Here is a 70,803-nt window from a genome sequence, read left to right on the forward strand (position 1 = left end):
CTTCAAAAAACACACTTCATTGCCATCTTACAGTATATCTCCAATAATCCCAATATAGTTTCATGCTGTTGTTTTGTTATTTAATACAAACTTAGCTTTTACACCACAAAAGATGTGTTATAGTTGTGCTAATAGTCGATGTTTCATTCCTGGTGTTGTTTGGATCAAATAATGCAGGAGGCTGGCTTACATCTTAGTCACAACTTCCTCTAAATGATCAGGAAACGAAACTAGTGATTCATATTTCTGTCTCGTATTTTGACATACGTCTGTGTGCTATAGATTGTCGGGAAATTGTACAATTGTAACAAACAACAACTTTAGGAAAAGGACTTTGTTTTGTCAGCTGGTGTTGACGGGAATTCAAGATGTGGGCGTTATCCTCAAATATATTCCAGAATTTTTCCGAAAATTGTCAGAATTTTCACATTATTGTAAGACACCAGTAGATCAGGTGAAGCAGTTCTTGATTTTCTTTATCTTTTTACGGAAGATCAACAATAATGTGGTTCATCCGCTTCCTCTTCTTCATCATTCTTCTGGGCTTCCTCTGCCTCACAATGGCACAAGGTAAACACCACATGTGATGATGCTGCAGCTTTTGTAGTTGTATTGCTGTATTCTATTATGTTATTGTTGTATTGTTGTATTCTACATCATAGGCTGCTTTATGCATAAAATTATTCTATCAATTACAATGTTGAAATAAAAAAAATAAAAAAAACTGGAGCTGCGTTTCCCAAAAGCATCATAACTCTAGTTGATCGTAGCTGGCAGTTAAAGTTAGTTAATGCATTAGTTGACATGAACTAACAAGGAACAATGCATCTGTTCAGCATGAATTAATTTTAATGAATAATTAATTACTCATTTATTTCACATAAACAACTTAATTAGTTAATGCTGGTTTTTGCAACAAAAAAAAAAAAAAAAAAAAGATTAAGTAATGCAAATACAAACTTATAAACAATAAACTTACAGAAAAGTTCAAAAATAGGCTTATCTTGTTTTAAAACTGTAGCAAGGCTACAGTTCTCATTTTAGATAAGTTTAACTTTATGTACTAATTAACCAAAACTGAAACTGAATTAAATGTAATAAAATCTATTTAGAGACATTTTACAAAAGAAACATAGTAATAATAAAAAGACAAAATTCTAATTTTATAATATTTATATAAAACAGAGACTGTAAAAATACAATTAATTCAAAATATGAATACCGTCTTAGTGATACTAAATAAAACTTGAATTGAGGTCATTGCATGTTAATATCTTTAATGTCTGTTTATTAGCTGAGCACTGGTGCGTGCCCACCCAATTTAAAACTATATTTAAAAAATGGTGTGCATGTTAGTTTATAACATTACTATAACATTATAACGTTACTGTGTCATTATTGTTATGATAGCATTATTTTAATGTTTATGCAAACAAAATAAATTATAGTGCTGCTAATTTTATTTGTTATTTATTGTTTTTTTTTTTTAAATACAATTTGGTGAAGTGATTTTTGGTGAACTTTTCCAGTGCATTTTAATAATACTGTGATAATATGGGATAATTTTGCTCACTGCAATGCACACATTAAAGAATACAGATGCAGCCAGATCATTTCCATAATGATCAGAACAATCTATTAAGAGCAGCACTTATTACCTCCTGCTTTAAGACATGGTTTTTTGGGCATTTTAATAAAGGCACAAACCAGTAATCTGTCGATTGCAAATGTTAGCATTCAGGTTGCATTATTATAATTTTTTTTATACTCTACTCCCATAAATGTAACATCTGAAAGGGAAACTCCTACGAATGCATAATAAATAAGGTCAGGTGCAAAAGTGACTATGTTCAGCCTTTTCAGCGCTAAATCTTTCTTTAATCCCGATATTAATTAATTTTAATGCCAAAAGACGGTTTGTGCTGCTGTCAATGAATCTGGCCATTAGTATCTTTTCTGTGTTTGTAATATGTCTCTTAGATGAAACCTGCTGTCTGCGGTGTGTCAAAAGAGTTAGACTGTCCATTAAAAACAGAGTGACCAGTTACAGAAAACAGGGCTTGGACGGAGGTTGCAACCTCCCAGCTGTCATGTAAGTAACATCTGTCTGTCTGTAGATTTAGAAAGTGTTTTGAAACTTGTACATACAGTATGTATGAATCAAATCTCACTGTTACTGCTAAATTTCATGTAGTGTTAAAATATTATGCTTCCCAGAATATGCTTCATTCTAATCTTTTTTTTCAACTGTATGATTATAGGATACACTAACAAACACATCCACCATTTCTTATTGTAGCTTTTGACCTCACAGTATGGGGTCAAATGTTTGTGGTGTAAAAAAAAATCTTCAAAGTGTAAATTCTGAATTTTGTATGTTTATTTTTCGTAAGAAATAAAATCAACTGTTGTGAATATAAGAAGCTCTATGCTGTATAAACATTTTTCAAACGTTACAGTTAATGATGGTTAATGCAATTGTCTCTTGACAGATTCACGCTGGACAATGACCATGAGTTCTGTGCTGATCCCAATGAAACATGGGTCCTTGAACTCATGCGGAGGGTGAACAGACTGCCAGATTCGTGGTCTGTGTGGCCTTGGGTGCCTAAAATGGCTCAAACATCTGAAATGCCTCAGACTCCTAAAATGCCACAAACAACTGAAATGTCTCAAAATTCTGAAATGCCTCAGTTATTTGAAATGCCTCATAATCCTGAAATGCCACGAACAACTGAAATGCCTCAAGCATCTGATATGCCTCATACTCCTGAAATGCCTCAAACCCACAAAATGCCTCAAACGTCTGAAATCCCTCATACTCCTGAAATTCCTCAAACGTCTGAAATGCCTCATACTCCTAAAATGCCTGAAATGTCTGATATGCCTCATACTCCTGAAATGCCACAAACAACTGAAATCCCTCAAACGTCTGAAATGTCTCAGGCATCTGAAATGCCTCAAACATCTGAAATGCCTCATACTCCTGAAATTCCTCAGTCATCTGAAATGCCTCATACTCCTGAACTGCAACAAACATCTAAATTGCCTCAAACATCTGAAATGACTTATACTCCTGAAATGCCTCATACTCCTGAAATGCCTCAAACATCTGAAATGCCTCATACTCCTGAAATGCCTCAAACTTCTTCTGAAATGCCTCATACTCCTGAAATTCCACAAACAACTGAAATTCCTCAAACGTCTGAAATGCCTCATGCTCCTGAAATGCCTCAAACGCCTGAAATGCATCATACTCCTGAAATGCATCAAACATCTGAAATGCCTCATACTCCTGAAATGCCACAAACAAATGAAATGCCTCAAACATCTGAAATGCCTCATACTCCTGAAATGCCACAAACCACTGAAATGCCTCATAATTTTGAAATTACTCCAACATCTAAAATGCCTCAAACATCTGAAATGCCACATTCTTCTGAAATTCCTCAAATGTCTGAAATTCCTCATACTCCTGAAATGCCTCAAACATCTGAAATGCCTCATACTCCTGAAATGCCCCAAACAACTGAAATGCCTCGAATATCTGAAATGCCTCAAACATCTGACATGCTTCAGTCATCTGAAATGCCTCATTCTCCTGAATTGTCACAGACAACTGAAATGTCTCAAACATCTGAAATGCCACAGAAAACTGAAATGCCTCAAACGTCTGAAATGCCTCATACTCCTGAAATGTCTCATATTCCTGAAATGCCTCAAACACCTGAAATGCCTCATACTCCTGAAATAACTCAAACAATTGAAATGCCTCATACTCCTGAAATGCTACAAACAACTGAAATGCCTCATACTCCTGAAATGCCTCAAATGTCTGAAATGCCTCATACTCCTGAAATGCCTCAAACTTCTTCTAAAATGCCTCATACTCCTGAAATTCCACAAACAACTGAAATTCCTCAAACGTCTGAAATGCCTCATGCTCCTGAAATGCCACAAACACATGAATGGCTTCAAACATCTGAAATGCCTCATACTCATGAAATGCCACAAACCACTGAAATTCCTCATACATCTAAAATGCTTCAAACATCTGAAATGCCTCATAGTTCTGAAATGCCTCAAACTTCTTCTGAAATGCCTCATACTCCTGAAATTCCACAAACAACTGAAATTCCTCAAACAACTGAAATGCCTCATGCTCCTGAAATGCCTCAAACTTCTTCTGAAATGCCTCATATTCCTGAAATTCCTCATACATCTAAAATTCCTCAAACATCTGAAATGCCTCATAGTTCTGAAATGCCTCAAACTTCTTCTGATATGCCTCATAGTCCTGAAATTCCACAAACAACTGAAATTCCTCAAACATCTGAAATGCCTCATGCTCCTGAAATGCCTGAAATGCATCATACTCCTGAAATGCCTCAAACATCTGAAATGCCTCATACTCCTGAAATGCCTAAAACTTCTTCTGAAATGCCTCATACTCCTGAAATTCCACAAACAACTGAAATTCCTCAAACGTCTGAAATTTCTCATGCTCCTGAAATGCCTCAAACACCAGAAACGCATCATGCTCCTGAAATGCCTCAAACATCTGAAATGCCTCATACTCCTGAAATGCTGCAAACAAATGAAATGCCTCAAACATCTGAAATGCCTCATACTCCTGAAATGCCACACACCACTGAAATTCCTCATACACCTAAAATTCCTCAAACATCTGAAATGCCTCATAGTTCTGAAATTACTCCAACATCTAAAATGCCTCAAACATCTGAAATGCCACATACTTCTGAAATTCCTCAAATGTCTGAAATTCCTCGTACTCCTGAAATGCCTCAAACATTTGAAATGCCTCATAATCCTGAAATGCCCCAAACAACTGAAATGCCTCAAATATCTGAAATACCTCAAACATCTGACATGCCTCAGTCATCTGAAATGCCTCATTCTCCTGAATGGCCACAGACAACTGAAATGCCTCAAACGTCTGACATGCCTCAGTCATCTGAAATGCCTCATTCTCCTGAATTGTCACAGACAACTGAAATGCCTCAAATATCTGAAATGACTCATACTCCTGAAATGCCTCAAATGTCTGAAATGCCTCATACTCCTGAAATGCCTCAAACTTCTTCTGAAATGCCTCATACTCCTGAAATCCCACAAACAACTAAAATTCCTCAAACGTCTGAAATGCCTCATGTTCCTGAAATGCCTCAAACACCTGAAATGCATCATACTCCTGAAATGTCTCATGCTCCTGAAATGCCACAAACCACTGAAATTCCTCATACATCTAAAATGCTTCAAACATCTGAAATGCCTCAAACTTCTTCTGAAATGCCTCATACTCCTGAAATTCCACAAACAACTGAAATTCCTCAAACATCTGAAATGCCTCATGCTCCTGAAATGCCTCAAACGCCTGAAATGCATCATAGTCCTGAAATGCCTCATACTCCTGAAATAACTCAAACATCTGAAATGCCTCATACTCCTGAATTGCCACAGACAACTGAAATGCCTCAAACGTCTGACATGCCTCAGTCATCTGAAATGCCTCATTCTCCTGAATTGCCACAGACAACTGAAATGCCTCAAACGTCTGACATGCCTCAGTCATCTGAAATGCCTCATTCTCCTGAATTGTCACAGACAACTGAAATGCCTCAAACATCTGAAATGCCTCATACTCCTGAAAAGCCACAAACAACTGAAATTCCTCAAACATCTGAAATGCCTCATGCTCCTGAAATGCCTCAAACACCTGAAATGCATCATAGACCTGAAATGCCTCATACTCCTGAAATGCCTCAAACTTCTTCTGAAATGCCTCATACTCCTGAAATTCCACAAACAACTGAAATCCCTCAAACGTCTGAAATGCCTCATGCTCCTGAAATGCCTCATTCTCCTGAAATTCCACAAACAACTGAAATTCCTCAAACATCTGAAATGCCTCATGCTCCTGAAATGCCTCAAACACCTGAACTGCATCATACTCCTGAAATGCCTCAAACATCTGAAATGCCTCATACTCCTGAAATGCCACAAACAAATGAAATGCCTCAAACATCTGAAATGCCTCATACTCCTGAAATGCCACAAACCACTGAAATTCCTCATACACCTAAAATGCCTCAAACATCTGAAATGCCTCATTCTCCTGAAATGCCTCAAACGCCTGAAATGCATCATACTCCTGAAATGCCTCAAACATCTGAAATGCCTCGTACTCCTGAAAAGCCACAAACAAATGAAATGCCTCAAACATCTGAAATGCCTCATACTCCTGAAATGCCACAAACCACTGAAATTCCTCATACACCTAACATGCCTCAAACATCTGAAGTGCCTCATGCTCCTGAAATGCCTCAAACGCCTGAAATGCATTATACTCCTGAAATGCCTCAAACATCTGAAATGCCTCATACTCCTGAAATGCCTCAAACTTCTTCTGAAATGCCTCATACTCCTGAAATTACACAAACAACTGAAATTCCTCAAACGTCTGAAATGCCTCAAACATCTGAAATGCCTCATGCTCCTGAAATGCCTCAAACGCCTGAAATGCATCATACTCCTGAAATGCCTCAAACATCTGAAATGCCTCATACTCCTGAATTGCCTCATACTCCTGAAATTCCACAAACAACTGAAATTCCTCAAACGTCTGAAATGCCTCATGCTCCTGAAATGTCTCAAACGCCTGAAATGCATCATACTCCTCAAATGCCTCAAACATCTGAAATGCCTCATACTCCTGAAATGCCACAAACATCTGAAATTCCTCATACTCCTGAAATGCCTCATAATCCTGAAATGCCACAAACCACTGAAATTCCTCATACACCTAACATGCCTCAAACATCTGAAGTGCCTCATTCTCCTGAAATGCCTCAAACGCCTGAAATGCATTATACTCCTGAAATTCCTCAAACATCTGAAATGCCTCATACTCCTGAAATGCCTCAAACTTCTTTTGAAATGCCTCATACTCCTGAAATTACACAAACAACTGAAATTCCTCAAACGTCTGAAATGCCTCAAACATCTGAAATGCCTCATGCTCCTGAAATGCCTCAAACGCCTGAAATGCATCATACTCCTGAAATGCCTCAAACATCTGAAATGCCTCATACTCCTGAATTGCCTCATACTCCTGAAATTCCACAAACAACTGAAATTCCTCAAACGTCTGAAATGCCTCATGCTCCTGAAATATCTCAAACGCCTGAAATGCATCATACTCCTCAAATGCCACAAACATCTGAAATTCCTCATACTCCTGAAATGCCAAAAACAAATGAAATGCCTCATACTCCTAAAATGCATCATACTCCTGAAATGCCACAAACAACTGAAATTCCTCAAACGTCTGAAATGCCTCAAACATCTGAAATGTCTCATACTCCTGAAATGCCACAAACAACTGAAGTGCCTCAAATATCTGAAATGCCTCAAACATCTGAAATACCTCATACCCCTGAAATGCCTCATACTCCTGAAATGCCTGAAATGCCTTATACTCCTGAAATGCCACAAACAACCGAAATGTCTCATACTCCTGAATTGCCACAAACTTCTGAAATGCCTCAAACACCTAAATTGCCTCAAACATCTGAAATGCCTCAAATGCCTGAAAAGCCTCAAACGTCTGAAATACCTCATACTCCTGAAATGCCTCAAACACCTGAAATGCCTCATACTCCTGAAATGCATCATACTCCTGAAATCCCTGAATCTTCTGAAATGCCTCAAACATCTGAAATGCCTCATACCCCTGAAATGTCTCAAACATCTAAAATGCCTCAAACACCTGAAATGCCTCAAACATCTGAAATGCCTCAAATTCCTGAAAAGCCTCAAACGTCTGAAATACCTCATACTCCTGAAATACCTCATACTCCTGAAATGCCTCAAACACCTGAAATGCCTCGTACTCCTGAAATGCGTCATACTCCTGAAATCCCTCAATCTTCTGAAATGCCTCAAACATCTCAAATGCCTCATACCCCTGAAATGTCTCAAACGTCTAAAATGCCTCAAACGCCTGAAATGCCTCATGCTCCTGAAATGCCTCAAACATCTGAAACGCCTGAAAGGCCACAAACAAATGAAATACCTCATACTCCTGAAATGCCCCAAACTTCTGAAATGCCTCAAACACCTAAAATGCCTCAAACATCTGAAATGCCCCGAACGTCTCAAAAGACTCAAACTCCTGAAAAAGCTTATACTCCTGAAATGCCTCGAACATCTGAAATTCCTCAAACATCTGAAAAACCTCAAACCACTGGAAAGCCTCAAACATCTGAAATACCTTGGAGACCTGAAATGCCGGAAACCTCTGAAATTACTAAAAAGCCTGAAATTCCACGACCACCAAAAAGGCTTCCAACGCCTGAAAAAGCACAAGGTAAACACCACATGTGATGATACTGCAGCTATTGCATGCTACCTGTACATTATGCAGAAAATAATTCAGTAAATAACATTGTTTAAGTTTACAAAACATACTGGAACATACTGGGCAATACAATTTTTGCACAAGTTAAAACTAAAACTAATATGCATTTAAAAAATAGTATATTGTGAGTAAAATAAACTGTAACTGAAACAAGATATTAACTGAAAAAATTTACATTTTATGTAATTATTCTTGTTTTCATTTAGTTTAACTTGATGTAATAAAATAACTAAAACTAGAAATGGAATAAATTAAAAATGATATAGACATTTTACAAAAGTAAGTAAAAAAAAAAAAAAAAATTCAAATTGCACCTCATTGCATGATAATGTTTAGTGTCTTTGTTTTGTCTCCCAGATAATAACTGCTGCACGCACTATGTCGATAGACTTAGACTCTCTATAAGGAACAGGGTGACTAGCTACAGCATACAAAAGCAGAATGGACTTTGCAGCATCCCTGCTGTTGTGTAAGCAAAACCTGTCAGTGAAAATCAAAGGCTTTTATTTGTGATTCTTTCAAACATCATAGTCCATGATGTTTAAACTGTCTCTGTGCAGCTTCAGAGTGGATCGTGACCAAAAGTTTTGTGCAAATCCCCAAGAATATTGGGTCCGCATTCTCATGGAGAAGGTGGATGAAAGGCTCAGAGGGACAGTTAAAGGTAGGAAGTTGCACAATAGTACAGATTCAAATCTTTTGGCAAAAAACTTGATGATATTGAAAGAGTTTTTGAGAAAGAAATATACTGTATCACAGTAATATGCAAGAAAGATTTTTTTTTCTAATGGAGAAAAAATATTTTTAAATTTTTTTTTTAACTACAAAAACATATCTGAACAATATACACAATATATTAATTACAATATGAAAAGAAAATATATTTAATATAAAAGGTGAAGTAAAAAAATCCATTAAAGTGTTTAAATTCATATAAATGTTAAAATGACATACTTCATCCTTTATTGGAGAACACTTATTAAATAAAAATTGTCAATGATAAAAACAATTAGACAATGTTCTTTAATGTTTTTTTGTTACAGAACATTTTGTATTTTCTTTGTAATGTTAATTTTAGCAATATCCACATAATTTAAATAGTCACTAAATTCACTTTCACTTTGAGCATCTGTTGGTTTTCCATCTTATCATAGTTAGTATTGCATATGGATTGCATATGGATTTGCGTAAATGCCTATCAGTACATTTAGTTTCTTCATTGTGTTTGTGATGTGTCTCTTAGATAAGACCTGCTGTCTGGGGTATGGCAAAAGATTGAGACTGTCCGTTAGAAAAAGAGTGACCAGTTACAGAAAACAAACCCTGAACGGAGGCTGCAGAATCCAAGCAATTGTGTAAGTAACATCTGTCTGTCTGTAGATTTAGAACTATGAAAGTTATTTGAAACTTGTACATACAGGTACGTATAAATCAAATCTAACTGTTAAAGGGAAATTTCATGTAATGTAAAGATACTATGCATCCCAGAATGACTTTTTTTATTTTTTATCCATTGCATGTTTATAGGACCCCCCCCCCCCACACACACACACACACACCCATCCACATTCATCATTTCTAATGTGTTTGTAATGAACATTTTATAAATGAAACTAAAAATGTTATTTATTATTTATATTTATTTCTTACACATTTTAATGATATTCATATATATTTTCTATATGAGAAATGTTGCATAAAATGTATGTCTGTGAAATACTTACTAGATAAATTAATTGATGTCCCCGGAGAGGAATGGAGACACAGGACACACAATGATGCAATGAAATGCAAATGAATATAAGAAGCTCTATACGCGAGTTTTTCAGACATTAAAGTTCATTATTCTTAATGCAACTTTCTCTCTACAGATTCAAATTGGACAATGACCAAGAGTTTTGTGCTGACCCCTCTGAAATATGGGTAATTGAACTCATGATGAAGGTGACCAGATCGCGAGATTCAAGGAGCTCTTCCATGTCTCATATACCTCGAATTCCCAAATACCCTCGAATTCCCGAATATCCTCGAATTCCCGAATATCCTCGAATTCCTGAATATCCTCGAATGCCCGAATATCCTCGAATTCCCGAATATCCTCGAATGCCTCGAATGCCTGCAATGCCTCGAATGCCTGCAATGCCTCGAATGCCTGCTATGCCTCAAATGCCTCGAATGCCTGCAATGCCTCGGATGCCTTTTTAAATGCCTAAAATACTTAGAATGCCTGAATTGCTGTGGATGCTCCAAAATACCTTGAATGCCTTCAAGCCTCAAATTTCTTCCCATGCCTTCCATGTCTCCAATGTATCAAATTCCTTGAATGCATAAAATGCCTTCTATGCCTTGAATGCCTGAATAGATATAATGTTGCCACTTTAACTGTAACTGAAAGTAACTGAATTAAATGCATTAAAAATAAAATAAAAATATTAAAACTTTATTTCTAATTGTACTGTGGTAAATTTAAATCTATGTTTAAATAATGTTTGTATAAATGTCAACAACATTATGTTTTGACATTTATGCACAATCATTACTGACAGAGACAATGTGTTTGTTTGTTTTTTGTTCTTGTTGTTCTTTTTTTATGATTTAATTATTGCTATTGGCAATAAATAGTCCTGCAGTGTAAATGTATTTTATTTTATTTATTTGTAAATGCACAGTGGCTCAATTTGAATATGAATATGCAAGTAAACATCAAGGTGGAACTTGTTCATTATACAAAACGGATGCCATTTGTCTTAATATCTAATGTCAATATATGAAGAGTTTACTTGCAAAAATTAGATAACTCAGTTTTTATTAATTTTCATAAATCATGTTTTTTATTGTGTTACAGTATCATGTTTTTTTATTGTTTTATTGCGTTAGGTAGCTGAATTTAATTAATTTTTTTAAACCCATGATTGATATTACAGTTTTTTACAATAATTTTGACCAAGCGCTCTTTGGCGGAGAGCGTCCGTGAGTGTCCTGCGTCCTGCATCAAGGTGCTCAGATGTGTAAGGCTGAGGATACTTGATTTCCTATAACCACGCACTGGCCATCCTCAGCACACCATTAATCACATACTGACAGACTTCAGGCACAAACGCAGGGAAGGCGTAGGATCCTCTGAGGATGCAGAAGTGAAATAATCTCAGAGCCGTTAAAGAAGAACGTGGCCACGAGCCACGAATGTTTTTATTACCACCATGCCATCAATGAATTTTCATGCTCAATAAAGTAATTTATATTAAAATTTAAATAAATAAATATATCTCGACTCTCAGGTCAACAGTGTTTGTCAATTTACGCGTTGTCATTCACACCGCCCACTGAGTCTAGTGCTTCTGACTGACATGTAAACTGGCCAACCATCGATGAGCGTCTGTACGATCCAGCCAATGAAATTAGATCTTTTGGAGGTATCCAATTTATTTGAAAATTAAAATGGATATTTCAAAATTCTTTAAAAAGAGGAAGTAAAACAACCCCCAGGCAACACTTGAACGCCAAGATACATCAGCTTCAGGTATCTGTAAATTTTAATCATAGTATTATATTTCTTTTTCGGTTTTAAATTGTGTCTGATTTAACGTTACATTTTGAACAGCTAACAGTTAACGGTTGCGCAGCACAGTCTTTAGGACACACACACACACACACACACACACACAGAGCGCTTATAATGTTTGGTTAGCACGGTCTGTGGCAGACCTTTTGTGTCAGGGCAAAAATGCAATAGACAACATAATAAAAAAAGACATATTTCGCTAAGGCAATGGTTCCAAACAAAGCATGTTATTGTGCTCTGCAGCAACACACAGCGGTGTTTACTGAATAAATTCAGTAAAAAAAACAGTTGCTTACTTTTTTTCTGAATGAATCATCCGTTTCTAACGAATCCATTGACTGACCTACTCACTCATTAAGGCAGTGGCATACCGCCACCTAGTGGCAAAGTACCATTCTAATTTTTTTTTAATTTCATATTTCTGTATTCCAAATTTTATATTTGATGGATTTTTCTGGGCTAAGCCCCGGATCTCCACTCACCCTAGAACCGGCCCTGATTATGCACATTTATCTGCAGGTTCCTACATTATCAGTTGCTAATGTCATGTCGCTCAAAATGTATTATACAGTTTTCTGTTCAATAATCTTACTCCTCAAAACATCTAGTCTTTAGTTCATCATATAAATCCATCACAAAATGGTTAATCTAGTTGTCATAAACTGCCAAGCACACTTTTTATTTTTATGTTTACAAATTATTATTAGACTTGTATCAGTTTGGCATGAATTGTGCAAGTGAATCTTGACTAATGAAGAGAATGTAGATGATAAACCAGTGATAAACCATTTCTCTGAAATAGCTCAAAGGTTCATCTCATGAGTCTTCAGTTGGAAAGCTTATACTGTATAGACAGAGGACAACACAAGAGTTACATATTCTGAAATGGACTTATTTTCATCTCTGTGCCCATATTTATTTTTCCTTTTCTATATCACAAAGGCATTGTAAAGAGTTTTTTTTTTTTTTTTAATTGTCAAGGACTTGTCATTCTGATGGCACTGACATGTTCATTGACACAGATATTTATTTTTAAGAGACGAACTAAGGATTTTGAGCAAGAGACCTGCTTTTGCAGGTAATCCATTGTGTTCTGCTATTTGTACGAGTTGTTTAAGAAATGCACTTACTGTTTTGCAAATCTCAAGGATGATTCAAGAAATGTACCAAAGCGACTGAGAAAAACAGTAAAGGACAATGGGATCAGAACATGATTTTAAAATGAACAAAACACGCTTTTGTTTTTTAGATAAATCAGAATCAACATCAGTGATGACAGCTGTAAATGATAGATTGATAGATTGATATAAAGATAAATTCAGATGAGATTTAGTGAGAGAGACTCACACGCACCATTTGTCCTGATGTAGAATAAACACAAAGCTCTCGACAGGGGGCAGGGACCCTTTTCCTTGCTTTGAGCCTGTCTTGTTTTAAGTGGAGGTGCTAAACACCTTCCCCCTGAGATAAAAGATGATTAATACCTTTGAATGAGGGCCGCTTAGTGGCTCAGAGTCCCTTAAGTACTTAATTAGTGAAAGGATGGGTCTGACAGCACACGATGAGCTGGAGGTGTGGAGGAGATGCTCTTTGATCTGCTGGCCTCCTAACAGCAGGCATAAGACTCATGGAAATTTGATAAGTTCTCTCCCACTGACCTCACACGCTCTGCAGCAGTTAACCCGATGCAGGTATAAATATCCCAGAAGAGCAGGACTGAAGACACAGACCTGACGTGGTGTGTGTGAGGAACATTACTATGGGTTTACTGCCACTGATGATGTTTCTTCTGCTCTGCGCCATCCATCAGACCTGTGAGTGGTTTTATCTTTTTATTGCATGTATTATTATACAAGATCGTCCTAATTCAATGACTACAATATAATCTGTTTGTGAATGTAATATATGTGAATGTAGTCTGTCTTGTCATATTTACAATATAATGCTTTTGAAATACAAATACAGTTAAAATGACACTTTTGGTGCATGTCTGGACCTGGTTTTTGGACATTTGTAATACCATTTTAGATATAAATATATACATAATTCACCATCATGGTTTGTATAACAACACGGTACCGTCCATCACAAAATTAATTTATGACAGATGAGGTACCAAGTTCTTTATGTACAGCATTTTCATTTTCAATTTTATTTTTGTATAGTTTTATAAGTATTTTGAATTCATTTTTTTTATATATATTTTTATATAAAATATGTGTTAGTAGTTGTCCTGTTTTCTCATCATTTTTTATTGTTTTTGAATATGTTTGTAGTTTTTATTCATTTTAATTTCAGTATACTTTAATATTTCAGTATACAGCTTAAATTAAATTAAAATGATATTTTGAAATGGTCTTCATATTTTCCATTTTCATTTTATTTTACCTTAAGATGTAGTAATTTTGTTATTTTCATTATGTTTTGTGCATATGGATTTTTTTTTTCATTTTATTAATTTCAGTTTTAGTTATTGCTTATATTTTGCCTTAAATGCTTATTATTTTATTATTGCATGTAGTTTGTAGTTTTATGTTGCCCTGATAACTAGCTGAAGTAAAATAAGTATAAAACAATAATCAGTTATATATATATATTAAATTTCAGTTAACTATTTTACATTTTTATGGTTTTATTTGAGGTAATTATAACTTTGGTCACATGCAGTCTTGTTATTGACTAGAATATTTTTATTATTTACAAACAATTGCTTTTTATCAGTACATATAAGTTACTATGAGAATATTTAACTAATATAACTCATTTGTGTATTTGTGTCATTTAGTCACAGCAGTTTTAGGTAAAAACACAGAATCCAGAAACCTTTTCACAGCGAGAGCCTGCTGCAGACGCCAGAGACATATCATCTACATTGGCAAAGGTTTCATTTAGTTATTTGATTCAAGTAAAAATAGAAACACTTTAAATGTTGAATGAAATGCAATAGAAATAGTCTTTATGATTATGTTGTAAAATCCTGATGTTTGAGTAGTTGATTCTATTACTGTATCTGTCTCTTAATTTCTTACCTTTTGTTTATTTTGTAACAGATATCTCTGGCAGTCCTGTGAATGTTGATGTGGGCGTGTGCAGAGCGCATTGTGACCAATCAGTGCGTTCTGCGTCTCTGGAGGCGGGGCTAAGAGCCTCCAAATATTCATCAATGCTCGAATTCCTGAGACACAAAAAGGTAAAGCAATTCTACAACTGACCACAAGACGGCGACATGTCTTAAAAGGAATACAAACATGCAAAATATGAAAAGCATTACTGTTTTAAATACAAATACATAATTTTTTTTATAAATATACACATTCACATACATTCTTTTCATTTTTTTGAGGGTAGAGAGAAAGTGACTACGTTTTAAGAGTGAAGCGATTAAACATTAATAAATTATTATTTAATTAAATAAATCATATTAATAATGATGTTATACATTAGTTGTCAATATATAAAATACACATAATATATTTATATAAATCATATATTTATAATTAATTTTTTATAATTATATTTTAAATAAAAACTAATTATTAAGAAAAAATACATACTATAAATATTTAGACATTCACATATAAATTACACAATATATTTATACAAAAAAATTTTTTTATGTCAAATCAGTATTTTTATTTTACTTTAGCTACATACAAAAAAGGGCTTTTCATACATTTTAATTTTTTTGTCCATACCCATTACAGATGAGGCGTCTGGATCCGTCCTCAGGAGGTGCAGACTCCATCAGCGGTTCTCCATCCTGTGGACCGAGCTCCACCTGCGAGCCGGCCGTGGTGCGTGTGGACCGCGTGATGCTGTATGAAGGTCTGCGTGAGGTCGAGATCATCGAGGACTGTCAATGCGAAGCCAAAATGAGCCGGTGTGTCCGAGCACCATCACTGAAAACATACTACTCTGAGACTCCGTACGAGACCGTCATAGACGCAGGCAAATGTCTCGGATCCAAAGGGGCCCCAGGTAAAAGAAAACAAAATAAAAGTCCCTCTGTAATCAGTGTGCATTAGAGTATACTCCTAACAGTCAATCCTATTGGTCGCAGGAAAGAAGAGTAGTGGCTTAAGTACCAAATAACCCTACATTTGTGCACTTCTAATGATGACACTAATCATCTGTTTTACTTACAGAGGGATTTTCATGTATGCCGACTAAGTTTGATTCCACCCTCATTGAAACTCCGAACAAAGTGGAGTTGATCCAAACAGTGGCCCAGTGCAAACTAATGGAGGGATGTTACCGAATCCCGTATGTAGAGCATCACTACGAGATCACGTACAATGATGACGGAGTCAAAGTAGAAAGTCTGAGGGTGAGCGAACAATTGCATAAATTGACTTTCAACTGTGGGTATAACAAAATAAATTTGTTCTTTAGTATTTTTTGGCACAATTTCTCATGCAATTATTTTTCTAATAGTAGGTAATTTATTATACACTTTATTCTTAACAATACATTTCATCTCTGTCTGATTTGGTTGCTTCAGTCATCAAACGTAAATCTCTCTCACTGGTTGAAATTAAAAAGTAGCATAATGTTATAATGGTTGTTGATGTAATAAATGAAAGTAGCCTTTTAGACATGCGATATAAATTAAATGTGTGATATAATTATATATTACAGTGGTCAGCGGGTTAGTTAAAAGCTTAGATTGTAGGTTCGGAAAGGGAAATAAGGCCAAACCAATACTGACATGAAATTCAATCATCTGATGCTGAAGCATAGGATCTCATGCCAGGAAATTCTGCTGGTCAGAAAGGAAATGAGTCATGTTTTCTCCATTTGTTAACCTTAAAGATCAGCATCCTGATCCATTTCCCCCCTCCAGACATTTCCAATTCACATTTCCATGACTGGACAGCACTGAACTCACGTGTGAATATGCATGGAGATGTTGCACACTAAACAACTACTTAGTGCTTGAAAAACCCTTAGCACAGTTTACTGCATGCATACAGTGCAACTCCTAAAAGTGTCCAGATTGCAGCATTAATTCTGAGACAAAATGGCATGAAAAAGTGACGAAATGTTCAAAATATTTAAAATGCATGAATTCTTTATATTTTATATTCTATATTCATGTGATATTTTCCATTATATATTAGATTCTAGGCTTATTAAGTGTAGCACGGCTTTAAAGTATTTGACATGGACGTCTTAGTAGTGTTTTTTTTATACTTTTACCAAAAAAAAAGGATAAAAATGCCACTGAAAATCAGTTCCATCGGTTCATATTAAGTATAAATTAATTCTTACAACAGATCCTAAGGCATTTAATCATGTAAAAGTTTAACACCGATCTTGTGCTTATTGAACACATCGGTGTCAGATGTTCTCTGTCTGACGCCACACTCCCAGAAGGTGCGAGGAGGCCACAAATGGTCCCCACAGGTGCCAAATCAAAGCACTTAGCATCTTAAAAGCTGTCCTGCATTAACAGCAGGTGGTGAACTGATGGCTGTCTCTTGTGTTGCTAATGTTCTTACAGGAAATAGATGTTGGCAGATGTTTGGGAAGCTGCACCTCAGGGAGCCGCTGTCTTCTCAGGTACACGTCGCACATCTGACTTTACACACAGCTGAGCAAACACATGATCACACACACACTCTTTATAACATGACTCTTGTTTGTTTTTGCACTTCGGTCAGACTTTAATCCAAGGCAGAAATACAACAGCTTTGTTAGTTAATGTGTTATTTCATTTCTAAGGTAGCATCAAAATCATGACACTTTTTTTTTTAACTTAAATTATATATTTTTTCTTTCTCTCTCTTTTGCTTGCTAAGAATTCAGTTGACGGAAAAAAAAACTAAAATTACAAAATCATTGCAATTAAAAAAACTAAAATCTATGTGAATATATTGTGAAATGTAATTAATTCCTGTAATGCATCATTACTTGCCGCTCTTTAAATGTTGGTGCTCAATTATTAATAATGGTTCTCATTACTATCAATGTGTTGTTGCTTAATATTTCCGGTATAAATATAAATCGGATTTATATAGTAGTAAACTTTTAAAGTGGATCAAAATCTTTCATCAGAGTTGTCCTAAAACTAAAAAAATACACATTCTTGTCTTAGGACAACTTTGATTAATTTTTTTGATCCGCTTCAAATGTTGACTACTGTATTTAGCTTGTAGATTTTTATGTTGTAGTTGTTTATGTCCTAACTTAAAGTTTAACTCAAACTCACTGTATTGAGGATTCTATTTAAATGAACAACTATAAGCAGCTTTTGTAAATGTTAATGAATAAATGTAATAAATGGCCTGGTGAGAAATAAGGCTGTGGCTCATTGTCATGTGTGATATTCTTAAATACTTGGATGGACATTCAGTATACTGATACATTTTTAAAAATCTAGATTATACATCTATGTTTTATTAGTAACTGCAAACTGTAGGGTTTACTTTATTTGTTTCTTCCACAGTTGAAAGTTATTTAGTGCACCTTTCCCATTGATGATTTAAGTGCATTTTATTGGATGTTGACTAACACACTCGTGTGTTTCTGCAGGAGTGCGTCTGATCTCGGTGAATGTCTGCTGTGGGCCGAAGGACAGGGCAACGCTTGTGTTCCTCAAGACTACGAAAGCCACACTTTCCTCAGTCAACAAGGCCAGATCCGCACCGTGCTGGCCATCACTTCCTGTCTGTGCCAGTCTTAAACACGGCGTCCTCTACTGGACGACTGAAGCATCTACAGTGGGAATGGATTGAAGTTCTACTCATAGATCATTTGCATGGCTGTAATGTCAGGTTTGGGGATGAACATTAATGGACAGAAGTGTAAAGGCATGATGTAAAGATGCTGTTATGTAATATATGTAAATTATGTAAAAAAGTATTTTGGAAATAAAATCTATGTCAGAAAGTGGAAAAACAGACTTTCAATCCACCAGTTTTGGATTACATGACAATCTGCACAGAGCAACTGAAGAAAGGTGCATATGCAAATGTCTCAGTTTTAAATCACACTACAAATCAACCAATAATTAAAGCGTTAGCAAGAAATGCTAATGACAAAGAGGTGTCACACATGCAAAATAGCCTACATAATACTGGAATCACAAATAGGTTATTATAGAGAGACATTTTAAAGTTATTCCAAACTGCATTAAAAAAGCAACCCAATTTGGCAAAAGTGGGTTAAACAATTTCTGGCCTTATTTGGAAATTATAACTATGAAACATCAAATTCGCAATTTATACACAAAATTATAAACAACGATGGGACAGCCCATAAACATAACATGTTTTATATATATATATATAAATTTGTACATTAGACAAACTTGTGCATTAATATTTGCAATGTATTTAAAGAGATAATATAACAATAATCTAAAACATTTTTTCCATAAATTAAATGTACAATTCACATTATATAAAATGATAAACCAATATATAAGAAGCATCCTGCTAAATTTGTAATCCCAAATACATCATTTTTAGAATAGATAGATAGATAGATAGATAGATAGATAGATAGATAGATAGATAGATAGATAGATAGATAGATAAACTATGATGTTTAGTCCCTACATGGTCCAAATGCAGTTCAAACGCTTTGTTGCAATTGTTTGTGATTTGTGACATATAAGTGAGTAAACTGCAACGTCCAAAACACAGACAGTATTTGCACCTAACGGTCTGTGAAGGTATAAAATTTAATAATGGATCAAATTGGGGCCACCTACTTTGATTTTAAAGTTTGGAATATGTCCTCTAAATCAGTCAACAACTCTAAAACTAGAATAACTGATTGCAAAGATGCCATCCAACATCAGTCTCCTTCTGCATTAATACTATGACAAAAACCCATGCCACCTATTAAACTTAAGCAATCTAAGAAATCTCTGGATCACTGTAATGAGCTCCTAATGAAAACAATCAATTACAGATGAGAAATTACAGCAGTCTAAACCACCCAGAGAAGTCACTTGCACTTCCATTAACTATCTATTGATGCACACTCAAGCCTATTTTTTCAAATTCATGTTCTCTTTAACATAAGAGCGGCGCGAGATCCAGTCTATCATGACGCGATAAACTGAGGCGATTTCAATTCGCTTGGACTCAAATCTCTGTTTGAGCAGGTGTGTGTGTCATTAACATGAAAACACAGGGCACATGCTGGAACCTTCTCACAGTGTTTGTCGAAATAATTATTGTTCCCGTATCACATTATCCTCCTTTGTCTCAATTAATGGATCCATTTTGAGGGAAGTTAACCGCCTGCGGTGAGCAAACTTCGCGCCAAATCTTCTTCGCGCCGCCTAAACAGACTAAATGTAATACAATTAAAAATCTTACCTATAATTAAACTTTTATTTCTTGAATCGATATATTTAGGGTGTATTTGCAGCGTATTACGGTAGATAAACACTTATTTCCTCTTAGGGTCTCTCAACAAGACCACCAGTCCAGTTCGCACCTTGTTAACACCGCCATTAGATTTGCTTTACATTCGCTGATTGCTGATTTACATTTGCGACTAAATAGCAGCTCTTTACGGCTGTTGACCGAAGACTTTTCCAACATCATATAAAGCCCTGCCAATCTGGGGTTTCTTCATTCAGTCCAGCTCCAGCAAACAAAGAAGATCTCTTGAGGACCAGTCAACATGTTTACCGCTGTGATCTGGATCTCCGTGATGGGACTCTCCATCTGCAGACCGTCCGAGAATCAGCTGAACACCGAGTCTGAAGAAGTGCGCTCGGAGGCCATCAAGAGGCTTTTGGAGGTGTTTGGGATGGAGGATCCTCCTGCTGCTCTGGTTCGGGGACACAAACAGCCTCCTCAGTACATGCTGGATCTGTATAACACCATCGCAGATGTGAACGGAGTCACCAAAGACCCGACGCTCCTGGAAGGAAACACCGTCCGCAGTTTCTTCAATAAACGTAAGATTCTGACGCATTTATAGACTCGAGGTGGGACAGTGGACATACAATAAATAGCTTATTTGTTTGCCTATTTGGAATGGAAAATGTTTGGGGTCATATGTGTTCTTTTCGTGATAAATGTAATTATTAAAACATCAAAGCTTGATTTTAACCATTGATTTTTACTGTTTTAAATATCTGACGTGGCCAATTCAATAATAAAGATACCAAGATTACATTTTCACAGAGTTCTTTACCTTGTGAAAAATGATTTTATGTAGAAACAAGTAAATCACCCAAAAATGACTTTAGCTGGGTTTTAACAGTGAGGGTCACAATTTTTATGATATAAGTGTTAGCACTAGTTATTGTTGTATACTTTTAAACATGAAAACGAGAAATTATGCTTTGGAAACTATAGCTAAAACAAGGTAAGATTGGTTTAATATTTTATTTCAAGTAAGGTTTATTAACCTGTTTTATAGCTTTAGTTTTTTTTTTCAGTTAGGCTAACTATAAACCTGCTTCATAAAGTGCATTCTGTGACACTTTTTAATCTGTTTTGAAACGTTCACATTGATTTTGATACATTTCCTTTATTAACATCATCAGTTAAAAATAATTTTAAGTAAAATAATATTTTTAGTGTTTGCAGTTTCATCAAGATTTAATAGGTGTATACAGAACATATTTATACTATCCCTTTTTTAAATCCTTTTTTAAAATCCCTAACATTTTTATACTTTATTTTAATGAAATTAAACACATGAATAAAAAATAAAAATGGAACTAAACCAATATGGAATTGCATAATGTTTATACTTAAAATTGTATGCTTAGTTGTCTTCAGGATACCAGCTATTTAAACAGAAGTTATCACGAGAAACATTCAGTCAACAAAAAAAATCAACAATTATATTTTATGTTATAAAATATGGAATTGTTTGAACATAAGTGTATAATCAAAAGTGTAAGTGTAGTGGTATATTTTAGTGTTAAGTTTAGTGACGTGGACTTATAATATTCAAGACTGTATGATTAAATGTGAGGTTTTGTGAATGGCTCATTAAGACCCATTTTAATCAGCTGCTAATCTGAATATTGAGGTGGGGGATGGTGTGAAATATGCATAAAGTATGTGTGATTGGGTGTCAATTCTTACTTCTGATTTCTGTCTTTAGTGCACAGCGAACAAATCGAGTTTCTCTTCAACATGTCCATGGTGGCTAAGAGCGAGAAGATCCTCACGGCCGAGCTTCATCTGTTCAAGCTCAGACCACAAGCATCGCTCACATTCAACAGACATCACTTCTGTCAGGTACAGTATTTACAGTCTGGAAAGAAAATTATGTGCTTCTAAAAGAAGGTTGTTCAGGTTAATCATTGCAGAGGTGTTTCTATGCAGGTCAGTGTCTATCAGGTTCTTGATAGCAGCAAGAAAAACGTCTCACAAGGGAAGAAACTGCTTTCGTCCAGACTGGTGCCCATCCACTCCAGCGGCTGGGAGGTGTTTACCATCACTCAAGCTGTAAGTATGAATAAAAATCACATTCTGAGAGGTTTTCTATGACTATGATGAGTCTTTCTACCTTCAGGTTGTATGCTAGTTAAAATGCTGCCTTAGAAAGGAGCTAACTAGGTTTTAGAACAGACCCAGAGATTTGCTTGTGCAAATTCTCCTCAATAATAAATATGTTTAATATCTCAAAGGTGCGCTCCTGGATGTTGGATGAGGGCAGTAATCTGGGGCTCCTGGTCTCGGTCAGGACTTTAGCAGGTCTTCAGATGGACCCGAAAACTGTGCGTTTTGCATCAGGCCAAAACCACCATCACAGCAAACAGCCCATGCTGGTCCTCTTCACCGATGACGGCAGACGGGCCGCTTCTCTGGAGCTCACGCCTAAAGGTAAGCCATATATAAGTCTTTAACAGCTCAATTAGACTGATGTTTCTTCACAGTAATCTCAAATAAGCTCCACGAGTGATTTAAATAAATACATCTGGTCCTAAACAAAGAAGTTTGGGGATCTGTGGAAAAATTGAAAGGAAAAACGGAGTAAAAATCTATCAATAAAAGAAAGTAGTTAAAAATACATAGACATAAGGGTTAAATGATACAAAAAAAAAAAAAAAAAATACAGTTAATAAAAAAAAAAACATACTTAATACAATACCTCTAACTGTATAGTATTATATATACTACTGAGAGAAAAATATTGTAATATAATAGACACAGGAAAAATATTGTTAGCTAAAATTAAAACTAAAATGATAAAAATATTTTTTGATGCTTTGAAATATAAAAAGTGGAAAAGTAAAAAATAATAATAATAATAATAATGTTATAGTAAGTCATAAAATACAGTGTTGTACTAAATAAAAATACACTAATGAAATAATTCAATAAAAAAGTGCTTGAATACAACTTATCTATAACATAGGAATACAGTACTATGGAGAGTTGAAAAAATATAGTAATGTAAAAGAAACACACAATAAAATTGCTTAAAATGAAAATAATAAAATATTTTTAAAAAAGCCTTTAACTAAAATTAAAACATGGACAGAAAATATAAAAATGAATTTAAAATGTTAATTAAAATATATTAGTATTTCATTGATACTTAAGTAACATTTTTTCAAATAATATATTGCACATTTATAAATATTTGATTGTTATTATTAAATTAAATATAGATTTTTTTTCAATGTAAAAATATATAGCTGACTTACATTTTAAGTTGAGCATGACTTGCACAAGGATAGTCCATGGCATCTAAAAGTTTCCTCTTTGTCTTCAGGTTCAGATGATTCTCCGGTTGGACCCAGGCTCCCGTTTCCCAGCCTCCCTCTCTCAGCTACGGCTCGTCGCAGCGCTCGCTCCATAGACTATGATGAGAGCGGGGAGAAGATGCCGTGTCAGCGTCTGCCGCTCTATGTGGACTTCGAGGAGATCGGCTGGTCCGGCTGGATCGTGTCTCCGCGTGGATACAACGCTTACCACTGCAAAGGCTCCTGTCCATTTCCTCTGGGTCAGAACATGAGGCCCACCAACCACGCCACGGTCCAGTCCATCATCAACGCCCTCAAACTGACCAAAGGCATCGAGACGCCCTGCTGCGTGCCGGACAAGCTCTTCAGCATTAACCTCCTGTACTTTGACGACGATGAGAACGTGGTTCTGAAGCAGTATGATGACATGGTGGCCGGCAGCTGCGGCTGTCACTGACCAACCTCATTCACCAATCTGGACTGGACTGTAAAATATGTAAATACAGATCAAATTTTAATATATGGAGGAGCTTGAGTTGGTTGCTTGTAAATTTGTATATTGCATGTTGTGAACTATTATATTATAAACTAAATAAATTCTTACACAAAAATGATGGTTAGGGTTAGGTTTTATTTCTGTGTTTGTTGCAATTTAATTTATACATATAACAGAAAACTGATTTTTTTTTCCTTCTCACTTACCTTCTTTCCCTCTTTTTTTCACCCCCCCCCCCCCTTTTTATTTTTTCTATCTTACACAAAAATTATGTAGTTTTTTTCTGTGGTTGTTGTCAGGTAATTTGTATGGCAAAAAAACAACATTTTTATTTCCCCCGTTTTACCAACTCTTTTTTTTCTAGCTCTCTTTTTTCTTTTCAGCTTTCTTTTTTTAAGCCCCCTCCACTTTTTTGTATCTTACACAAAAAATGATGTACAGATATTTTTTTCTGTGTTTTTTTTAAAGATAATTATATATTGCAAGAAACAAAACTTTTCCCCTTTTTTGTTTTATTTTTCCCCATTCTTTTCTTCCACTGTTTCTTTCCTTCACTTTTGACCTTTTTCTTCCCCGTTCTCTTTTCCCCCTTTATCTTTTACATTTTTCTTTTCTTCTTTCCCCTTTTCTTTCCTTTTTATAAATTTGGTTTAAATTTCCCCTGTTTCCTTTTCCATTTTTTTCCTTTTTCTCTTACCATTTTCTTTTCCTTTTTCATTCAACTTTACACCTTTTTCTTTTTTCTTCTTCTTTGTACCACTTTATTTTCTTTTTTTCTTCCCTCCTTTTCTTTTTCCTCTTTTTCTTTCCCATGCTTTTCCACTATAGAGGGTTAACAGAGGGTTTTTGAAGTCTTTCAGTTCATTTATCAGCTATCATTTATCTCACATTAATCAACCAATTAGTTATCTACAGATCCAAACATCACCAAAAGATGGTGACAGAAAAAAAGGAAAATAGTCCAAAACAAAGAAATACAAACATAACATGTATAAAACAGTAAACTTAAGGCTGATCTGAAGCCGTCCAGACGAGTTTTCCTACATAATCACATGAAAAAAGTGCCAAGAAAAGCAACAGCTGACAGGTAGAGATATGAGCCGTTATCCAGAGAGAAAGTAAAAGAACAGCAGGTGAACAGCTGCAAGATCAACTGATACCATTCAGCCTCTGTGCCAACCAACTCAACTCACAATAGTGCGCTGATGCTCCAGTGCTTGCATATTTAATGCCATAATTGAGATGCATTTGCAATTATGAACACAATACACCAAGCTGCTTTTCAGGAGATCTCAGTCTTTAAAAGCACTTTAAAATGACTGAATGCAACACGATGGAAAAATTTCTCACAAAAGCAATAATCACCATAATGAATTGAGGGTGGGGGGGAGGGGTTGTACATAAGAACTAAAATCTAAAAGTGAAATTTATATTCTATTTCTTAAAAATATTTGACTATTATTTCGCCCTATACTTCCAGTACTCCCAGCATGTGAACGGGGTCAGTAATCTGACGCTCACATGTCTCCCCTGACCGACAGGACACATGCACATCCAAGAGAGACCGCCATTGATGGCAGCTAAATGATGAAATGCTGCCATTATCAGAGAACTAAAGGCCTCGCAGCGGCCGACACCTGATCTGCCATCTCTCTCTGTGGCCCTTTGTGCCAGTATTTCATATCTGAAATATCTGCTTCATTCAGCTGCAGTCCACAGCCAGTTTGCAATGGAGCTGCAAGAATGGGGAACAAACAGACCATCTTTACATCCCAGCAACTGGACGCATATCAGGTCAGTCATCATTTTTGAGATCATGCTACACTGTTTGGTGCTCACTGAGGCTGCATTTATTTAATACTAATAATAATAAAAACTGATATATTTTGAAATATTTTTACTAAATAACTTCTAGTGTCAAATATTGTGAAATGTAATTTATTTATCAACGCTGAATTTTCAGCATCATTACTCCAGTCTTCATGATCTTCAGAAATCAATCTAATATGCTCAAGATACATTTCTGAATATATTTTCAGAATAAGTTGAAAACTGCTTTGTATTTTTTGTAGAGACTGACACATTTTTTTTTTTTTTGCATTCTTTGATGAATAGGAAGTTTTAAAGAACAGTATTTATATTTATGTAACTTTATAAATGTCTTCACTGTCACTTTTGATCAATATAATTTATTCTCACAGAATAAAAGTATTAATTTGTTTTAAAACATCTTACTAACACCACATTTTTCTAACAAAAGTGTCTCACCTGCATAAGTACATTTATGCAAAAATGACACTGATGCACTTGTGGAAAGTGTAAATAATAAAGAGAATTGATATTCAAATAGTCATGTTAATAGCTATATTCATGAATATGCATGAATGCTTTGCATCTCATTATTTTCTTAACACAATTATAAAGCATTAGCATGAAGGTACTTTGAGCAAAAAATAAATAATTGCATGTTTTTGCTTCTCGTATTTTTGTAGGACTGCACTTATTTCACCAGAAAAGAGATTCTGAGGTGAGGTGCTTATTAATGTAAGCTGCTTTCTGGTTTTATGTGGCTGAAATGTCCCAGTTATCACTCATATAAACAATAGGAAGATGTCTTATATCATAAACTTACGTGATAGAAGAATAGTTGAGGAGAGCTGTCAATGAATGTTTGTCATCTTTGTTCAGACTGTTTCATCGATACCGTGATTTAGCTCCCCAGCTCGTGCCACTGGACTACAAAAACCAACCGGAAGTGCGTTTGCCCTACGAGCTGATTGGCAGCATGCCGGAGCTGAAGGTACGGCGCATCTCACTCCTGTTCCTCATTAATTATGAACCTCCTACTAATTGATCGCAGTCTTGGTGAGGTTAAGCGTTATCAGATCCTCTTAACTTGAGAACCAGCAGCTTAGTTTAGTTTAATGAAGTGATTGTATTAGCAAAGAAAAAAAGCACACGTGAGACACTTGATCTTATACGAAATGAGTGGTTTATTAATAATATGAGGATGGAGGTAACCATATGCCAAAATGAGTTCAGAACTAGCGATGCCTGATTTGCGGTGTTGCCAAGTCCGCTTTTAACCCTTGTGCAACCTTTTTGACATCTCTGACCTTCTCGGGTGTTTTTATTTTAGGCCTACTTTTTATCATTTTGCCTGCGTTATTAAGAACTGCATACATTTTGGCTGAGGTGTGTATTTTTATTGGAATTTTACTATTTTACCCACATGTCCTTTAATAAATCTATTTTGCACTATCGGTACACAAAATAGTTCCTGTCAGGAACTTTTGGACAAAAATGTCCCCACAGAAACCAAATCAAACTGCTATGCCATTTAGTAGGCCTACCATTTGTACCTACCAACTGTAAAATTATGCTACTTTGGTTAATAGGCTTTTATTTTTGTTGGCAAGGTTTCAACATTTTTTAGCAGATGGTGGCATTTTTTCTATAAAAAAATGTTTTTTCTATAAAAGTTTGATCTATCAAAGAAAAACTCGCTTTATTCCTGTTTTCTGCTTCTGCTTGTTATAGAGCCAATGGATAAACAATGCAGCTAGTGTGTGGGTGTGTTGGTATGGATGTCAGAGTGTGGTTTGTATCCGTCATAAAAACAACTGTGTGTGTGTGTGCTTTTAATATTTGAGAGAGAAAACTCTACTGCAAAACACAAATACAACCACTGTGTGCACCAGCGGAGGTTTGCTGGCAAGTAAGGGGGAAAATTTGACACTGTGCCCATACAAAATCTTAAATTATTATTATTATTTTTTTTTTTATTTTTTTTTTGAGACGTCAAGATCAAATTTGGAACATAACTTGTTTAGATTTATGGCTGTGATTTTCTAGCAGGTTTAGAGCTCAACATGTTTTATAAAATATATATTTTATATAAAAAATTGTTCATAACTCATTTTCATTCACAGCATTGTTCAACGTTTTAAACTTTTCTTTACTTCAACAATAATCTGCCTTGGGTCTTCTTTCAAATGAGACTAAACTTAAGTCTGTGCCCCCAAGCTTCAAGTTTTTTGACATGCACCTATGCGTAACTTTTTTCAATTGATGCACAAAGGTTAAAGTCATAGTTCACCCCAAAATCAAAATTTAGTAATTAATTACTACATTCATCAAAAATATCTGAGTGTGCGTAATTAATGACTGAATTTAAACTTTTGGTAGAACCCTTTAACACTGTTGCTCTGGTTGTTTTTCGTGTCCAAGGGTTGAAACAACCCCAATAACGTGATATTTACTCCCCAGAACGCAATTTTAATTGGAGGATCCCCTCGAAATGCAGTTGGGCTAGATTTGGACTAGTTTTGATTAGCAATTGGTCAGGTTTTGTTGCAAAAACCTGGCAGCATCAGTTCAGTTTGATTCATCTGGACAGTTCACTCACGCACCGAATCGTTTGAAGTGGTTTCTTAATCTGAAATAGTGAAAGGATAATGTATTCGACAGGGGAAAAAAGGTTGAGGGGAATAAAATCCAGTGTAAGAAACAAAACTTTCAAATGTCTTCAGTCACTTTCAACAAGAAGCAGTTATTGCACGTGCAGCTTGTAAATGACTCATGCGGGTAAACATGATAACGATTTGTTTACAATACTATCAAGAAGAGTATTAAAATGGTTAACAAGATGGCAATTACCGTATGAATTTGTACGACATGAATCGAAAACGTACGCTTCAAAAAAAAAAAAAAATCACAAACCACGCCCCAAAAATAACCGTCACTGAGTGCGTTTGCAGGTCATACGGAAATGTACAAAGATGAAGATTTAACGAAATCTAACCAATTAGTGTTGGGGAGTAACTAGTTACATGTAACAGTGTTACGTAATGTAACTGTAATCAGTTAGAGTTACTAAGAAAAAATAATTAAAAAAAAAGTAAATAAATTACAGTTACTTATGAATTTTTAACGATTACAAAGGGGATTACTTTTTAATATTTACACGCATCCACATACAGCTTATTTCTTCCCCAAATTGCAATCTCCGCGACACGAAAAACACAGTTTGGTTCGTTGAATCCAGTCATAAAAATGGAATTCAGCCTAACGCAGACAGAATATGCCACATTTTGGACGAATAAATCAAAAGTAGGTCAGTACACTTGAAACGCATGAATATTAATCTCTCTATTAGCCTGTGAATATTAAATCCAAAATTTAAAATCTGTGAATCCACCTCCGCCAATAGGGTTGTCCATGTTGGGTGTATGAGTGTGAGATTTCCCAGCCTAATTTAATTTTTTCCCAGTCTGCCCCTCGTGGAAATGAATGGCACAGACATGCGGTTTCATTTACTACACATAGGCCTACTGAAGCTTGCAGTGTTTTCAGCCTCTGCCGCCTCAATATATAAGTATCTGAACGCAAACATAATCTCTAGAACTGCTGTGAGTCACTTCATGAGCATTATACTTATTTTGAGAAACTATCATCATATCATATACAAAGAGATAGCAGTGTTTCAAAAAGACACCAATGTTGCAGGAGTTTAGTTCACAGAATAGGGCACATGCTTATTAGATAACTGAGTTGATGTATATACTTTTATTTTTCATTGTCATTGTTAGATGCAGTGTTTCCTGTAGTTATGCAAATATTTGGTTTGAAAAACAGTATCTATAAACTATTTCTTTTGATGTTAAATCTGCATTGAACTTCAGATCGATCTCAAAGTAAAAGGTGATTGTGTGGTGGATGTGTACAAATGTTATCATCTTAATTCAAGTGATGAAGGATGTTGAAAATCTGACAGTATTGAGCACTACTTTAAGGTTAAACCTGCATGGTGTAAATGTTTGAAAATGATTAACAGTTGCAAATAAACATTCATTAGAAATTTTTAATTACATTACTTTATTAAAATAATAAAAATCACTACTATTACATTTAAATAGGGTAACTTGTAGTCTGTTACCTATTACATTTCCAAAGTAACCTAACCTTCCCAACACTGCCAATTAGAACCACTAGTTCATGGTCTAGTTTATTTTGGAGGATTGAAGAAAATGTTGTGTTTTATTCAGGACAACCCGTTCAGACAGAGGATCGCTGAGGTTTTTTCAGAGGATGGAGAAGGAAACATGACCCTGGACGACTTTCTGGACATGTTTTCAGTGCTGAGTGAAATGGCTCCACGGGACCTGAAGGCATTTTACGCTTTTAAAATCTACGGTCAGTTTTAAGCAAACATTGTACGTGCTTCTACGTAAAAATGATCAACCATTCGTGAGGTTAGCTAAACTGGTGAGTAGTCAATCGATTTGGAATTAATTATTTACACTTTGTTCAACACTGAATAATAACCCATATTTAAGTAACGTTATTCAAAATGTATATTGGTCAGTCTCGGGTGCATGTCATGTTACCAAAACTCACAAATCTAGTAAAGATATAAAAAATGTTTAAAAGCACGTCAACTAATTCATTAACAAAGTTTTTTTTTTTTTTATTAAAAAAACATACAAACCTCCTGTTCATTTTTCTTTCTTTGATCATGTTAATTTATTAAGAAATTGGTTAAAATGTCATTACAGAAGAGTGTTTTGGATGTAAGAGCATAATAAATAATCACATAAACTGATGTTTTATTTAAAAAGGACCATTGGTAATCAGTATTATTTATATATTATCTAGTATAGTTTTTATTAATTAGTTTCTTTTTTTGTAGTTTTATTTATTTTTTCAATATTAGGCCTGCTATTAAGTTTAATTTTAAATAATTTTAGTTTTTATTTCCACTACATTTAGTGCATTTCCAATTTTTGTTTAGTTTTTTTACGTTTTTTTTTAATCTTATGTATTAATTTTAAATTAGTTTCAACTGGAAAAATATTTTCAATAGTTTTAGTTAACGATAATAACCCTGATAACTACATGAGGTTATAAGTCAGTTTATTCTGGCAGCGTATACGAAACCATTTGAAACTATGACCTGACCTCAGTCTTTGTTCCTATTCATGTAGAGATGAACCTGCAGAACCTTAACTGACACATGTATATCAATAATTCACACGTTCATTAAAGAGGAAACTACCTATGAAAAGCATGCAGCTGTCTAATTAAACAACAGAATAAAAGATCTCAGAGAATCTGATCTGTTGCTGTCATCAGAAAAAACTCTGTACTCATGTAACATTAACACGGGGTAAATGATAACGCTCTCAAACAATAGAGAACAATGATTTCAACAAGAGACTATGCTGAAATTATGCATCACTGTTGAGAATATTAAAAAACAATGTGTAGTGAACTATCATGGTTGCCCCATTTAAAATAAATAAAGTATACTAAAATATACTGTGGCTCAGTGGTGGAGCATTGCATTAGCAGCACAAAAGGTTGTGGGTTCGACTCTTAGGGAACACATTAGGTAAAAAATGTTAGCCTAAATGCATACATTTAATTTAAATGTAATAATTTTTTTTAATAAAAATAATAATAATAATAATATTCAAATTTGTAACTATACTACATTTTTATTGTATTTTTAATTGTTTCATTTGATTAAAATATTAAAAAGAATAAATAGGTCAATAAATTAATGTAAAATATGTTTTTTATTTGTCTATGCATTGTGAAATAGCTATTAGTGATAAATACATTATTTACAGTATTTATTTTCTTTATTCTTTATCCAAATGCCTTTCTACATGCCTTTCTTTTTAAAAGCTACATTTAAAAGCTTTATTAATTTATTTTATCAGCAGCTTAAACTAAATTTAAAAACAAGCAGGGGCAGATCTACCGGGGTGGCATAAAGCTTTGCCACCCCTGCTGCCACCCCAGTTGGCAGCAACGAATTATATTAAAGGTTATGGCCAATTTGAAAATCGCGAATCTTTCGTGATTCGTGATCCCGCTCCGAACTCCCGAACTGATTCAAATGATTCGCGATCCCGCTCCGAACTCCCGAACTGATTCAAATTATTTGCGATCCCCAAACTGACTCAAATGATTCGCGAACCCGCTTTGAACTCCCGAACTGACTCAAATGATTCGCGAACCCGCTACGAACTCCCGAACTGATTCAATTGATTCGCGAACCCATTCCGAACTCTCGAATTGATTCAAATGAACCGCGAAGCCGCTCCGAACTCTCGAACTGATTCAAATGTTTCGCGAACCCGCTCCGATCTCCCAAACTGACTCAAATGATTCGCGATCCCGCTATGAACTCCCGAACTGATTCAAATGATTCGCGATCCCCAAACTCACTCAAATGATTCGCGAACCCGCTTTGAACTGCCGAACTGACTCAAATGATTCGCGATTCCGCTCCAAACTCCCAAACTGACTCAAATGATTCGCGATCCCCATAACTGACTCAAATAATTCGCGATCCCGCTACGAACTCCCGAACTGATTCAAATGATTCGCGAATTCGCGTTGAACTCCCTAACTGACTCAAATGATTCGCGAACCCCAAACTCTAATAATTTACAAAGTATTAATATACTGCAATATTTGTTGTTGTTGTTGTTGCTATAAAAACAGACCTAAGCCATCAATAGCCTTTAAAATGACTTAAAATGCATTATATAAAAAAATAATGAGGCAATAATGATTGGTATGATTAATTATGATTGATTGATGATAATACCACTGTTAAAATACATAATGTAGGCAAATAAAAAATAAACTATTTATGTACATGTTATTACAAATGCCATGTGATTGCTGCTGTTACACTTACAGGACGATCAAATCCTTGTTTACGCTACTGACCAAACATTTCATTCAAATATTCACTTAATCTTTCATTTTTGGCCACCTTTTTTACTATAGATGACACAGGCTTTATAATTTATTCAACGAAAAACGTGCATATCACAACCCTTACAAAAATAAACCATGGTTTTATCATAGTAAAACTGCTTAGGTTCCCTTTGCATGATTTCTGAATGCTTCAGACTATAAAATAAATTAGAGTCATAATAAAGTTATAGCCACAGGTAAATGTCGAGAGCTACAAATGTGATTTTTAAATAATACAATTTATTCATTTAGTTTTTTTATTTGATTAAAGTTATTTTTTCACCCCTATAATAGTTTTTTTTTTTTTTTCCATCATCATATTTGAGGAAGGGGGCCACAACAATAAATCCTGTTTATGGGAACCCTTAAGGTGTTGTTATAAACGTCTCTGGGAATGTGTGCTCTACTACACACACACACACACACACACACACACACACACACACACACTGAAGCACGCGTGGAGTTTTCAGCTCTTCACTATATTGACGCATGATGTATGCTACACATGTGCACGTCATCACGCTATGAGAGGATTTCACCATTTCATTTGATAAAATTATCGTCATTCATTCGTATCGTATACACATGTCTATACCACAACCTGTCAAAATAAAATTTTGGTATAACTTGAATAAATTCAAACAGAACTATAGTACTATTGCACAGTAGAGTATGCTATACTTCAAGTATTAGCATACTTGATATGCTATACTTCCTATTAGCTAATAATAATAGTTAATTAAAAAAAACAGAAACTCTGGTTACAACCCACCAAAATAAAAGTGTGGTCTAACTGAAAGAAATGATGTAAAAAATTGCTTAGTAAAATATACTTAAAAAAAAGATATACTAAAACATTATTTTTAAGGAATATCACACTCATAGAAGTTTTAATTTAAGCTTGCCAAAACAATAATACCATATTTTTCAGAAACAATTTCTAAAAGTACATTTGTATTTGTGCCTATAATGTTTATTTATTTATTATTATTGTCAGCTAATAAAACCTATGCTTCAGAGACCACATTCATATATTATCTAAGGCTAAATGTATACTTGACTGGTTGAGTTAGATGATGATTAACACTAAATTGTAGAAAATCAGATGAGTCTCCCCAGCTGGAAATGTTATTGGCTGTTAAAGTCTTGTGTTTCTTATAATAAATTGACATATTGATAACACTGAACCTTTTATAATGCTCTTAATGACATGTCGATGCATACTGTATGCATTGCGGTGGTGCTTATGGGGTATGGTCACTTAGTCCTTATATGAACTGTTTCAAATGCAAGACATTGATTGCATGAGATTAAGTTTGTAAATGATAGCCTGTGTCCTTTTGTAGTGTGCACTTATATTTATCATCAATCTGTGATAACTGTGACTAAATTCAGTATATATAGGTCTGCTATATGTTGCCACCCCTAAAAAATTCCTGCCCCCTTCTCGCCACCCCATCAATATTTTTCTAGATCCGCCCCTGAAAACAAGTAAATAATTTTAACAGCTCCCACAGAAGTGTTTTCTGACACAGCTTACCCTCGTTCTTCCCTCTAGACTTCAACAACGACGACTTCATCTGTAAATCAGATCTGGAGAAAACCTTAAACAAACTGACGCGTAACGAGCTGACCGAGGATGAGGTGAGGATGGTGTGTGAGAAGGTGATCGATGAAGCTGATCTGGACAATGACGGCCGTCTGTCTCTTGAGGATTTCCAGAACATGATCGTGAGAGCGCCGGACTTCCTCAGGTAACAGCCACACACTGGGAATGATGCTTAACGTTCCCTAGGGCTTGGAATGAAAACAGTAAGAGAATGATGCTTTGGATTTAATTGAATAAATAATCGCTTAATCAGATGTTCGGTTTGGAACATGGTTATTAGAGTAAACTAAAACAATCAATTTCAAAACTGAAATTGAATTAAAAAGTATTTTATTTTAGCTTGTTCACAAGGCAACATTTCTCAATATACAATATAACTAAATCCAAAATTAAAATAAAATGCTATGTACGATTACAAACTATTGGTCACCATAAAATGAAAACTGAAAATATAAAAGATAAATCAAAATACAAAAATGAATAATAAAAAATTATAATTGTATCTTGGTGATAAAATATTGATCTTTCCAGTCAGCATTATTTTAGTATTTATATACGGGAAGCCTATATTTACTTCACTAGATTACAAACTATATATCATTGGAAAGGTTTAAGACTCCCAAATCTATATTTTGCCAATGTTTTTTGTTAATAATTATGTAGGAAAAGTAATAGATTAATTTATAACAAAATCTACATTATAACAGGAGTTCTGACCTTTATAAAAAAAAAATGAATAATATACTTCTTTGTTGCCTTTTTCTCTATCACACTTTAGAAATCATCAGATATTATATCAACTGAAATCTTAACATCTCAATATTAATCCTTTAAAACCCATTTTATTACCATGTAAACGGTACATCAATATCATGTTACAAAATATTTTCAGTCATGAATTATAAAAATTAAGTTTGGAATGTTCAAAAATGTGAGTGACAGTTACGGGGTTAATTTTTTTTTTTTTTTTTTACTGTTTTAAATTAGTTTATGTTTCTATCAATGTTTAATTTATTTGTATGTTTCAGTTTAAGTGAAGTTTTGATAAAAAAAAAAATAAAAAGTAAACTAATCAACAGCATACAGATGATTTTGGTGGAGCTGGCTGTTGATGTTTTCAATCCTATTAATGTCTTGATCTTCTCCCATCTAGCACCTTCCACATCCGGATATGAAAATCATCTGGACACTGAACCACAGGAAAATTATTTTTTTATAAGTTGATGTAAGATCTTTCACTGCAGATGAAGTCAAGTACAGATGTTGGCTTACATTACCAATTCAAAATACAGGAATAAAGAAAGCACCTGTACAAATATAAGAAGAATCCAATATTAAAACACAATAATGTACTTTTTTTTTTCTATTTGGAATCCAACACCTGAAAATAATGCATCCGTCAGTATTGAACAAACACACATCCATCTCTTAAAAGAACCTTATTTTAATAAATCAAAAGTACAGATATCTACAAAAACTGTAGATCAGTTTTTCAACGTTTTAGAAAGTACAGTACAATTTAAGCAGATCTCCTTTTAGAGTTATTTACAATTATTTCTTTTATACCAAAATGTAATTTACCGATCTCCCCAGATACCTCACAAATCGACAAATGAAAACCTGGTCGTATAAAAAGAATCTGTAAATGATATGGATGAGTCGTTTCAAATCGAGAAATATGAGAAAGACCAACTAAACAGCAATAACTGAGATCGACAGACGTACATATCACTGCTCGATAAACACGACATGACTGCGAAGCCGTTTGTTAAGACAGAAAGCGGTCCCTGTTTGCTAATGTTCTTTTCCACTAATTAAATACAAATGTTTTGCCAGCTGTCTTGTTATATTGTTTTTGCATTTTATTCCATCACTTTAAAACGCCAGATTAAATTTCATCTGAGGTCCGTTTACATGTTTTAAACTGCAGACTGTTTTCTAAAGCTCAGAACAGACAACCAGAAGAAGGCTTCAATGTACAGGACGTCTACAGAAAATAATAAACACAGACGCACACACAGACAAAACACACAGGAGGTCAACAGTATAACCTTCATGATGCATAGATCCAAAATGAAAGATCAAGTATTAGTTATTAAGACAAACGGCAAGACACTGTTGGACAGGGAGTGAAGAGAGATGCTGTGTGTAAAGATGAAGACATACGGCTTCTAAAGCAAATACGGTCCCAAAACAGCATCTCCTCGAGGTGGAAACAGAACAAGGTGCAAACAGGAAGTCATTTCAAGTTGATCAATGATTAAGCTTGGGAAAAGAAAAGGAAAGTGGCCATTTTTAGCATGTGCCATGTTGCAGAAAGAAGAGAATCTAATGCACTTCTGTCTCGACAACAGTCAAACACTGTTCTTTCTTAGCCTTTTAATCTTTTAAAAACACTTTCAGGTCACATTTCACCCCAAATCAAACGGATGAGTTATAAATATATTATTTTTTTGTGACAGTTTCATAATTAACTTCCTGAATTCTCATCATGTAAAAAATAAAATAAAAATCTATTTCTGTGATTTTTTTTTTTTTTTTGCTGGTACAACCCACAATGTCTAATATGCAAGCAGTTTTATTTTATGTAGATACTTAACTTTTGCTAATGCTACATAAAAAGTTTTTTTGCGGTGAAATCTGACCTGAATGTGTTCTCGTCAGGTTTTGATTTGGATCTTCATAATTGACTTTTTTTCTTTTCTCCCTCAAATCTAAACTGGTAAAGTTTCCTGACCTATTGCTGGTGAACACAACTGCACCAATGGACATGTTTCATTTTATAATGACTACAAAATGTACATTTGCGTATACTGCGGTGCAAAGGAAAAACTACACAATTTCTCTGAATAAAGGTCTCTTGTGACTCGTAGCTTGCTTTTGAACTCTCTTAGCATTGCATTTCTTGCATGTGCTTATGATAACACGCTATTCAAAACTCAGGAATGCTGGATTACTGTGTTCTGGGTAGTTAATCCTAGTCACACGAACCAAATCTGTTTGCTTTTACACTGTGCAACCCAAATTAATTAAGACTGACATGTTGAAGGATTGTAATTCAGATGCTACATGTACAGTCCATTCAGAATACAAGAATATGATCAAAATGAACAAAACTACTGACAGAAGAACTGCAGCCAATGCATAAAACCAGCTTTGGCTTACCATCAGGATGAGTGTTAGAACTAACTCAAGAAAATGTTTGGGGGAATCTCAAAACGAACATGAATTTGGCAGGTCATATTCCATGTCAAAATGCCTGTCTTTATGATGCAAAACTATCACTTGGCACAAACTACACACAACACAAAAGATACTGATAAAGTGCTTGAACTTCTGTATACGCGAGGTGCTTTCTCAAGTATAGCTCTGCTTTTCAGGTTACACAGTCGCCCTTTCTCATTGCTTTTGGTTACGCATATTTATTAATACTACAAACTCAGGATTTCCTATCACTTCCTATCAAGGGCGAGGTGTCAGTTTCATTTGATTACACCAGTCAAGTGTTGTTAATTACAGAATGCTTTCATGTTGGGCCGTTTTCAGGTCATAATAAAGACCTGAGTTTTGTACTTATTCAAAGAAACGAAAGCTAGCGCTGATCTATTTGGAAACCGCTTTGTGTGCATGTTAAAAAAAAGAGAAGGTTAGTTTTAACGAGGCAGCAAACGTGTCTTAATGAATAAAAAGTAGGATCCTTCTTCGTTTAATATAGCAAGTTTGTGTAACAGGTCTGAAAAATAAAACCAGGGCCAAAAACTGCAATTTTTTTTTTTAAGAATGAAAGAAAGGAAAAAGCATCTAAGAGGTGGGTTATAATATTCCTCTACTTACAATAAGGTCATGTGATTGTCGAAGAATGCATGGAAATGGAATGATAAAGAAAGTCCCACGTAACTCTCAAAACTGGCTCAATATCAGACCACGCTCTGTGGCCCGACCCAGACTGCTTCCGGGTCGCCACGAAAGGAATGGATCAATTTTGGCAGTTGTGCGCTCAAAAAACAAGCGATTGAAACAAAGATGTGGGATCTTCTTTAGGTGCATGTTTGCGACGATGCATCAGCACCCAGTTCTTCACCTTGACTTGCAGAACCAATGCTTTCCCACCACTGTTTCATCGGGGAAGGGTCATAAGCGAGAGGAAGCGGCATCGCTATTCAGTCAATGGAAGAAGATTAGAGGAGCTGGGAACTCCGACTGCCCAAGGGCTGGAAGAAGAGCGCGACAGAGAAGGAGAGATGGGATAAAGAGGAAGGAGGAGGAGTGCTGAGAGTGAGAGTGTAGTCCAGTCGTGTTCAGCCCACGGTTGGCGGACAGTAAGGCCTTGGTCTTCACAGTAGCACACAGCGAAAGAAGCTGCTCTTTTTCTGCTGTTCAGTGGTTATTTTCACTCCATGGTTGCTGCTCTGAGGATTGTTCCCCTCCTGCGTGAGCAAAGAGAAAAAATAAACCATCAGACTCAAGATTCTCACTTTATTATCTCAAGCTAGCCAGAAACTGGACCAATACTGAGCATGGGATATTGGATTCATTCATCCAAATGGCAACATTTTACTTCAAGCCGTTATATATAATTAATTCTATAATAAGGAAGTATTAATAATTATTTTAATGCATTAATTATGCCTCATAATGCACTGTATGAGCTTATTAATTAGTCAGTTATAAGACTTATCTATGCATTGTTGCACCTTGAGAAAATAATGCATAATTATATTATAATGCATATAAAAAAACTACTTTTTTAAACTTTTATAACAATTTATGAAAATATATAATGCATTTACCACACGACAAACAAATAATTGTAGATGTAACAAGGAATCTTCAAATATCGTAATGCATTAAACTTTTATACATGTATATAGTAGTACATTAAAAATGCTATAATTGTTACCAGAATTTTCATTAAATACAATTTAATTTATTTAATAAGACATCCAAAAGTTGACAACGCAAAATCAACTTATTTCCAAGATAACAAATGCATAGAAATCGATTAATCATGTAATAGAGCTCATGCGACACGCATATTACGGTTTAAAATGTTTGTCTCATCCTGTTTAACACTGATGCATTACCTAATGAACTTACAAAGAACAGACATTTTTACAGCAATTACTAAACTTTGTTATTGTCAGTTTCTGTTATTCAAGGGCATAAACGAATCTACAAACTGATCTTAAATATGCATTAGTATACGCTGACGACTAAATAATGTAGTAATATTGTTCTGTTAGTTCATGTTAACCAATGATAACAACAGAAACCTTATAGTAAAGTGTTACCCAATTTAAAATCTAAATTCATTTTTACACAAAGCTAAAGCACAAAAAGGGAAAGTCTCACCAATTTCGTGTCCATCTTTGATTTTATGTCTCTGGCGAGCGTTAAGAATGACTGCGAGTAGAGCAGAAACATCATTATGTCACGATTAGACCTTTAAACGTTCAATCTGCTGCAGATATGATAAGAGAATGAAACCAGGATTAATCATAAAAGCCATTTACACTTACGTTCTCAACGTTGATATTAGCCTTCGCACTTGTCTCCATGAACTTGATGCCGTACTCTAACGCCAGCTAAACGAGTACAGACAGGTTTCATTATATAAGATACAAGTATGATGATTTCACTGGATGATTACAGACTGTTTAGCAGTTCTAGCCATTCGTGGTGATGCAGGTAGATCATTAACTAAACACATTCTTGTGGAAGGTGGCATCATTGCTATAGAGTCTTATACAATGAACATTAAATAATATTACACAAGCAAACTGCTTTTGGGAAAGAAAAAGGGTGTAAGAGAACATCACATTTTGTAAACATGGTCTACTCACCTTCTCTCCTCTGTCTTTAGACACCTGCCTCTTCTCATTAATGTCACATTTGTTCCCCAAAATCATTTTTTCTACATCGGCTGATGCATGCTGGGTTGAAAACATACAAGAACATGAATATGCAACCATTACTGGTAAGAATGTGCAATACTACACATCTTCAAAATTGACTTGTCTGAATGACTAGTACTTAGGATACTGGTAGTTTAGACAACAATAAAAAGTGTTCACATAAAAGTATTATTTAATTGACATGTCAATTTCAATATTTATTTTTTATATTTAAAGGGGTCATATGATGCCTTTTTAAACATAATAATTTTGTGTATTTGGTGTAACTGAACATTATTTTTCAAATACTGTACATTATTGAAGTCCTCTATGCCCCGCCTCTCTCAAAAGTGTCCTTTTCTACAAAGTCCCTCCTTCTGACAACTGCAGTCTGCTCTGATTGGCCAACTGACCCAGTGCATTGTGATTGGCCGAACAACGCAAGCACTTGTTGAAAATGTAACACCCCTTTCCATAATTGCGAGCTTCAGCTTTCAAAATAAATGTTAAGACAGTTAATAATGTCCTTAGTTTTACCATCAGTTCAAGCCTGAAAGAGGAACAGAGTCGTGACATACACAGTGATGAAGCTCGTATGTGTTTGCAGAACACAAGACACGGACGGTTAAGACAGCCAATGCCACTGTGATGTGAATGACCCGGCCTCTCACACACACACACTTCAACTTTGCATTTGAACAGTCAATAGCAAATATTTAAACTAATAACCATACTTCTAGTAGCGGATGCAGAAGAGCCAGATTGTTGTAGCAAAGTCAGAGTTAGCTCATCTCCTAGCTTCACGAAATAGTCGTCCATTAAAAACATTTCTGTTCTGTTGTAAGTAATCTTAAAGATTGCTAAATGCATCTACTCTCGGAAGAACAAAAAGTGCTTTTGCTTTCTCTTAGATACACACACATCTCCCTGACGTGACTGCTTCAACACTAACTGTGGTGACTGAAACCATGCCTTCTTTCTTTGTGTAAACATTTGGGCGGCATTAACCAAATATTTCCACATTGTGATGTAGACATGTGGGGGCGTGTTTAAACGAGGGGATTTAGGGGGGCGTGGCAGAATCTTAACTTTCATAAAGAATATCTCTTTGGTTTTGAGACTTTAGTCTTTGCAACTTCAGGTATCTTATCTATGAACAATCATCTTGTAACACGCCAAAGAGAAAGATAATCTTGAAATTGCATCATATGACCCCTTTAAAGATAAAGTCAGAATATTTACATTTAAATGAATGCTTTTTTTTACACTTATACAAAGCAAAATGCAATGCATTTAAGCTTTACATTTGATCAGTTCATACATTTCCATGAGAACTGAACCCATGCTTCATTGTTGGCACTACAGTAACCTTATGTAATTATTTAGATTATAACCTTTTATTACATTAAAAAAATGCAGATAAGAGCTGATGATTATGTATATAAAGCACGAGCTTGCACACAGCAGAACCCTTGACATCTGAAGTGTTTTGTTAAGGAAGATAAATTGGTACTGAAACACTCACCTCCTCTATGTTTCGGATCCAGTTTTTGATGTTGTCAAATGATTTCTCATTAGTAATATCATAAACCAGCATGATACCCTGAGATCAGAGAACAAGATAAAATGGAAGTGTGCACAAAACAGCAATTATAAAACAACAGCAGAGGAAGTGTTATCACTGAGTTAACCCTGTGCTTATCTAATTCAAAAATGTTCAGCCTTTTAAAGACTTTAAAACTCTCATTATCACAAAATTTTGGTTGTAAACTTGTTTTCTCACAATTAGCATAGGCATACAATCTATCGGTTCCAAAAAAAAATTCTGTGTTCAAGTTGAATGCAATATTTGGTAATGACATAGCATAATGATAAATTTATAATTCTTTTTGATCAGGAACACCACGTGCAATGAGGTGGGAGGGGGGAGCAAATGTTTTTGGGAAGTAATTATACCAGTCGGTTTTGGTCTAATGCAAGAACATTGACTGCTTTGTTCTGGAAAAAGAAAATCCTCTCCAGGTCACAATGAACAGAACACAACATGAGGGTCAACCAACGAGACAAACCTGAAGCTCATCATACAATGCACAGTCATTTATATACTTCGGCGTCATCTTACCATTGCACCTCTGTAATACGCCGTTGTGATCGTTCGGAATCGCTCCTGTCCTGCCGTGTCCCTGTAAATATCAAATAATATCAGTGTTGTAACTGCGGCCATGCTGAAATGCATTTAAAGTGGAAGATGAACCCCTCCTTATTGGGGGTTTCGAAATTAATCGTTTCTACAATGCATCATGATGCAGATTAGGTCAATTCAGTATCGGTTCAGTAATAGACCATTAAAATATAATATGCAAAAATAAAACCCAAAGCAAATAATATATGCAGGGGAAATACAACTAACTTGAGAAAACAGAAAACATACCTGACTGCTTGTATTAATACTTATCAATGAATAGGGCTGTGTATTGCAAGAATCTGGCGCTACGATACGTATCATGATATATTTCAATACTAGAAAAGACAACCACTTAAGGCCTTTTCACATTGAAAGCAAAAGTTTGGCGCGATGATGCTTTTGAATCAGAATAACAGTTACCTATAGGGCTATTCTATAATAACCAAACGTTATTTATTCTAATGGAGTATATTGAGCAGCGGACAATGTTAAATACATTTATGATACACATATCTGAGGAATTTTTCTGGTATGTAAAGGAGCAATTAAAACTGGTCATGGTTTCAGTATTCAATCAGCGGCTCCTTCAGAAAACTCTCAAGAAAAGGAAAGACACCCATGCCATTCCAGCCATCTGCAAATGTTGAATTAGCGCTGAGAGTTACACTAGAAGGAAAAGACGACTAGAAACTCACCATATCTGTAACTTTATCTTCTTGCCATCTAGTTCTATTGTCCTGATCTTGAAATCAATACCTGGAGGAGAAAATACGTAACTGAACAACTGTCACCGGCTGAAAAACACGCCCAAATACAGTGTCTCTTTCAAATGTGTCCACTTACAACAACACCGCACTATTTTTATACATAAAAGGCAAACAGATGTCCATATTATACTTATGAAGACATGCTATAGTGTGTGTGTGTGTGTGTGTGTGTGTATATATATATATATATATATATATTTATATCATAAAACCAAGCAACATCCAAGACAGACATGTATAACGCTTTCTTATTACAAAATTAGAAAAACATAGGCATGAACAGTCAGGATATTATTTAAAAATGACAGATTACTGATTAATAATAACGCTATAACTGAGCTATAAGCTTAACAGAGCAATTAAAATGTTTACATCAATAACTTAAAAAAAATGTATTACCATGTCTTTTGCACATAGAACAATGAAAGTGTCACACACCACGGTTTTGAGTTAAAACCGTGTTTTTTCAAGTTATATTCTATAAATATGGTAAAACTTTAAAGCAATCATTAAGAAACATGGTATCTATAAATTAAAGAGCAGTGGCATTACCAACTGATATTATCATAACTGTACCACCGTAACCTTTTTATGTAAAACTATTTAAATCAAAATAAACATGCATGTTAGTAACAAAGTAATATTTTTACATTTTTAAGCCTTATGCGACTTATAGTGTGGTTACTACTGGCTAACAGGTTGCTAGTCATACATTTTACAAATTTTAATGGGATATTCAACTTGTGATTTTAGTTATTTCATATTTTAGTTTACAAAATAAGAAAAGGAAATCTATCATTTTAGCATCGGAGTCGTTCTGTCAGAACAGCTAGATGCTAACCAGTAGAAACATTAATCAAATAGACACCTAATCACCGCACAAAATAATTCATTTAAAGACAGAACACCAGCAAAACTGTTAAAGTTACGAAACAAGACAAAACAAATAAACTCTAGAAGAGTTAACAGACTAAATCTAGTCCATTAGCTTAGCCGTTAGCACAGCCTGACGTTTTATAAACAATCCGAGCATAAAACCTTTTAAACAGAGACGTAAATACCTATCGTCGAGATAAACGTCGAGTTAAAGGCATCCTCCGAGAATCTGAACAGCACACAGGTCTTCCCGACGCCGGAATCCCCGATTAAAAGCAGTTTAAACAAGTAATCGTAGGTCTTCGCCATACTGAATGTATTGCGGAAATCCCGCCCGGTTCTTCAGCAGACAGCGCAGAATCCGCGAAGCAGCGAGGAACTGACCAATCATACTATGGCGAAGGCTGCTTAAATTAATATTCATGAGGTCAAACTGACGTAGTCCCTAACCTTTCTGGAACGTGCGGGCACGTACCTTCATTAATATTCATGAGACAATCCTTCGTCATGGTAGGATTCGTTCAATCGCCAGCTGTCACAACGGCCACGTCGCACGTCAGCGTACACGATTAATGTTAATAAGCAAAGCCTTCGTCATAGTGTGATTCATAAACTGTGCTTCCTGAACCAATACAAGACCTCACTCCTTCACAGTCATAGTCTCAAGGTCATTACAAATTAGTCTGTGTGGCCGGTCAAATTCCATCATAAGTCTCTCTTTGTAAGCTCTTTGTTTATTAATGTAAAATAATGTTTATATTCATAAATATTTAAATGTGAACGTGTCTACTTATTAATATATTATATAAACATATAATTATATATATAATATAATATAATCTCTCTCTCTATATATATACATATATAAATATATATATTATAATATAATATATATATATATGTGTGTGTGTATATATATATATATATATATATATATATATATATATATATATATATATATATATATATATATATAAATATATAATATATAAATATAATATAATATATATATATATATATATATATATATATATATATAAATATATAATATATAAATATAATATAATATAATATATATAATGGAGTATTAATGAAAAGAAGTATTTGATCCTTAAAGAGGCTTCATCATCTTTAATAAGACAATTATTCCTTACTTTTCCTGGTATAAAAAACATCAAACCACAGTGAAAATAGCCGTTGCAGCATCAAGGGGAAAAGTGGTCCCATAAATGACAAACTAATAAAGACTCCTTAATACCAAATATAGTCCAAGAAATCTGTGTTCCAATACATAACGCCTTTACAACTTTGTTTTTTGAAACATTTGCATACATCTCCCTAAAATCACTATGAAAAAATCATGGCACTTTATGTTCATTCAAAAGAAATAAATAAAAAAGCACCAAGACAAATATAAAAAAAAATGAAAAAGGGAAACATTAATACATGCAGTGATGAGTCATTATTTTTAAGTCCAAAAACATACTCATTAAAGGCATTTTTTTTTTTTTGCCACATATGTTGTCCGAAGATGTATTTAAATGGGACAAATGGAAACAACAATGAACTAATAGGTGCATTAGGAAATAATCAGAAAATTGCAAACCAAAATATAGAATATAATGGATGGAAATAGCATAACTTACAACATACAAAACATGAAAAGCTAAACATAAAACACTGCTGGAATGAATGAGAAATTCTGGCATGTTCTTCATGGATTTCTTCTTGTTTGCTCACAAGCTATTGAGCTCCTGAAGCGTTTGATCCAGGACTTGATGCATCTCCAGGTTCTGCTGTTTTGCCTCAGCCACATCCTCTGAAATAAACCATGCAGCACAATGATTTAAAAAGACACAATAGCTGACTGCAAACATCTGTGACACTTTACTAAACATGTTTCTCTAAAGTGTTGGTTGCATAACAAGCCTGTCCATTCCGGGCTTTAAACCAGAAAACTATAAACAACAGCTGGGTTATGGATGTAAAATCCCATGCATTTTGCCTCCAATCAGATAATGCAGAAAACTTTTTAAAGACAGAAATACAATAAGCGCTTAAATGTTTAATTCATAATATAGGTGTTTTTTTAAACAAATTGTTGATGTAAAAAAATGCACATTTAAAATATTATTATTCCTCTTTTGTGCATTGCTTTGGATATAATGCATAAATGTAAGCATGATTTCAACATACATTTTTTTTATTAAATGCATATATTTGCATGCATATGAATATATTGCAGGAATTGTTTATATATATGTAGAGAGAGAGAGAGAGAGATTCCTTGTCATTTCAGCTATAAAGAGCTCTGCAGGAGATATCACTGTCATTATGCAGCTAAATTTAGTTTACTGTTTTCAATTTCAATAGCAGTCAATGTTTCAAAGTACATCCATTATAAAACAAGTTCAATTCAGCTTCAGTTCATCTTCTCCAGGTGTTTGCAAGAACTGTTTAAGAAGACGAGTTGAACAGGTGGAACAGGCTTACACCGCTAGCTTTGTTCTCTCAGTACAATGAAAAGAGAAATAAAGCCAGCACATGTGGTCAGAGGATACAAAGGTTCATTCAGCTGATGGTTTTGGTGACGTCGTCAGCTGGAATTCCTCAGGACTGAATCACAGCTTACCTTCGAGTTCATCGATGGTCTTTTCCAGCTTGTTCACACTCCTTTCTGCAAACTCAGCACGAGTCTCGGCCTACAGGGGCAAATGCAGAGAGCAAAGATGTGAAAGGTCAGAGAACGGCATGCATCTGGCCTACGAAAGAGAGACTTGCATGCAAAACTGTGAGAATGCACCGCTGGTTTAGGTTAAACGCTCACCTCTTTCAGTCGATCAGTGAGAACTTTGATCTCCTCTTCATACTTATCCTCTTTCTCTGAATACTGCAGACAGAAAACAAGCAAAGGGTTAATCAGACCACTGGTTCTCAACTGGTTTTTCTTCAGGTCTCAGATTTAACCCTGGATCAATCAAGTGGAAGTTTTCGCATGGCTTACATAAATAAAAATTGTAAAAGTACTGAAATGCATTGAAAAGAAATGCATTTTATTGACCCAGCAATAAAAATACTACTAAAACTGAATAGACAAGGTAATAATTTAATAAATAAATAAATAAACAGTGTGATTTATTAGCTTAACGCTATATAATCAATAAAATAGCCTGATTCATGAGAAAGTTTCTGTGCAAATTATTCATTTGTAAATCATCATTCATGAATCATCATATTCAATTCAATGCAACAGCTCAGATCAGAATGCATTATGAATAATTTACACAGAAATTCGTTCTGCTCTGTGGTATTATGAGTCATTGGTCAGCTGACTTACTTTATCTGATTGAGCTTCTAAAGACTTGAGGTTGTTGGTTACGTTTTTCAGTTCTTCCTCCAGGTCTCCTCCTTTACTGTAAAAGCATAGATAAAAATTGGTAGACTCTTAAAAATAAAGACTCTAAAAGGGTGTTTTTGGAGGGATGCTAAAGAAGAACTGTTTTTGGTTTCCTAAAGAACCCTTAAGAAAAAAGCAAGTTTCTGAGTAAAAAATATCGGAAGCTTGTTTCCACCCCTGAAAATTTTTTTTTTTTTTTTTTTCGTAATTGTGAGTTTACATTTCTCAGAATTGCATGAAATAAACTCGCAATCTTGCCTTTTTCTCAAAATTAAACTTGTATTTGCGAGTTATAAACTCAGTCAGAATTGCTTGATATACAGTAAAATCGCAATTGCAAGCAAAATGTCGGAATTGAGAGGAAAAAAGTCTTCGAGAATTGTGGGATATGAACAATTCAGACTTTTTCTCGCAATTATGGCTTTTTCTCGCAATTGCGATTTTATATCAAACAATGCTGATTTTATAACTAGCAGCTACAAATTTGTCTTGCAATTCCAAAAAAAAAAAAAGTTCATGAGTTTATTTCATGCAAAAGTCAAAATTGTGAGATTAAGTCGCAATCATTTTTTTTTTTTTTTTCATGGGCAGAAACAAACTTCCATAATTTTTACTCACAAGCTGCTGGTAAATTCACATTGAATTAAGCAGGAAGTAGAAAGCCTAAAATACAATTTTCTTGTAAAACATACTACAAAAATCAGTCCTGACTTTATAACTCACAAAAAAGTCAGAATTGTAAAATTTCAAATCTGACTTTTTTACATTTCTCACAATTGCACAATTGTTTATTCGGTGGCTGAAGCGGGCTTCCTGGGAAAACAGTTTCAAAGCAAACCCTACATTTGTTTTTTCAGTGTAGGTCAGCAAGTCGTGTTGTGGTTAACTGAATCTGCCTGTGTGTTAGTTAAAGATGTGTACTAACAGTTCTGCAATCCCTGCTCTCTCTTCTGCTCTTTCCAGTTCAGTCTCCAGAATCACCAGCTTCCGAGCGACCTGCAAACACACAGAGGACGTCCACAGATCCGCTCCCGACTCAATCCACAGAGTAAACCATTTGAAGAGAGTGTGTGTGTGTGTCTGACCTCTTCATATTTGCGGTCAGCCTCCTCAGCGATGTGTTGGGCTTCTTTGAGCTGTATTTCCTGAATTTCCATTTTCTCCTCATCTTTTATCGCACGATTCTCAATCACCTTTATTCCTCTGGATGCAAAAAAAATAAATGCATGATTTGTTATGCATTTCATGACAGCAGTTCTAGATGCATGATTTTTATTGTGCAACTGATGCACACCAGTAGTTGAATAATAATGTGCACAGATGCATGTGTTTGTTTGGACCTCTCGCTCTCATCTGCCGCTTTCTCTGCCTCTTCTAGTTTCTGGAGCGCCGTGGCCAGTCTCTCCTGAGCTTGGTCCAGTTCCTCCTCCACCAGCTGGATCCTGCGGTTCAGAGCGGCCACGTCTCCTTCCGCCTGGCAATAGAGAAGCAGTGCTTAAAGAGTCCGGCTATGAGGCAGGATCCAAAGATCCTACAGGAATGCTATTAGAAGCTAGTCTGGATCTTAAAACAATCTGCTAAAATCCTTCTGGATAAACTGGAATTCTAACATAACAAAACATTAGGAAACAAAGAAATGTCAGCTTATCCAGTAAGATCTTTGTAGATCCATGTAGGATTGACACCTAATAGAAATGTACAGATATTAAAAATAATAATAATCTTTACTGATCTCATTTGTCTTTTTGATTTTATATTATTTATGCCCTCCGTTGCAAATAATAGTACACGTTTGTATTTAAAGTAACTAATAACTACAACTGAAATAAAAATTTTTAAAAGAATAAATAAATCTACTGTGAAACACAACAAAATTACTATTTTTTAAACTATAATCAGACAATATAAAAATTAAATCTAATTCAAAATATTAACAAAAACTATAAAAGTATATCACTGCTTAGCTTAAACTTATTTTATTTCAGCTAGTTGCCAATTAATATTTCTAAATATTTTTCACCTCTTTAATAAACCAAACATGTTCTAAATTAAGTAATAAATAATACAATATATTATAATTTTTTATATATTATATAAAGTATATTATAAAATATATTTTAATAATAAATATATTATAATATATAAACATTTATATATAATAAATAATAATAATATTCAAAAATGTTACATAAAATATAAACTTTTTCTGATTTTATATACAAATATATATATATATATATATATATATATATATATATATATATATATATATAAACTGACAAAATGACAAAGCTATAATCTCCATGATACTAAAATCCTTTTTATTTTATAAAAGCTAAATTAACTGTTTCTAAAAGAGAACTGTAAGCGTATGTGAAGCTGATTCTTTCAGTTTCACTCATTTGAATGAGAGTTTTCCTCTGGCCACGCCCACTTCCTCTAACACAGAACAGAGTGGGCCTCATGCCTTATAAGGTGCTCAAACACGCATCTGATTATCATACCATTATAAGTCTTTAAAAGCTGCAAATACTTTTGGTCTTTAATGCACAAATATCAGGACACTAAATGGATTATTAGAATTAATCCTTTGTGCTGCTCCACAGATACACAGACAGGAGGAATGTTAGTTAGATTCACTTCTAGCTTCAAAAGTAAATCAGCTGTTGATGCTTTACTGAGATTGTAATGTGTCTCATTTCAGCTGAGATGAGGAAGCAGATCACGACGGAGTCTCCTGCAGTACAGTCATTTACTGCATCTGCTGATGTTTTGGATCTGCTTTCCAAAGATATATGGATAAAAGGGCATCTGGGTCATGGTTTTCTAAAGAGACATATGTTTGGATGAAAGCACACAGCAACAAATCAGACAGGAAGTGAGAATGTGAAGAATGTCATGCCCCCGACTAATTGTGGACAGCCGTTTCCAGGAAAAGGGGCTGTTGTGCGGTTATATTAGTGGTCAGTTTAATCCTTTAAAAAATTTGTGAAAAATGTCCCAAATTAATAAAAAATTCACATAAACCATAATATAATACTATACATTTTTACATTAACATTTACATTTAGCTGTTTTTTTTTAAAGAAAAGAAAAGAAAAGGTAAGTGCTGACGAAGGTAAAAGGTCGAGAGTTAGATGTGGAAAACATTTGGAAGTGTTTTCCAGATTCAGTCATGTAAGCTTACTTTCAAAAAAATATTTTTCTTTCCACCAAATAGAGAAGAAATGCCACTTTAACACCCAGGACAAAGTGGTTTCACCAAACCCATCTTGAGTAATTGTATTTTAAATCAGTGCTTTAAGTGGGCCGGTACGCACTGGTACTCAGTACCGCCACTTCCAAATATACCTCTTGAGCATACCACCACCTCTCCGTGCGCCCAGAACGTGCTTTTAGCGTACTGGTACGTTCATTTGGACATCTGTTTTAATAGAGGTTTTAATCCTTTGCCTTCACTGCTGCTTATCAGAGCGCCCTTCACAATGCACGCTTCCTAATAATTCCTAGTACGGAGTATGGAGCATGAATCACTTGAACCAGTTCAGGAGTTTGGAGCAGCTTCGCGGGTCATTTGAATCAGTTCGAGACATCGGAGCGGGTTCGCGAATCATTTGAGTCAATTCGGGAGTTCGGAGCTGCTTCGCGGATCATTTGAATCAATTCGAGAGTTCGGAGCAGGTTTGCGAATCATTGAGTCAGTTTGGGGATCGTAAATCATTTGAATCAATTTGGGAGTTCGGAGCGGCTTCGCGGATCATTTGAATCAGTTCGGGAGTTCGGAGCGGGTTTGCGAATCATTTGAGTTAGTTCTGGAGTTCAAAGCCATAGACAGTAAAAGAAATGGACACAGCGACCCCATTGGAACTCAATTGAGACAAATGAAGCCCAGTTTTAGCGTTTTTTAGCACTTCCGTTTCTGACGCGCAGACTCAAACGAAGCTTGACGACGTCAGCAACCTGTCTGACAGATGTAAATCTTCTAGTAGCCGTGCGTGAAAACTGCCATCGTTAATCTTGCAGAGACGGCGAGCTTGAGCGGGGAGTTCTTTGTCGTGAGTGAGTAGGAGTAAGTATTCTGATTAATTATTTTGTATAGTATTTTAAAATGTAACGACAGTACACCATATTAAGTTAATTGCCTGCGAGCTTCTCCTCCTGTCTGTACGGTAATGCGACAGAGAGCCGAGTGGTTATGACGCAATCGTTAGCCTATTTTTTACAAAAACTGTTTATACGGGGCCATATGGTAAAATAGAAGGTAATGGAGCCCTTTATACATTGTCGTGTATCTTTAGAAATAAATAATGGACAAACAGAGTCTTTTAACGCCTCAGATGTAAAGTTATTCGCTGTCAAAGTGACGCCAAAATGAATGGGAGTCAATGGGAATGCTAACGCAAGTGAAGTTCTGCTAAAAGATGGCAGCCCCCACCCGACTTCAACTTCCGGTTGAGTTCCTTGCCCCTTGTTCAAAGCGGGTTCGCGAATCATTTGAGTCAGTTCGGGAGTTCAAAGCGGGTTCGCGAATCATTTGAGTCAGTTCGGGAGTTCAAAGCGGATTCGCGAATCATTTGAGTAAGTTTGGGGAACGCGAATCATTTGAATCAGTTCGGGAGTTCGTAGCGGGTTCGCGAATCATTTGAGTCAGTTTGGGGAACGCGAATCATTTGAATCAGTTCGGGAGTTCGGAGCTGGTTCGCGAATCATTTGAGTCAGTTCGGGAGTTCAAAGCGGATTCGCGAATCATTTGAGTAAGTTTGGGGAACGCGAATCATTTGAATCAGTTCGGGAGTTCGTAGCGGGTTCGCGAATCATTTGAGTCAGTTTGGGGAACGCGAATCATTTGAATCAGTTCGGGAGTTCGGAGCTGGTTCGCGAATCATTTGAGTCAGTTTGGAAGTTTGAATGCAGTAATGCAGTAGCTCTTTCTAAGGGTATTTTTTCAAAATCCTTTTGCACATTTTATTTATGTTCAGTAGGCTAGTTCTTTCTAGCTCAAGCAAATCCACAAACGAATAAAAGGATTTATTATTAAGGTTGCCTGTTGACTGCTGTATATTAAAGCCCTTCAATATAGTTGTTGTTACCTCAGGGGATGAGGGGAATCATTTTGGCTATAATAGAGTACACATTCAACACAAGCTGATTAAACCACCAAGTGTTTAAAAGTCTTTCCACCATGGTGATATTTCATATGAGATTAATTTTCTATGATAGTATGAAGTTTATTTTTGTAAGTTCATTACAGTCTTGACAAGAAAGTAATCTGCTAAAAACCTCCACCAGATGAAGTTTATTCATTTAACACAGGTTAACTATAGCGGGGTAAGTTGTCACAATTGGCAACCTGCTGCTTTTATTGACACTGATTTGCACATAATAACCTTTCTTCAAAAACATATTTTCCAGCTAAATGTAAATGGTAAAACAATCATAAAACAACCCCCCCCCCAAAACTACTAAACTCTTTTTGTGTCCATCAGAAATGAATGAAAGAGAAGATATTTTTATATTTTTAAATATAAAACACATGACATTTTGCCTTGATTACACAAACCCTTGTTTTCTCTAGCGATGGTTTATAAACCTTAATGAGGGAAGATGTTTTAAATGTATAGCCTACAGTTTATTCATTACAATATTGGTTAGTCAATGCTTTGACGTTTTTGTGTTAGCCTATATTTAGTTTAGGGTTAGGGTAAGTAATGGTGACAACTAGCCCCATTCTCTAACCTACTGGAATTTTTGATTTGAGTGTAAAATTCACTAAAATACTCATACTGTTAAATAATTTGTGCAACTGGTCTTTTAGTAAAAACTTTTTTCAGGCAGCGTGACAACATGCCCCGGTGTAGCATCACGCTAAAATACCGTGAGAAACATGCGCTAAAGTGTGACAACTAGCCCCGGTCTGCACTATTTTGGTTCAGCGAGGACCGAAACGCGCGAAAAGCAGCAGACAGAAGCAGTAGAGAAAGAAAGAGGAGTGCAAGGATGGTGGTTTCCTCACTTTGTCCCGCAGGTCTCGTTCATTGTCCAGCTGCGTCTCTAGAAACTGCGCCCTGTCCTGCGCATCATCCGCCTGCTGCTGCAGACTCTGGATCTTCCGCTTCACGGCGTCTAAAGACTTCACAGACATCTCCAAAACTTCATGCAAACCCCCTGAGCGATCTGCAAACTCCGTGTGGAAAGGCGACTTTCTAAATAAACCAAGAGCGCGGATTTGGATCAGCTTCTGTGCGTCTCAAAACCGTCGCAAACTTTCCATTTGCGCGTCGCTGAATCGCGGAGCCGAAGAATGAGGAATTCTGGAAAAAAGGGCAGGAATGCGCAAAAATAGTCCAATCCCAGGAAGAAGATGCGGGTTTCAGATGACATCAGGGGGTGGTCTTCCTGTTTGACTCCTGCTGTTATTATGTGCTGACTTCTGGACATATTTGGTGTTTCTTATGAATGACCATGTTGTGATTGCGATGCATCATAATTGAGATATGACTGCTGAAAATCCTCAGTGCACAGAAAAAAAACAGTAGTTGTATTTATGCATTTATTAATGCATTTATTTAAAACATGAATTCTGTCATTTTTCTGAAACTTCATCCCCATCACATCACAGATTAAGTATTAAGATTAATAGTATTACGTTTTGGGAATGAGAGGCTTTTAAAAAAAATGTATTGTAAAAATGGCTTAAACAGACACATCACAATTGAGGTCTAATTGTTTGTCATTTATATAAATTTATTATTAATGTATGTATTACATTTAATACATTAATACATACAATGTTGTTATACAATATTAATGTCAAATAATACGTTTAATACAGAGGGTATGACTATTTTGATGTGAGTTAACATATACTTTACATACTATATGTGTGTGTATTGTGTATGTATAAATACACACATACATGTATACTATATTTATGTGTATGTATATATTTTGCAGCCCTAATTTAAATCAAACACATCTGCTATTTACACACACACAAACATGCATGCAAAATGCACAAGATTTAAAGTAAATCTCCACCCGAATCTAGACATATGTAGCTCGAGTCCTTCCACAGCTTCTTCACATTCTCCATATGTTCCTCAGCACATATTCTTCAGCAGGAAGTGCTGTTGTAATTGTAGCAGTTATAGGGCAGACGTCTAGCTCCCAATCTGACTGCATTCTGATGAATTTCACACGCTGTGCTCGGAAACACGCTCTCACAACCTCCAGATAGGTCTATTTTCTGGCTCAGTAAAGTGTACATAAAAAAGATCAATTCTGGCTCCACATTCTCATCACATGAGCCACATAGAAAAACGTATGTGCTAAACACACAGCTTTGAGTGCACATTTTTTACAATTGATATTAATGCACCATTATATGACAGCATAAAGTCAGGATAATGAAATGCATTACTTGGTAGAAGAATCGTTTAATACAGTTATTATTAATAAACATCATTATTTTTTTATGTCAAATCAGCTTAACGCAAGGCTTTGAGTAACTCACAGCTTTTTATAATTAGTTACATGATGCTATCATAATACCATTTGTATTCCATTCAGTGAATTCCAGCATGTGTGGGAGTGTTTTTCGGCTGGAGTGTGTGTGTGTGTGTGTGTGTTTCCCCCAGCAGAAGAGTTGGATTCATTAGATTCAAGAGCTGAAGTTTCATTGTTTGCTTTAGTTGAATTCCTCACATTCCTGGGCTCTCTCTCTCTTTCTCTCTCTTTCTGTGTGTGTGCGTGTGTTTGTTGTGTGTGTGTGAAAAGAAAGAAATTAAGTCAACTTCATGCTCTGTACAGACCTATGCTGTTGCCTTGTATAGAAATATTACACAAATAGTGAGACGGTGCTGTAATGATCTACAGTATATCCAGATGGTGAATGTTTTATGCACATGCAATGAATTTGAAACAAACTATGAGTATTTTTAAAGCTTGTGCTAAGTCAGATTTCAGACTGCTTTTACAAAACCTGAATTGCTTGACTGTCTAACGCCTGTAAGGCCGCATTCTTTCAATTACAATAGTTTGGTTTAGTATGTTGGCAAGCTAATGCTGTCATTTTTAAATCAGTATAAAACACAAATATTGAGTGAAATAGAAAAACGATGAATATTTGAAAGAATATTTATATTTAAAGCAATGCATACTGTGAATGTCAAAAGAAGGCATTTTTTGTCATCTAGCATTTGGAAAAGCCAAAATAATTTTAGGATGACTTTAAATTGTTGTCTAGGTTTTGGAACAGAGCTTATTTGCAAGCAATAGATATAAGCGTCTGCCAAAAACATAATGTAAGTGTACAGGACTACAACATTTTGGAATATTATTATTATTATTTTTATTCTTTGCATTTATTTGATCAGAAATTTGACATTTTATTACAATTTAAGATAACTGTTTTCTTTTTGATTGTGCTAAAACTTATTTCTGTGATGCACAGCTGTATTTTCAGCACATTTTTTTAGTAAGAGAAAGGTTTTGTATTTACACTGTCCCTTTAAGAAGTATAGCCTACATTCTCTCCCACTGCTTTAAAAGAATGCAGCTCTGGGATGGTGGACGTCACGTCCAGACAGTTTTTTATAATGATTCTCGGTTGTGCAGCTCCGGCTCTCATGCTTTGTGGTCTGGATTTTTTCCTGATGGGTTTCAGAGGTTGCCCTCACCCTAAATATCCATTTCCTCTGCATCTGAGCCCGGATTCCACAGCTTTCCGAGCTTGCTTTGTTGAAAAAAGGCTGATGAGTTCAAGTGAGCCTTGCTAGAAAATTGCACACTGAAGACGTTTGACGTCTCTGGGGCGTCCGGTAACAGAATGAGTGGGAAAGACATTTATTCAAGGCTGTCAGCGGTAGCCAAAACGGAATGTGGGGAAATTTTTTTTCTCTTTTTTTTTCCTGGCATGCTCCCACTATGATTAAAGCATCTTTGTTGCTGGAATGAGAACAATCTGTCTGAAGCTTCCCATCACGACCAGGTGCAAAGATTTACCAGAGAGCCACATGCGTATGAAAGCAGTGAGGGACTCATTATTATGATCCCATACGTTTTTGATTTAGGTACTGGTGTTTTACCGAAATCCGGCGTCTTATTGAAGAACAAATATTTTATCTGTATACACAGGGTCTAATGCTTGAATACTCACATCTGTCGCCTTTTTCTCAGACAGCTCCAGCTTCTCCTGAGCGTCTTTAAGAGCTTCTGAATATCTGTCCAGTTCATCTTCAGTTCCTTTCAGTTTCTTCTGCAGAGCAAGCAACTCGTCTTCCAGCTAAAAAACCAAGAACAGAACATAAGATTAACAGATAGATAGATAGATAGATAGATAGATAGATAGATAGATAGATAGATAGATAGATAGATGAACAAAATGATTCACTTAAGATATTGACAAGTTTGTGGTCATCCCTGTTGCTTCTGTGCCTTTTCCTTCAATGTCTTCCTTCTAGTCAACTTTGCATTTAATATGCTTTGATACAGCACTCTGTGAACAGCTAGATCTCTGTGACTTCCCCTCTTTGTGGAGGGTGTCAGTGATTGTTTTCTGGACCATTTGCAAGTCAGCCGTCTTCCCCATGTGCTTTCAAAGAACAAGAGATACCCAGAATTTATATTGTATGGATGGTCACTGAATGAAGCTTAAATGTAAATATTCCTATATTGAATTTTATGACTTATAAGCTCTAATCAAATTAAAACAACAACGAAAAACTGTATACTCACACTGTATATATTAAAATCTCCAGCTTCAATTACTACAATAAGTATTAATACAATATAAAATATGAAGATATTTACTGCATATGAGATGCACCCTGAGCTACAGTTCTAAATAATATAATATAATATAATATAATATAATGTAATATAATCATAAAATTAATGTTGAAATGAATTTATGCAAAATAAAAAAAAAGCTTTATTCTGAATGAAGATTTTGACATGGAAGTCAAACTCAAACACTGTCAGGCATCCGTTTAACATCCCATAAGAACAGCTCATGAGTCAAATGAAAATGTGCAGAAGTTGTATGTCTGAATGTTTGGGGATGTTGAGATATTTGTGGGATGCTGTACTCCAGAGAGCCGTAAACAGCTCCAAACAACGAGAAACAGCTGGCACGCTTCTGGATTATTCCTGTGCTCCTTAAAGTCCTCACCATTCCCGCTGATGCCCGGAATGTCTGGGAATGAAGCCACCCTCCTTCAGTTTCCCTTAAAACTAGTCAACCATGTCAAATGCCATATTGACAAAAATATAGGGAATTATTTGCATTTAGAGATTTCTTCGGCTGCACTTATGGTTCCATAAAGACCTTCTATCACCCATGGAATCTCTTTAATCCACAAAAGGTTCTTTATAATGGAAAAAGTTTCTTTAGATAATGTTCTTCACACACACACACACACACACACACCCACACGTGCAAAATGGTTCTTTAAGGAAGTGATCACTGAAATTATTTTTTTGTAGAACCCAAATGTTCTTCTATGCTATCACTGCAAAAAATAAAAATAAAAAAAATAAAATGAAATAAAGAAAACTCCCTTATATTTCAGCTCTTTTCTTTAGCATTGCCGAATGCATGCAAAGTTCTGAAAGAGGACGTGTGCACCACTTGTTTATACTTTTCCAAAATAAAATAAAGTAAATGCATATATATATATACACATACTCTTATTATTATCATTATTTTAAGTTATATTTTCCTCCAATTTATAGTTTCCAGTATCAATCATAATCGTCACAAAAATTCAAAAATCTTGCATTTTAAACACACACACACACACACACACACACACAAATCTTCTTAAATCTATTCGAATGGATGGTTAACTAAATAAACAAACATATAAGAGGGAATTTATTGTATTTCATTTATTATTAAATAATTTACAAACAATAGAAAAAAACTATTTTACAAAAAAATCCTGAAAATGTAGGAATTACTTTGAAACTCTTTTCACTCAGAAATGGCTGGTAAACTACACAAATACTTAAAAAACAAAAAAGCAGCATTTTATTAAATCTGAAATGTTGAAGCAGACTAATTTTAAGCAGTTAAACAGAAGTCTTTATGGTAAAACATTTAAAAAATCATGCAAAACATATTTCAGTAAAGTTTCCAAACTTTTAAACAGCATATACAGTACATATAAAAAAGTAAACCCATCTGATAGCATCACTGCAGAATGGCATCACCAACACTTTCTGAGTCTCACCTGTTTGCACTTGTCTTCCGCTGCCTTCCTATCAGACTCGGCCTGCTCCGCTCGGTCCAGGGCGTCCTCCTTATCCAGCTTCAGCATCTGCATCTTCTTCTTAATGGCCTCCATTTTGCTCTATCTGCTCTTGGAGTTTCTTACCAGAGAGAGAATGAAGAGGAAACCGAGAGGCTTCAGGATCTAGAGCAAAGTCAGACAGAGAGAAAGGAATCTCATGCTTTTCCTCGTCAGACGAGGAGGTGGAGTGATGCCTGACAGAGAGAGAGAGAGAGAGAGAGAGAGAGAGAGAGAGAGAGAGTCCACACTGAAACACATCAAGAGCCGGAGGAGACCCCTTCTTCACACACACACACACACACACACACACACACACACACACACACACACACACACACACACATAAACACTAAAATGTGCAGCTCCCCCTCCTCGAGCAAACTTTTCCCCCACAGAACGTCTTAAAGTCAGCCGATTCCCTTATTTGGAGCGAGTGCATGAAGCAAGAAGTGCTTCAGAGGGTTTAGTGGCTCCTCAAACTCCATTAAACTAGTCGCTCTGACCCTGATTAAAACACAGCCCTGATCTTACTGTGAATGATTCATTAATGCATGTGAGAGGTTTATCAAACTGCAGTCACTTGCTCTGATTCTAAAAGACTTTCCTTCTGATGTCATCAATACCTTTTCTTTTTCAGTCAACATTCTGGTATTTAACAAATTAGCACCGATTTTTCATGACTGAATCAATATAATAAATTAATTTCACACTTGAAATTATTATCGAGTGTCCTGTTTTAATCAGAAATATCACAGAATTTCACAAAAATCTCATTTAAAATCTACATGTGGTTAGTTTAATTAAAACATAATTAAGTTCTAAATAATTAATTTTAAATATTTAGATACGCAAGCAATAAAAAAAACCATGCACATAGATATAGTTTATATATTATATATAATGTGTTATTAAATAATTAATTTAGAACATACGGTTTAAATATAAAATAATTAAAGCCACATGCAACAAAATTTACTTTAGTAAAAAATTATCTAAAATACGTAATTATTTTATTATTTAATAAATACACACATTTATATGTTACATATAATTTAGTATTAAACTATTTTGCAAAAAATCTCATTTTAGGCTTAAATGTTTTTGCATAATAGAAATATATGATTTTCAATTGTATTAATTATTAATTAATTAAAATTAATTACTATTTTAAATAATATGTAATTATGTAATGTATATATACATTTAAATTACATATTTCTGGTTAAAAAAAATTTAATTAAAAGAAAATTAAAATATATATTTTTTTTATTGTCATTGTCTCAACCAATAGAGTTTTTCTGGTTGTAGTTTCTCATGTAGTTCGATCGGCGGTCATGTGTTTGATTCAGGGTTGGTTTGGCTTCTTGAGTGGAAGTAAAAAAAGAAAAAGGACAAAATGGAAAAAAGCTGAATTCTGAGCCAAGAAAAAGTCTGAGATGAGAATGCTTGTGCAAATCTGATTTGTTTTCTGCTGTGTTTATCAGGAAATGCTTCTATTTCAAATAAATACCGTTCTCTTGAACTGTCTATTTATCAAATAATCCTGAAAAAATTAAATGCATCATGGTTTTTACAACAAAATGAAGCAGCACAACTGTTTTCAACATTGATAATAATCATAAATGTTTCTTGAGCAGCAAATCATCATATTTTCATGATTTCTGAAGATCATGTGACACTGAAGACTGGAGGAATGATGCTGAAAATACAGCTGTGTATCAGAGAAATAAATGACCTTTTACCATATTTTCACATAGAAAAAAAAAAGGGTTTCTTGATTTAAATAAACACATTTGAGAAACTGCAAAAAGGACAAGTGATAGAAACACAGAGGAGAGAGAAAGAGTGTAGCTTTATCACTGAAAGAAAAAAATCCTCCCACAGGAAGTGCATCTGTGTCTCCTCATGCCCTTTTATGGTAAAAACACCCAAAAAAGCATGTGGGCACCTTGGGAATAGACGTATTTGATAGTGTGAGTCAAGAGCATAGCTGAGGTCCTGAGAATGAAGCCCAACACTGAGCACAAACACTGCACGACTGGAAACAGTCGATGGTTATTACAGCCAACAAAACTACAACTAAAATCATAAAAAGGCATTAAATCAAGGCATCTTTAGAGGGTCGTTACTGAAAGACTGGCTGTAACGACCCCAGGGAGGAGAGAGACACACAAGTCCTTCATCCTCCAGCCCTGTGTTCCTAGATGATTTAGAGATCATGACTTGAAAGTGTTTTATAGTCTGGATGAACCCTTTTAAGGGCTTGTGATCCTGCTGTGGACCGTGAGTCACTCATTGAGAACGGCACATGAGTTTATATTACATTCGCTGGACGTGTAAGTCATGAGATATGATGCTGCTGATGAGGTCTGGAAGATGTCTTCAGCCAAACACATCCCAGATCCAAGGACTTTGACACACGGCAATAGAACTGAATGCAGTTTCACGATACCAGACTGAGATCATAAATGAAGCTACAGGTAAAACACTGCTTAAAAACGTCATTATTAAATTACAAACTATTTACTGTACTTTCTTAAAGGGATAGCTCACCGGAATATGTCAATTTGCTGAAAATGTCCTCACACTAAGGCCATCCAAGATGTAGATGAGTTTGTTTCTTCATCAGGTTTGGAGAAATGTAGCACTGCATCAGTGTCTCATCAATGGATGCTCTGCAGTGAATGGGTGCCGTCAGAATGAGAGTCAAAACAGCTGATAAAAACATCACAGTGATCCATACCACTCCAGTAAATCAGTTAACATCTTGAAAAGCTGAAAAGCTTCATTTTAACATTGATTCCTGCTAAAATAGTATATGAAATGGTTATGAAATAGAGTTCATAATCCATAATAACGCTTCCTCTAATGAAAAAGTGGTCTGGTCTGAATCAGGAGAGAAATCTGCACAGATCAAACACCGTTTACAAGCCAAAACAGTCTTAAACGGCTCTAAACAAACATGTGGCTGGATTTAGATTTAGGGACAACAGAGGATGGACATTTTCACTGGAAGAAGTGTTATTATGGATTATGGACTGACCAGAAGCAACGGTTTAAAGTAAAAAACGTCTTAATGATGGATTGTTTTCTGATGTGGATTACAGAGGATCCACAGGTGAGCAAGTGATGGAAATCTATAAATCTCCAAATTTTGTGATTTATTGCCAAAACGGCAGCTGCATTTAAAAACCATCTAATTTTCTTCTCTTCTTCATCTGTCTAATATGATCTACTTCTCAAAAATAGCAACATATTAGATGAGATTCAGTGTGTGATGCTGCATTTGTTCATGTGAAGCAGTAAAATTAAGTTTCAAAGTCATAAAATAATCTCTTGATGACTGGAACTAAATGATATTGCAGCAGCTCAGTGTCACGTTTCATCATGTTCCACATATTACGGCCTGACATTAAATTCTGGCATCAAGACTGTTTTGGCAAATATTACAATAGAAACTGCAGAATAGATCTGCTCAGACCTCTGGTCATGTAGAGTTCCTTTGTTCACACTCTTAAAGGGACAGTACATGCGAACAAACAAACAAACAAAAAAAAGTCCCTGATCACAATTTATTTTTTTATTTTATGGAAGAGTCCAGCATTTCCCCAAACATTTATTTTGTGTTTCATAGCAAGAAAAAATTATTGTTTTTAATCAATTTAAGAGTCAGTAAATGATGATAGGACTTTGATTTTTGGATGAACAAAATGCAATATGCAAATATTTTTTTATAAATAACTACACATAATGACCAGTGTTGTTTTAATATCATTGATATATTCTTGTAGTTTTAATTAATATTTAGAAGTTGTATTTTTATATTTCCATTTTAATTTGACATAACAGTGATGTTTACATTAATGTTAAATTTTCAGTCATTTTGTTGTGTTTTTGTCATTGTAATTAGTTTTTGCTTTTATTTTAGTTTCAGTTTATTTACTTATTTTTTACACAAAGTTAAACTAAATGAAAAAATAAATGTTGCTTTCATAAAACTTTTTTTTCCTTTTTGTTTATATTTATTCATTTTCAAGCAACCAAAAAGCCTCACCTGTCTGAATGTAAAGTTAAAATGTAAATTTAAATGTAAACCTTACAGCCAATTTTTATGTATACATGACCATTCCTTATAGTTCAGAGCAGAGGTCAAAAGTCAAAGTCTTTTCAGTAATGATTTGTCATTTATGATGGATAGCTGCCCTCTAGTGGAAAGATCTGGAATAGCACACGACTCTCACAAATGTATCAACAGGGGGCGCTATAGTACATCAAGAGAGTCAGATTATATTAATCTGAAATAAAGTAGTAGCTAGTTATTTGATTTATTGGGGTTTTCCTCATAATCTCGTGAAACTGTATGCTTATCATATTATCACATTCATATGCTATGTGTTTATATGATACCTCAAAGCTTTATACATGTCCAAAAGCATGATTAATGCAACACCAGATGATTCTGAGGTTTGCAGAATTTATGCTCTGAACTGAAGCTCAATGCAATGCTGAAATTTATGCACAGTGTTCCTGTTTAGCAAAACTCTGAAACACTGATTTAAACATTTGTGAAAACGCTTTCAATGAAGGTTACATATTCTGCTGATAGTGTCTATCAGATTCATGTAGACAGATGCATAACGAGGATCTGGCTTGAGATATAGGCTGATGCAAACATGAGACTCACTGCCAGAACGAATTTGAGAGAAAGACTGTAAAACAAAGTGTTTTGAGTCTCTTTATGAAATTATGAAATAAATGAAATAAATATAGCGTGCACAGATAAATGCAAATAATGTAATCAGACTTTAATAAATAAATAAAATTCAAATTTAACTGGATAAAAAAGATCATACTGGAAAAACGGAAGAATAATAGCATTACATTAGGATGATTTGACAAATGATATCAAAATAAGATGCTGAAGTCAGAGTTGATTTTTTTTAATTAGCAATAAAAGAATATAAATAAATTATAAATGTATTAATTAATATAAATGACTTAAAATAAGACATCTGTGTATATATATGAAGCCATCCTTTAAAAAATATTTTTTTATTAAAAATCCCCATGATATAGCCTACGTTTAAAATATCCAATCTAAGTTTATCACGTTTACTGAGTGAATCTAGAAGTTTCTGTAAAGCTGTTTTAGCGTTTAGCATAACAATGTTTCAATCTTCACGCGAGCACAAAGGCTAAAGCAACTCATTCATGCATATGCAGTTGTTTACGTTAAGCGTGTGATTGACAGTTGTATGAATGTAAATCTCGCTCTTTTGATTTGCTGAAGTGGCACAGTTTGAGCACGATAACCACGCCCCCCGCGCACTTTCAACCAATCGCTGAAGAGCACGAAAAAACACGCATTGTTCGGTATAAAGGCTTCGAGCAGCAGCAGGTTCACGGATAAATAACACACGGAGCTTCCGTTAGCTCGTTATACCGAGATTATTAGCTTACAAATATTTATTTATATTGTACTCTACAATTATTAATAATAATTTCTTTATTCTGTACTATGGGAACAGAAAGTTTCTGGCTGCTGCTTATCGGATTTTCTCTTATTGCGAGCGACCCAATCTCCAACTCTACTGAAGTGTTTGCTAGTAAGTTTTTGACCATCAAAATGATGTAGATGATACTATAAAAATGTGTTTCTGTTTAATCTTCATTTTACATTCGTTTTACATTTGCTTATTTGTAATATACATGAAAAAAAAAAATAATAAAAAAAAAAATATATATATATATATATATATATATCTATATCTATATATATATATATATATATATATATATATATATAGATATATATATATCTATATATATATATATACAAATTTAACATCACAATTATGTACAAATATTTTGTTAATTAAAATAAAATTGAAATAATATGTTATTATTAACATGACTCAATAACTCAATATTTAAAATGTAAATATGTGTCTATCTATATGTGTTTATTTTGCAATAAGAATGCATTGCAATCAACTGTATTTATATAAACAATGTGGAATTGACTAAAGCACAGGTCCAGTGTCAGTGTAGTTGCTTTTTTATATGATCCACTTAATTGCACATACACTGACTCTGGATCAGCAAGTGCAGTTTAATTTCATTTTCCCAATATGCATTGTTTCAAAGCAGCTAAACAGAGATAATAGTTTACATGCCAAAGCCAGCAGTGGTGAGGAAAGAGCATGAGGAAATATCTTGTGGAGAGCCCTTATTCCTCAGGATTTCAGATATGAAATGACTACGATACAGGCCAGAATAAACTACAGATGCTGAAGTTATTAGTGTTTGTTTCAGGTAACTCCTCTGAGCTGACGGTGGACTACAGGGACATCAGGTCCAAGTTCTCCATCAGAAACCCAGAGTTCCCTGACGAGGATCTTTGCTATCTCGTCCCAGGACAACGGGACTCTATTTCTGACTGCAACTTTAAAAATGATTCCCAAACTTTCCTCATTATCCACGGATGGTCGGTGAGTTCACACATGCATGCAGTTTGTCTGTTTTCAAACAGTATATGAACTGCACGTGTTTATGTAACTGTTGCTGTCTTACTGTAGTATAATAAATAAAGGTGGTGTCTCCTGTAGGTGGCGGGTTTGTTTGAGAGCTGGGTCTTTAAGCTGGTGTCGGCTCTGTTTGAACGTGAACCCAGAGCCAATGTTATTGTTGTGGACTGGCTGGATCGGGCCAACAAGCACTACCCCAAATCAGCAGAAAACACCGGGCTGGTGGGGGCAGACGTGGCCAGGTTTGTCAACTGGCTGGAGGTATGTGTGCAGAGAAACACATCGCTAGCATTGTTGATTTTTGCAATGACAGTCAACCGAATGTTACCCCACATCACAACTGTGACAAAAAACATGCCCAAGTCAAAAAAAATAAAAAAATAAAAATAAAAAAGGTATAGACAATGGCTTGTATCTCTATAGCTTCTTCAAATAGTGAGCAAAAATATTATAATAAATAAATAAATAAATATAAAATAATTAATTGTTGATTATGAAGTAATTAAATTAATTAATTAATTAATTAATTTAGCAAGGTGAAATTATTATGGAAATTAAGCCCAGGGTTATTATTGTTAACCAATATCACAAATGAAATAAAAACAAAAAACAATGAAATAAAATATAAATATTACATGGAACTAAATGTGAAAACTAAAATAAGCTGAAATAAGGAAAAGAATTGAAGCCCTAAAATTACAAATGGGAAGAGAATACAACTAAAAAAGTATTATTTATTTACATTATTTAATAATTATTTACATTATTTAAATACAATCTATAACTAAAACAAATGGAAAAAGTGCATAAAACAATGACTTAAACTTAAATTATTAAAAAACATTAATTGAGATCAGGTGAAATGAAATATATATTTTAGAATTAAATAAATAAAATTATACCTGGAAGTAAATTAAAACTAAAACTGAACTAAAAAAAAAATTAATAAAAATAAATAATAATAATAATAATAACAAAGGCACCACAAAATATATATATAAAAAAAAAAATTAAACTTAAAATATAAAATGTCATTCAAATTGTAAATAAATACTTTAAGTATATAAAGTATAGTGCTGTCAAACAAATAATCGCATTCAAAAAAAGTTTTTGTTTACATACTGTGTATATTTATTATGTATATGTAAATACACATACGTCTGTATATTTAAGAACAATATGTTATCTTTATATTTTAAATATTTTTATATATAACATAAAACGTATATATAATAATATGAATATATAAATGTAAAAATGTGTAAATATTTTCTAAATATATACTGTATGTGTGTGTGCATTACATATACAGTACATATATGTATACAATATAAACAAAAACTTTTATAATGGATGCGATTAACCGTTTGACAGCACTAATAAATTATTTAAGTATATAAATAATACTAACATAACACTGATCCACCTAAATTATCAGCAATACAGAAGATATTAATAGTCTAATTTCTCATTTTTTGGAGTGAAATATAAAGCGGTTGTTAAATGTTGTTGCAGGCTGTCTCAGATTTGTTGAGTGATGTTTATTGGTGTTGTTGTGAAGGAGATGGACTATCCTCTGGAGAAAGTGCATCTGTTAGGCTACAGTCTCGGCGCACATGTGGCCGGCGTCGCAGGAAACCTCACCAACAACAAAGTCAACAGAATCACAGGTGTGAAGACCTTCATTAGATGTTTGTTATAGTCTTCCTTCGTAGAGTCACACCGAAAGCGTTAAAATGCCGTGTTCTCCGTCTCTTCAGGACTGGACCCCGCGGGCCCCAGCTTTGAGAACGCTGAGAGTCTGAGGCGTCTGTCACCCGATGATGCTTCTTTTGTAGACGTCCTGCACACAAACACCAGAGGCTCGCCGGACCTCAGTATCGGCATCCAGAGACCCGTGGGTCACGTGGACATTTACCCCAACGGAGGCACCTTCCAGCCGGGCTGCAGCATCCAGAACACCATGAAGCTCATCGCCACCTACGGCATTTACAGTACGACCCATTACTGCATCCTACTCTTACTCTGTTATAGTATTGAGTCATATTTAGAATTTATTTATATTTTTATATTTGTTAATTTATTTCAGTTTCAGTTATTTTATCTATTGATAGATACAATTTTATTTTAATTAGTTTTTTTAAACATTTTTATTTAGCTTTTTATTTTATTTAGTTTTATTTTATTTTTGTTTTAATGTAATTCTTTTGCAACTCATACATATATATATATATATATATATATATATATATATATATATATATATATATATATATAATACGTATATTTTTTATTATTTATTATTATTATTTAACTATAACTATAACTATTTAAATATTTTAATTATTTTTTTTTTTATGAAAAAAAGTGTTTCATTCATCCAATTTAAAAATATTTTTTACTTGAGCCAATGAAAAATAAATAACTAAGAGCAAGTTATGAAAGAGTATACTCTATTTCATCTTTATTTCAATTATAATTTTTTTAAATAATATTTTAGTTAACAATAACAATGATGTTAGTAAAATGCTACATTGTGCTGTTCTTTTATTAATATCATTACTTTATATATTTGTTTGGCTTTAATTTTAAATAGTTTCATTGTTAGTAATTTTATCACTTCATCTTTAATTTATTTCACTTAGTTTCCAAGGCAACATTTCAAATATGCATTTACATTTTTTTCACATAATATTTATTTCAGCTTTGTTTAAATGACCAAAAATGATTTTTAATCCTTATAGTGCACAATAAAATGCAATTTTGTTATGTGCTTTTGTCATTTCAATTAGTATTTGTTTTAAATGTTGTTAATATTAATTTCCGCTTGAGTAATTTTAGTATTTCAACTTTACCTTATTTCAAGCAACATGCATGTTTTGTTTTAAGTTCATCTAATATTAATGTTTCAGTATTGTTTCAATTACTGATGAGGATTCCTAGGTCAGACAGTAAGTCATAAACCTTCAGCTTGTGTTTTTGTCTCTTAACACCGGTGACCTTTGACCTCTGTCAGACATGGATCAGATCGTCAAATGCTCTCACGAGCGCTCCATTCACCTGTTCATCGACTCGCTGGTGAACCGGGCGTACCAGAGCTGGGCGTATCGCTGCAGCTCCAGAGACGCCTTCAACAAGGGCCTGTGTCTGAGCTGCCGCAAGAACCGCTGCAACAAACTGGGCTACGCCGTCAACAAGATCCGCAGCGCCAGGAGCGCAAAGATGTTCCTCAAGACCCGCGACATGATGCCGTTTAAGGGTGAGCTAGAAACCACCCAAGAAATGCATCACAAATCTACATTTGTGAGTTTTCGTAACATCCCTCTCGTTCTCTCGCAGTGTTTCATTATCAGATTAAACTGCATCTGTTCAGCGACAAAAACATGACTTTGCTGGAGCAGCCGATGAAAGTGTCTCTGTTCGGGACGACCAATGAGAAGGACGACATCGCTGTCACTGTGTGAGCCCCCTTTTTTCAACCCTGGATTTTATTGAAGATTTTCAGTTTTTTAAGGACTAAATTATATTTATGGAATAGTTATGAACCACTCTTTGAGCGTAGACCTGAAAATTACATTTCTAATTTAAACTGCTGTAAATTGGTAGATTATAGCTGAAGGGAAAATGTGCATGGAATAAAAAAGTTACTAGAAGTATAAGTTCATTATTGTTAAAATGCACCATTTTTTTTTTATTTTTTATATGAAATATACATTTTCCAAAACGTGTTTTACTCTAAACCTGCATGAAAAACAAAGCAGCAAGTTTGGTTCCAAATTCGAGGTTGATAATTTTCAAATGTTTTTTAAACAAGACTCAAGGCTGCATTTATTTGATTAAAAATACAGTAAAACTGTGAAATATTTTTACTATTTTAAATAGCTGTTTTCTATATGAATATATTGTAAACTGTAATTTATTCCTGTGATGCACCGCTGTATTTTCAGCATCATTACTCCAGTCTTCAGTGTCACATGATCCTTCAGAAATCTTATACTCATTTTCTGCTCAAGAAAAAAGTATTTTAAAAAACATTTTTCCAATTCAGTTGCCATAAAAAGACTAGCATCACACTTCAACATTTCTGAATGTTATTAGATACAAAATACCACAGGAGTTTTAAAGAAACTTACATGAGGGACGGTAGATCATTAAACGTGTCTTATGTTTCTGACGCAGGCCCAGCGTGAGCACCAACAGCACCGTCTCGTTCCTGCTGACGTCTGACAGAGACATCGGCGAGCTGCTGATGCTGAGCTTACACTGGGAGAAAGACTCGTATCTCTACGGCTTCTTCAGCACCAATCAGTTCACCATCCGCAAAATCAGGATCAAATCTGGAGAAACACAGTCCAAGTGAGTCGTTTCTGATCATAGAGCCAAGCTGCTATTAGTGAATTAAAGTCAGGACTGCATAGATGCATATATACAGTTTGGGATCCGTTTATTAAGCGAGGATGCATAAAATGATCAAAAGTGTCAGTGAGGATCACATTATTATGCTACAAACGATTTCTATTTCAAATAAATGCTGTTCTTTTGAACTTTCGATTCATCTGTGAATACTGAAAAATTCAGTTGATCACAGTTTCGCAAAAATACTGGGTGGCACAAGTGTTTTCAACATTGATAATATATAGAAATGTTTCTTGAGCAGCATATTTTCATGATTTCTGAAGATCACGTGACACTGAAGACTGGAGGAATGATGCTGAAAATACAGCGCTGCATCACAGAAATAAATTACACTTTAATGTATAGTCACTTAGAAAACAGCTATTTTAAATTGTAATAATATTTCACAATTTAACTGATTTTAGTGCATTTTTAAACAAAGAAATGTAGCCTTGGTGAGCAGAAGAGACTATAAAAAACATTAAGAAATCTTACTCATAGTAGAGTATTTATGTTGCATATCATTAAGTTGAAATGAGCCATAACAGAAAACGTTTCATATTTTATTTAATGTGTTTGAAGTGAATAACCTGATTTATAGGGTTTAACTATTTTGTATTATTACCACCATTTATGAATAAATTGTTATATTTCACAGAATTACTGATTTAACAGTATTTTTAATCAAATAAATGCTGCCTCGGTGAGCAGAAGAGGCTTCTTTTAAAACCATGAAAATGTTGCACTTCTAAAAACTGCTCAACATATAGTGAAAATAACACTAACATGTAAAACGAGCATTTTCTTTTCTTTGAAGGCTAATATTCAGACCCAGAGAAGGAGCGTTTGGTTCACTGGTTCAAGGTGGAGACGCTGTTGTGTTTGTGAAGTCGAGCGAGACGC

At 34.8% G+C, this 70,803-nt stretch overlaps 9 protein-coding genes and 1 long non-coding RNA gene across 11 annotated transcripts in view; 7 read left to right on the forward strand and 3 right to left on the reverse strand.

Moving 5' to 3' along the window:
- The first annotated feature begins 1,978 nt into the window (after positions 1–1,978).
- LOC127950604 (uncharacterized) lies at positions 1,979–5,566 on the forward strand. The gene is made up of 2 exons (XM_052547756.1): positions 1,979–2,092; positions 2,493–5,566. The coding sequence occupies exon 2, from the start codon at positions 3,941–3,943 to the stop codon at positions 5,036–5,038; it is 1,098 nt and encodes a 365-aa protein (XP_052403716.1). The 5' UTR covers positions 1,979–2,092; positions 2,493–3,940; the 3' UTR covers positions 5,039–5,566.
- A 10-nt stretch (positions 5,567–5,576) lies between these two features.
- Positions 5,577–9,103, forward strand: LOC127950603 (uncharacterized). The gene is made up of 3 exons (XM_052547755.1): positions 5,577–8,389; positions 8,798–8,909; positions 9,001–9,103. Exons 1-2 carry the CDS (start codon positions 5,714–5,716, stop codon positions 8,843–8,845), a joined length of 2,724 nt encoding a protein of 907 aa, XP_052403715.1. The 5' UTR covers positions 5,577–5,713; the 3' UTR covers positions 8,846–8,909; positions 9,001–9,103.
- On the forward strand, positions 8,934–10,848 carry LOC127950605 (104 kDa microneme/rhoptry antigen-like). Its single transcript, XM_052547757.1, has 3 exons — positions 8,934–9,104; positions 9,684–9,795; positions 10,312–10,848. Exons 1-3 carry the CDS (start codon positions 8,975–8,977, stop codon positions 10,643–10,645), a joined length of 576 nt encoding a protein of 191 aa, XP_052403717.1. The 5' UTR covers positions 8,934–8,974; the 3' UTR covers positions 10,646–10,848.
- A 1,058-nt stretch (positions 10,849–11,906) lies between these two features.
- LOC127951465 (uncharacterized) lies at positions 11,907–18,914 on the forward strand. The gene is made up of 8 exons (XM_052549341.1): positions 11,907–11,960; positions 13,677–13,816; positions 14,788–14,883; positions 15,053–15,192; positions 15,707–15,980; positions 16,148–16,329; positions 17,506–17,564; positions 18,537–18,914. The coding sequence occupies exons 2-8, from the start codon at positions 13,762–13,764 to the stop codon at positions 18,685–18,687; spliced, it is 957 nt and encodes a 318-aa protein (XP_052405301.1). The 5' UTR covers positions 11,907–11,960; positions 13,677–13,761; the 3' UTR covers positions 18,688–18,914.
- A 1,650-nt stretch (positions 18,915–20,564) lies between these two features.
- On the forward strand, positions 20,565–24,136 carry LOC127950863 (bone morphogenetic protein 2-like). Its single transcript, XM_052548215.1, has 5 exons — positions 20,565–20,925; positions 22,089–22,225; positions 22,313–22,435; positions 22,618–22,813; positions 23,709–24,136. The coding sequence occupies exons 1-5, from the start codon at positions 20,646–20,648 to the stop codon at positions 24,134–24,136; spliced, it is 1,164 nt and encodes a 387-aa protein (XP_052404175.1). The 5' UTR covers positions 20,565–20,645.
- On the reverse strand, positions 22,714–27,265 carry LOC127950867 (uncharacterized). Its single transcript, XR_008152555.1, has 3 exons — positions 26,808–27,265; positions 23,641–24,164; positions 22,714–22,935 (listed from the first exon to the last, which is right to left on the reverse strand). It is a non-coding gene; the product is annotated as an uncharacterized LOC127950867 (long non-coding RNA).
- Positions 25,826–35,931, forward strand: cib3 (calcium and integrin binding family member 3). The gene is made up of 6 exons (XM_052548217.1): positions 25,826–25,969; positions 26,668–26,702; positions 26,864–26,975; positions 30,223–30,370; positions 34,515–34,710; positions 35,719–35,931. Exons 1-6 carry the CDS (start codon positions 25,919–25,921, stop codon positions 35,738–35,740), a joined length of 564 nt encoding a protein of 187 aa, XP_052404177.1. The 5' UTR covers positions 25,826–25,918; the 3' UTR covers positions 35,741–35,931.
- Positions 35,932–35,989: 58 nt separating this feature from the next.
- Positions 35,990–44,649, reverse strand: LOC127950864 (ras-related protein Rab-8A). The gene is made up of 8 exons (XM_052548216.1): positions 44,473–44,649; positions 43,340–43,400; positions 42,582–42,642; positions 41,985–42,062; positions 40,409–40,498; positions 40,085–40,150; positions 39,918–39,968; positions 35,990–38,992 (listed from the first exon to the last, which is right to left on the reverse strand). The coding sequence occupies exons 1-8, from the start codon at positions 44,594–44,596 to the stop codon at positions 38,900–38,902; spliced, it is 624 nt and encodes a 207-aa protein (XP_052404176.1). The 5' UTR covers positions 44,597–44,649; the 3' UTR covers positions 35,990–38,899.
- A 754-nt stretch (positions 44,650–45,403) lies between these two features.
- On the reverse strand, positions 45,404–59,257 carry LOC127951105 (tropomyosin alpha-4 chain). 2 transcript variants are annotated; one of them, XM_052548767.1, is made up of 9 exons: positions 58,919–59,257; positions 56,842–56,967; positions 49,025–49,158; positions 48,770–48,887; positions 48,610–48,680; positions 47,625–47,700; positions 47,115–47,177; positions 46,920–46,989; positions 45,404–46,106 (listed from the first exon to the last, which is right to left on the reverse strand). In XM_052548767.1, the coding sequence occupies exons 1-9, from the start codon at positions 59,030–59,032 to the stop codon at positions 46,024–46,026; spliced, it is 855 nt and encodes a 284-aa protein (XP_052404727.1). In that variant the 5' UTR covers positions 59,033–59,257; the 3' UTR covers positions 45,404–46,023. The 2 variants fall into 2 exon arrangements, with proteins under 2 accessions (XP_052404727.1, XP_052404728.1); XM_052548768.1 differs by lacking the exons at positions 56,842–56,967; positions 58,919–59,257 and adding an exon at positions 53,698–54,138.
- A 5,112-nt stretch (positions 59,258–64,369) lies between these two features.
- Positions 64,370–70,803, forward strand: part of LOC127951104 (lipoprotein lipase) — a 7,152-nt gene continuing 718 nt past the window's right edge. Inside the window, exons 1-9 of the mRNA XM_052548766.1 lie at positions 64,370–64,584; positions 65,294–65,469; positions 65,587–65,766; positions 67,067–67,175; positions 67,266–67,499; positions 68,522–68,764; positions 68,845–68,965; positions 69,685–69,861; positions 70,718–70,803. The exon at positions 70,718–70,803 is cut by the window's right edge and continues 22 nt beyond it. Of these exons, the coding sequence (XP_052404726.1) occupies positions 64,497–64,584; positions 65,294–65,469; positions 65,587–65,766; positions 67,067–67,175; positions 67,266–67,499; positions 68,522–68,764; positions 68,845–68,965; positions 69,685–69,861; positions 70,718–70,803 (1,414 nt within the window). The 5' untranslated portion in view covers positions 64,370–64,496. The remainder of the gene's footprint in view (positions 64,585–65,293; positions 65,470–65,586; positions 65,767–67,066; positions 67,176–67,265; positions 67,500–68,521; positions 68,765–68,844; positions 68,966–69,684; positions 69,862–70,717) is intronic.

Source organism: Carassius gibelio, chromosome B2 (genome assembly GCF_023724105.1).
Source record: "Carassius gibelio isolate Cgi1373 ecotype wild population from Czech Republic chromosome B2, carGib1.2-hapl.c, whole genome shotgun sequence".
Taxonomy (NCBI): domain Eukaryota; kingdom Metazoa; phylum Chordata; class Actinopteri; order Cypriniformes; family Cyprinidae; genus Carassius; species Carassius gibelio.

Bases quoted from the DNA above. Each gene is read 5' to 3' on its own strand.
- LOC127950603 (XM_052547755.1), top strand. From the start codon at position 5,714: ATGCTCCTGAAATGCCTCAAACACCTGAAATGCATCATAGACCTGAAA. The intron at 8,390-8,797 runs GTAAACACCACA...TTTGTCTCCCAG, and splicing joins AACGCCTGAAAAAGCACAAG to ATAATAACTGCTGCACGCAC.
- cib3 (XM_052548217.1), top strand. From the start codon at position 25,919: ATGGGGAACAAACAGACCATCTTTACATCCCAGCAACTGGACGCATAT. The intron at 25,970-26,667 runs GTCAGTCATCAT...GTATTTTTGTAG, and splicing joins AGCAACTGGACGCATATCAG to GACTGCACTTATTTCACCAG. The intron at 26,703-26,863 runs GTGAGGTGCTTA...ATCTTTGTTCAG, and splicing joins ACCAGAAAAGAGATTCTGAG to ACTGTTTCATCGATACCGTG.
- LOC127951465 (XM_052549341.1), top strand. From the start codon at position 13,762: ATGGGTTTACTGCCACTGATGATGTTTCTTCTGCTCTGCGCCATCCAT. The intron at 13,817-14,787 runs GTGAGTGGTTTT...TGTGTCATTTAG, and splicing joins CTGCGCCATCCATCAGACCT to TCACAGCAGTTTTAGGTAAA. The intron at 15,193-15,706 runs GTAAAGCAATTC...TACCCATTACAG, and splicing joins AATTCCTGAGACACAAAAAG to ATGAGGCGTCTGGATCCGTC.
- LOC127950863 (XM_052548215.1), top strand. From the start codon at position 20,646: ATGTTTACCGCTGTGATCTGGATCTCCGTGATGGGACTCTCCATCTGC. The intron at 22,226-22,312 runs GTACAGTATTTA...GTTTCTATGCAG, and splicing joins ACAGACATCACTTCTGTCAG to GTCAGTGTCTATCAGGTTCT. The intron at 22,436-22,617 runs GTAAGTATGAAT...AATATCTCAAAG, and splicing joins TGTTTACCATCACTCAAGCT to GTGCGCTCCTGGATGTTGGA.
- LOC127950604 (XM_052547756.1), top strand. From the start codon at position 3,941: ATGCTCCTGAAATGCCACAAACACATGAATGGCTTCAAACATCTGAAA.
- LOC127950864 (XM_052548216.1), bottom strand. From the start codon at position 44,596: ATGGCGAAGACCTACGATTACTTGTTTAAACTGCTTTTAATCGGGGAT. The intron at 42,063-42,581 runs GTAAGATGACGC...CTCTGATCTCAG, and splicing joins CGTATTACAGAGGTGCAATG to GGTATCATGCTGGTTTATGA. The intron at 40,499-41,984 runs GTGAGTGTTTCA...TTTTCAACCCAG, and splicing joins GGATCCGAAACATAGAGGAG to CATGCATCAGCCGATGTAGA.
- LOC127950605 (XM_052547757.1), top strand. From the start codon at position 8,975: ATGATGTTTAAACTGTCTCTGTGCAGCTTCAGAGTGGATCGTGACCAA. The intron at 9,105-9,683 runs GTAGGAAGTTGC...TGTGTCTCTTAG, and splicing joins GCTCAGAGGGACAGTTAAAG to ATAAGACCTGCTGTCTGGGG. The intron at 9,796-10,311 runs GTAAGTAACATC...TTCTCTCTACAG, and splicing joins TGCAGAATCCAAGCAATTGT to ATTCAAATTGGACAATGACC.
- LOC127951105 (XM_052548767.1), bottom strand. From the start codon at position 59,032: ATGGAGGCCATTAAGAAGAAGATGCAGATGCTGAAGCTGGATAAGGAG. The intron at 46,990-47,114 runs GTGAGCGTTTAA...TTGCCCCTGTAG, and splicing joins TCACTGATCGACTGAAAGAG to GCCGAGACTCGTGCTGAGTT. The intron at 46,107-46,919 runs GTAAGCTGTGAT...GGTTTATTTCAG, and splicing joins GACCATCGATGAACTCGAAG to AGGATGTGGCTGAGGCAAAA.